Raw genomic sequence first — 72,089 nt, 5'->3', positions numbered from 1 at the left:
CAAGATTCAGCTGCTTCCGGTTGGTACATGGCAGCAGTTGGTAAAATTAAATTTAAATTCCATCACTGTAAATGATGTTAACATACCGTTCATTCATGGTACCACCAATTTGGGAGTTTGCTTGATAGTAGATTATTGATGAAGGATCATATAGAGATATCAGTTTCATGCATCTCTTTTCTTCGGAATTTATATAGAATTAACAATTAAGCACTGGTTGGACAGATTAACCTTGGAAACTTTAGTGCATGCGTTTATTACATCTCGGTTAGATTCTGTATAAAATATCTGATGAATCTATTGCTATTCTGCAATCGGAATAGAGCTGCAAAGTTGGTTGCTGGTAAATTGAAGTTTGACCACGTTACGCCAATTTTGAATGATTTGCACTGGTTGACGATTGATAAAAGGATAATTTTTAAAGTTGGCGTGATCATGTTCAAGGCTTTAAACGGAATATCACCAGATTACATAACCAATAAATTTACCAAAAAAGGAACAGCATCTAGTTTCTGCCTTCGGTCAGATGATACGAATCTCTTAAGGGTGCCAGTGGCAAAGTTTCAGATTGGATCACGTGATATTGCAATTGCCAGTCCCACTGTGTGGAACAGTCTCCCTGCATCGCTGAGAAAACCTGAACTTCATCTTCAATCATTTAAAAAAGATTTAAAGACATTTTTATTTTCATTGAAGTTGCATTGAATTTGATTTTGTACTTATTTTGTTTGCACGTATATAATTAAGTTTGATTTTTTGAGAGCGCTTTTGAGAACGTTGAATGGGCGCTATATATATTGTTCTAAATAATAATAAAATAATAATATATGTATTATTTACTGGTACAAGATCAAATTCTTGACAATATGTAATAAATTTCACCGATTCGGTAGAATTCATACAATATTTATATATATATATATATATATATATATATATATTCTATAAATTCTACCGAATGTTTGGCGTTTTTATTTTATTAATTGGTTTCTTGAATAAAATTATCAAATGTATTAATCTATTTAATTAATCGTGTTTTAGGTTCGTACTGACAAAGATGGCTTATTTCTTACTATACCATTCGGAATATTGTGTGAAGAAATGACTGCAGGTGTTTTAATAAAATTAGATTCTAGTGGTCAAATTGTTGACAATGGATCTACTAATTCCTTTATTGACATGGAAAATTTTTTATCACATGTAAGCCTGCATGATTCAATTGGTAATTTTGACACGGTTATAAGCATATCTTCAACAAAAACAATATCAGTAAGAATATTTGATTGTTTTATTTTTTTTTATTTGTTAGCAAGCATGATTCTAATTTGTTTTATATCATTTTTTCATTCTAATATCATTTTTGTTATCATTATATACTTGCGTCTGGATTTGAGCTAGATATAGTATTTCAGAATTTACAGTTTGCTTCTCCAATCTTTTTTTATCAAAACCATTTCTTGTTTTATTTTTCTCGTGATTCTCAAGATTTTTTGCATTTTATGGTGACCCAATTTTAAAATGTCGAATTCTTATTTTTTTCTAAATTTTGATATTATAATTTGGTCCAATATCTTTATGACTCAACCATTCTTATTTTTTGTTTTTTTTTCTTCATGTTTTTTGACAACAACTCATTCCGAATAACCTTTAAAAAAACTTAACATTTTTTATGGAGCCAATTTTATTTATTTTTGCATTTTTTTCCGGGTATTTTTTGTATGTTTTTAAGTTTTACAGCGAAATAAATTTAACTGATCATTTTTTTCTCGATAGTTAGCTCACCACTCTTTTCATAGTTTTTGATTATTTAATTTGTCTCGAGCGCTATTTACTTTCTTACCAACATTGTCCAAGTTTCGAAATCCTATATGGTGTAGCACCTCGAGCAGGAAAGCCACATTCTTTTTTAGAAACTTGAATCTGCTTATGCCGCCATTATTCGATCCTCACTCATGTCAGCTATGTAAAACAAACTTTTTAGCTCCCTATTTGAGGATAAACATTTGAACAATTCTCTAACTTTATCGACTTTTCATTTGGACCATTAGATAGATTTTTTGAAAATTCGCATCATCATAGTTTTTTAGTTTATTAATATGTGCACCACAATATGTTTGAAATATTTTTTGACATTTCACTATATTTTAAGTTTAAAAACTGTTTAAATGATATTTATGTAACTGGGAAAATCTCAAATTTATGTGGATTTTAAGAAACAAATTAACCTTAAATTTTTAACTTCATTTAAAAATATTGAATTGAGCAAATTTTTGCTGTTTTTTTTTCTTTATTATGCCGCTTTGTCATACACAGAACCACTGTATCATCATTCCTGTATTTAAACCTTTGTGCCACAAAGCGTGTACTATTCACAGCACACGACGTACATACACATTATGTATGCAGGCGTAAGCATCGCATCATACGCAATAATCTTTGAGTTCGAACCGACAGTATTTGAGCCAGGCCATTACGTAACTGCACGAGACAGCACTTCTACCGACTGAGCTAACTCGCAGCATCAATATCATATTTTCTCACCCTCTGTAGCATGAGCCAATTAGGTGACATGAATACTCATAATGCGCTCTGGTATTCCAGCATAGAGGACTGGCTTCAGAAATCAATACTCGAGCTACGGCACCCTCAACCAACATAGCATCCATGCTTCTCCTTTCCAGGCGTCAATCATCGTTCTCAGACATCTCAAATGCTTCCCTGGTCACAAGCATAGACTGGTCTACCTTAACTGATTACCTTCATATTTATGAGCGAATAAAATCGTTGAACGGCAGCCTAAGTTGTTTCTTACCGACCCTTCAGCAAACAATATTGCCATACTCTCAACCAACATCAACACCTTTGGAACACCATAAAATCCTTGAAAGGCAAACCATGCACACAAACTTCGCACTTACAAAAACACCAAAAATAAAAATTATCAATTTCACAAAAGCAGAATGCGATGGATTCTATGCCGAAACAGAAGCTACTTTGGCAAATACGATATTTCTTCTTAACCAGTCGGCAGGCAGCTGAGAAACTCTTCCGTTAAACAGTTAAAACAGTTAAACACCTCAACAGTTAAAAACCGTCTAAAGGAAATTGCCTACATAACCAAAAATAACAACTATTTTTAGCATTTTTAAATTTATTTACATTGAGCTTCAAGGTGGATGAAAGGGTCGGGATTAGGCGAGTGTTGGAGTTCGAGGTTGAAGAAGTGATAGGAAGAGGTCGTCCGCGACTGGGATGGAGAGAGCAGGTGGAGAAGGACAGAGTGAAAGCGAGGTTGCGTGATACTGAGGCGAGTGACAGATGTGAATGGCGTCGAGGGGTATTTCGGTTTCATCATAGGTAGCCAAACGGCAACCCCCGATCTCGGGGAAAATGTCGTCTAAACGTGTGTTGTTGTTGTTGAGCTTCAAGGTGGTTTTTCAGATAGTGGCCTTCATTGCATCTAGTCTCTCTACTTAGCTATAATCTCTTCATTAAGTTGGGGTTCTAGTTATATTTTAAAATGAAGCAATGAAGTTTCAAGTATGCAAAAACATTGGCTATATTTATGTTAATATATCATAAATATTTATGATTTTAATAAAAATTATTGATAAAGAGCAGTCAGTCAAGTACATCGGCTTTGATTTAATGTATTTTTCAAACAATTGCTTAAAAACTAGCAGAATTTTAATTAAAACTAGAAAGCCCTGATCAATTTATAAAAAATTTTATTCTTAAGGATAAAGTAAAAGAAATAAAAACGGTTTCAACATTGCGAAAGCGTTTTTCCATGTCCAACAATTTTCGGCTTGGAAGTCTTACCAAACCATATTGAACTCTTTCGAAAACTATACAAACAGCACCGTACTTCATTAAAGTTAAAACCAAATTATTGACGAATGATACCAAAAGCCAAGCGTCTGACTAAATTTGATTTTATTTGCTATAACGTCACTCAACCCCGTCGGCATTCAACTCCACATTTTCCAACGCGCAGACGCGCAAAAACCGCTGCAGGATGCACTTCATTATGTCCGTTAAAGAATTGGTTAAAATAACAACCTTTTTTTCGAATTTATCGCCTTGAAGAGCATAGCAAAATTTATTTGAGATAAAATATAGTTCAAAAACTTTTCCCATCAATAATGCAAAATGAAGAAAAACCATTTTTTATTTAAATTGTTTCCGACATTGCGTGAATGTTATTTTTCTCATCGTATTTTTGGTTTTTATCAGCGGCAAATTTTTAAAATGTTTAGACAGTTTTAATAGAAATTGAATTAGCATTCTAGAGTCTCACGTTGAATTGTTAGTCACTTAACTACATAGCTTGATTATTTTAAGAAATTACGTTTGCAATGAATTTTTAGAATACTTTTCTGTTGTTGAGATTGATACAAAAAATTGAATTTTTCTTTATATTAAAAACATTATTTTATTTTTATTTCTCTAATTTTTTATGCATGTTTTATGCATTACCAAATTTTTGTTTCCATTTGCAACCGTAAAATTGTTTTGTCTGTATGTGTATTTAAAAATTTTCTACTCCAGCTCTCTGTTACGAAATGCGGATTGTTGCCACTTTGTCAAGAAGCATTATGTCTCGGACCGATTTCATACTGTGACAATAATTTCGATGATTTATCAACAGTTCTTTTGCCTGATAGCAAAGTTTTTTTAATTATTTTCATATATTTATATATATATATATATATATATATTACTGTTACCGTTATATAATATAGTACATATAATATATGTATGTATATATATGTATGTATGTATAATAATATATTAATATATGTATTTAGGATTCAGCCTGTCAGATATACAGTTGTTTAGAAAAGTCACAACATTGCTTTATTTTCTATTTAATTTTTTAATTTTTCTTACTGTGAATTTCAGTTTATTATTAATTTTTTTTAACTCATATACAAAATTAGTGTGTATGTTTAAAACTCCGATATAAGAGAGTTTAAAAAAATCATTAATCGGCAGAATTATAATCAAAAGAACAACAAAATAATGATAATATAACTAATAATACTAATAACATCGTACTCTATTATAAAAATCATATGCCTGCCGCCTATAAGCAAGATGAAAAAAATCATGAAAAGAATAATACGGAACAATATAAAAAATGTCAATGAAAACGGTAAAATTAAAATACGAATTTACCGTACAATATTGTACAACATTTACCGTACAACATTATAATAATAACAAGAAAGAACTACAAATTGCAGAATCACTTTTGATTGAACAAAGTTATTCCATTTTAAATATTCAACAAAGGTCCACTGGCGTTCTATCATCCCATAACATTAGAAATCGACGTTTTCGAGACGACACACAAAGAGATACAAAGAACTCATAAAAAACTTTAATTCACACAAAGAGATACAAAGAGCTCGTAAAAACTTTATTAACATATAAACAATGACAGTAACTTATATAAGGACTTAAACAACACGAAAATTAACATTGTGATATGAATTTTCGAGAAAAGCTTTTCTATTTTAAACATCACACAAATTTTGTTTATGAATCAAATAAACTTAATAATCAACTAAAATTCGTCGTAAGAAAGATTGAAAAATTAAACAGAAAATAATTAAGCAACGCTGAAAATGCTGTGACTTTTCTAAACAATAATATATCTATATATATATAATATGTATTATATTTCTTTGTGTAAGTAACACAATGGAACTTAGAGTTCTTTTGTTAAAAATACTATAAATACCAGATGAACAACATATAACAATATCCAAACTCTATTACACTGATGATGGTAAAAGTTACCAAAAAATGCTGTTATGCGCAGAGTCAACGCCAATGTTAAGTAACTTTCCAAAAATAAATTACGCTGAAATTCAGCGGCGCACTTTACTCGTGTATGCGGCGTTGTGCGATTGCCTAATATACAACTAATATACATATATAGTTTTTTATTTATTTATTTCATAGAATACCTATTTTCTTCATAAATAGTCACTTTTTACTGTGTATTGCTGGTTTTTATTTTAAAGGAAAGATAAGAAACCTATTAACGTTATTTTTTTTCTATTTGAAATGTATTGTATACATTTGATATACAAATTATCACTAATGTGAATGTGCAGTTGGTGACGGCAATGGTTGAATTAGTATCAGAGAAAATAGTGTGCTTAAAAAGTTGACTGGGTCCACCCATATTGAAATTAAATGAGGATAAAACACAGGTGATGTTGATTGGAATCAGACAAAAGCTCTCGAAAACTGATTTGGACGCCATGAGATTTGGGTCGGTGATGGTGACATTTTCTGATGTGGTGGAGAATTTGGTTTTTTGGTTGGATAGTACATTAAACATACATCAACATGTGAGTAAGAAGTTTTGCGGTGTACGGTCCAAAGATTTGGAAAAGTTTACCAACAGAAGAGGCTGTCTTTAGAAAGAGAATAAAAGCGCACTTGTGGGGTAAAGCGTTCATGAGAACTTATATAAACTTATATAATATTATATATATAAATATATATATTATTATTTTATATATATATATTATATATTTATTAATTTGGTACCAATCACTTTTTAATTAGTAAAATATTTTTTGAAATCATTCAACAACAACAACACACGTTTAGACGACATTTTTCTCGAGATCGGGGGTTACCGTTTGGCTACCTATGATGAAACCGAAACACCCCTCGACGCCATTCACATCTATCACTCGCCTCAGTATCACGCAACCCCGCTTTCACTCTGTCCTTCTCCACCTGCTCTCTCCATCCCAATCGCGGACGACCTCTTCCTATCACTCCTTCAACCTCGAACTCCAACGCTCGCCTTATCGCGACCTTTTCATCCTTTCTCAACACATTTCCATACCACCGCAATCTCTATCTCCTTATCAATGTCACAATGTCCTCTTTCAGTCCCATCATCGACATCAGCTTTGTACTACTCCTCCTATCCTTCACTTTAACCCCACACATCATCCTCACCATAGCTCTTTCAGCCCTCTGCAGTACACTTTCCTCCTCTCTCCTCAACACCCAACTTTCACCACCATATACCATCGCTGCTCTCACACATGCTTTATATACCCACCCTTTCATCTTCACTGACCATTTCTTTCTACACAATACCTCGCTAAGTTCCCTAAATTTCATCCATCCCACACGAACTCTAGCCGTAACAGCGCTCAAACATCCTCCATCCGCGTTCAGCTTAATCCCTAAATAAACGAAGCTTTCCACTCTTTCATTACAACAACTCAACTCCGTCCTATTAATCTCACCATGAACACATTTCTTACATTTGAACGTGCCTTCCACCTTTTTCAGTGTCCCCCTCACACCACTACATCTCTTATGCACCCACTTCTTACATCCTATACACAATACCGAGTTAGCCTTCACTCTCCTGTCACATACCCCACAGGGGTCTATTTTACTTATCACTCGCTCCCCACCTTCCCCACTCACCATTACCTTCGTCTTACCAATGTTAACTTTTAACCCTTTCTTTTCGATAATACTTTTCCATCTGTCAAATTTAACTGCTATCCGCCATCCAGACTAAATCATCTGCATACAAAATCTCAAATAACAATCCCTCCATTATGTTTCCACACACAACATCCATCACAATTGCAAACAAAAACGGTGATAACACTGATCCCTGATACACTCCTCCCTTAACACTAAAAGCGTTCGACATCCCCCTTCCGACCCTCACCTTTGTCCTCACCCCTTCATACAGCTGCATCACAGCTTTAACAAGTCCCTCATTCACTCCTTTCTTCCTCAACGCCCATTCAATGACCTTCCTCGGTACTCGATCAAAAGCCTTTTCTAGATCCACAAAACACATTACAATCTTCGTTTTTTATTTCTATATTTCTCCTGCAACATTCTCACTATGAACAACGCATCCACCGTTCCCCTACCAGGCATAAACTCACACTACATTTCATTAACTGTCACCATATTTCCCAACCTCTCAAGCACCCTCTCCACTATCTTCATTCCATGCTCTAGCAATTTCACACCCCTATATGACCCACAATCTCTCATCTCTTTTGCCCTTATACAACGGCACCAACACACTGTGTCGCCAATCCTCAGGTATACCTTCATCATCAAACATACTGTTCTCATCATAACTTCAATTACTATCACCACACTCGTTCCGCCGCCACTTCCGAAGCCCCTGTCGCCTTACCTAGTTTCATTCCTCTAACTTCTTTCTCTACTTCCTCCATCGTCATCTTCTCTATGAGTCCGTGTGTGACCGCGGATTCCACATCTCCATCCCACTCATTTTCTTCATTCATCAACCTTTCCATATGGGCTTTCCATACCTGAGCTTTTTTTTCCCCATCTATGCACAACTTGCCAGATGCATCCCAAACATATCCATTCCCTGTAACATCTTTGCTATCCCTCATTGACTGCTTTGCTACTCTGAACATTTTCCTCGAACTCACATCAAATTCCATTTCCTTTATTAACCTATCTGATGCTTTCGTCATTGCAGTTGCCACTGCCCGTTTTGCAACCTTCTTAGCCTTCCTGTACTCAAATTCCGCTTCTCCCGTCATGTCCCTTCTCCACACCCTAAACCTCTTCTTCTTGACCTCCATTTTTTGAAATCATTCGCTATATTCAATTTTTAAATTAAGTTGTTTTTGAATGAGTTGTCTAGCTTTCTTATTTTTTCTTATATTCATTTTATTGCAAAATTTAGTTTTTTTTTATACATGTTGTACAATTACTTTGATTCAAACAAAGTTTTTTATCAAACAAATATTTTCAAAGCAGTTATCAATTTTTTTTTCTAAAATAATTTTTAAAATTATGTAGATCGTTGTTGTTCGAAATTTTGGAGTTTACATTGGAGGTGGTTCTATTGAAGAAGTCTTCTACTTGACATACTGCATGATGAATGCTATTGACATTCAAGTAATTTAGTTTTTTATAGTTTTTTATAAAACTAGAATTTTGGTTTCAACTGAAATCAAATTCGAACTTTCGGCCATCATCCCAAGTTTCGGTCAAAACCGAAGCCATCATCCCAAGTTTCGGTCAAAACCGAAGCCGAAACTTAAATGTTAAAATATTTACCGTACATCGAGACGTAAAACATTTTCAACTTGCCATCAACAAATGTCGAATCAAAAATCTAATAAAAACAAAACACATTAGCAAAATATTTTAATAAATTACAAAGATTTTTAAAGTATACATATCTTTGATGTTCAAAATTGAAAAATCTTAGGTTAGGTTTTTTCCAGGCCGAATTTCCAGGCCGAATTTCCAGGCCGAAAGCTGGATTTGTTTGAATGTGTATGTACGTATGAATGCACGAATTTGTTTGTTGACATGTAAATAAGTGTATATTATTGAGTACATTGTATATATACAAAATGATTTGAATCGTGATAAAATACGATTGTATTGCTTGAACCATCTGATTGATGTTACATCTGAATTATCTTAATTACCAGACATTAAAACCAATCACTACCATTGAGAAATTTGTATTGTAATGTCTGCATTACATGCTTATGTTTTAAAGTATGTTTGCTTGTGTATAATAATATTTACGATAATTGATGTAGAGGCATAAATTCAATTTGTAATAAATTTTAGTTAACTGCTTGTTTTTTATTAATAGGAAAGTAAGTTAGATAAAATGTAACAAATGCACATATCAGGCTCCGACCAGATTTGAGTTAATTTAAATTTGAAAAAATCCAATCTACTTATAATGTATGTAAATTAATGTACACAGCTACTATTTTTAGTTTAAAACACAGATTTTGATAATGAAAAACTTGTTTAAAACCTGTTTAAAAATTCGTGAAAATAAGTTACGGTTTTACCAAACTCTGGCCGATGCCGAATTATTTGGCCGAAACCGAACCTTTGATCGTTATATGTCGTTATCGTTATATATAATTTATTGCATTCAACTTAATTACTACTATTTTTAGTTAAAAACACAAATTTTGATATACACAGTTAAAAAGTTACTATATGGAAAGTGAAAACTCATAAAAATAAGGCCTATTTTAGAAACCAAAACTTCAGCCGCAAAAAATAATTTAGCAGAAACCGAACACTGTCGTTATTTAGCTTTTTATAATTGGTTTCAATTATTTTGACAAAAACGTTGTAATTAGTGTTAATAAATTTTTTTTTGTTCGTAAAATTATTTCTTGTTTTAATATTCAAAATCTTTTCTGAATTTTTTGACGTTGAACTTTCTAAAAATTAAGCTCAACCTTCTTCCATTTGGATTAGACAACATGCATTTTGCATCATATGATACTATGAGTACAGTTAATGAACTTATGAAGCAACATCCAGCTGGTGATCAGCTAAAAAATAGTTCATGGAAAACAGCCGATGTCCAGTTCCAAGGACTTGTCAGACTTCTAGATAATGCTGTACGTTATTTGTATGATTGTTATTAGTTTGTTTGAGTTCGTGATTTTGGAAAAATTTTAAATTTTTTATTTTGTGTTTACCATTATATCTAATTTTTCCTCACACCTTATCGTGAGCCACTTTGTTTCACCTCGATAGGCAATTCGTTCCAAACATCCTAAGCGCTATCCTAACATTTGTTTAACTAAACCACAGTTTGTAGGTCATGATTGTGCCGCACACTGCATGCAATTTCCATGCAGTGTGCAGCACAATCGTGGCCTTGTTACTTAATGAAGGAAATTATCGAAACATTTTTCTGATGCTTCTCTTAAGCAATTAGTGGCACATTATAAAAAGCTATTTAATAATAATAATATGGAAATTTATTTGGAGCTACATGCACCGCTTCTTTAGAGTGGCTTCTGATCCTGTAAGCACAGGTTGAAATGATATTTTTTCAAAGAAAAAGACTCATCAAGGAACATTGTAATATCTCGAGAGGCAGACATCCAAAACGGGTTGGATATAAATATTCAAATAGCCTGTCTAGTATCCGCGGAAAACTTTATGGTATGCATGAGGTTTGTAGACGTATCGCGAATTTTGACGATGTTCGACAGGTTGAAACCGAAAGCCAGAAAAGAATTGGAAAGAGGATGGAAAAACTAAAGCAAAGTGGTTTGTTAAGGAGCAGCCTGGCTGTTTTTATTTTGAAAGATCAGTTGTTTTTTGATATTGCAGATGTTGAAGTACCTGGTACACGTCCCAAAGGCCGTCCAAAGAAGTCCTAGTCGCAAACAATCGAGCAAGACATGAAAGCTCTAAATTTAAATGAAATGGATACAACTGATCGTCTAATTTGGCGCAAAAAGTTGATGGCAAAGAAAACAACGTCCTACCTCGGGAAACCGGGTCTCTGGACGCAAAACGAAGATTGATTAATGTTTAAACATATCAAACATAATGTTTAAACATATCAAAAATTTATAATTTAATTAAAACTTATGAAAAAATTACAACGCATTCTAATGTTGAACCAATTTAAATTTAAATAATCTAGGTTGTTAGAAAATTTGCTATACTAATAGAATAGTCAATGACTGAAAGGTCTTCCTTATGATGTTGTCAGATTAACCAATAATTACAAGTTTCAGAATAGCGCTGGATAGATTTTGACAAATTGAACATTATGTCTAGAAGTGAAGATGTCAAAAGTGGTTATTTGCCCCTTACAAGCTGTGTAATGCCTTCTTGATGAAAAATGCCAAATATGAGATTTTTTTGTAAACATCTTCTACCTTCTATCGTTTTTTTAAATTTCATGGTTATGAAAAAGTTGGAAATTTTTTGTTCTCTTGATGACTGTGCGCATCTTCAAACGTCCAGCAACATCCAACAACGAATCACGACAACACTTTCAATGAAGATTTAGCAACAGTAACCTTAATCGGGTCTACCAGCAATATGATAATGACGATGCTGAGACAATAGTGATAATAACAACAATAATAATAATTTGAATTAATTTCGCGCCTCACAATTTTTACATTGTTGTTGCCACCTTTTTCTTTGGTAAATTTTTCATTTGAATTTCATGTTTCTTTTTCCTATTTATTTGTACATGTTTTTTATATATTAAAACAATAATAATTTAAAATAAATAAATGCACTGACGGTGACGATAACGTCTGCAATAATTTTAATAAAATAGTAATAAAGTAATAATAGTAATATATAGTAATAAATAATTTTGATAATAGTAATAAAGTTTCAATTTTAAGCAGACTTAATTTTGTTGATAAAAATTTAGTATTGAATCGAGAAATACGAATGTAAGTTGATAAACATTAATAAATCAGTGAACTTTTTTACATATTTATAACCGTGGGAATGATCGAAATGCGCTATATTATTTATTATTCAATTATTGTTATCTTAGCTATATTAGTAATCTTTGGATTGTAAACCATACAGTGTAAAAAAGTATTGTATCTATGTTTGTAAAGTCAGTCTGCGTAAGTTGACTGTCAGGTTTCCAAAAAAGAAAGCGAAGTCGTAAATGTGATTTACTTGGAACAGTTTATTATTTCAATTGTTGGTTTCAAATAACCGTTCAACAAGTTTGCGTTTGAAGCAGTTTTGTTCATCTATCGGAAATCTTAAACCTACGAAATAACGAACACTTGACGATCGTTGGAACCTACAACACTGGTGTTGGAAATATAGAGATCTTTGACGTTATAACCCCTGTATTGGTAGTTGCGAGATTCTAGGGTTACAATAATATATATACATATAATGTATAACATATATACAATGTTATAATATTATATAAATATAATATATATAAATATAGTAATATATATATATAATTAGCGATAAGCAGATTGGTGATGATTTGTGAAAAGATTTATTTAAATACCGTTGCCGTTCTGTAAACTACTGATGTTATGAACCTACATAGTTATCCGATTATTTAATTAAGTGGGCCGAAGATATGTGACTCCCAAGTGGTTCTCGCCTATCTTAGTAAAGTTGGCTAACTTCACTGCAGTATATTTTCTAACAATAATATGTAAAAATAATGTCTAGCAAATGTGGCGCATTATTATTACAACAGACACGCGGTGTATATAAATACACGAGAATCAACGCATCAGCCCGAATCAACCCGGTCACCGCAACAGCAATGCTCGGAACGTTAACCACAGTAGGAAATGAAAGAACATCTTTTTGAAATAAAAAGTTTTTTTCATATAACAGTCGACTCGCATATTGATTTTTCAAATCATAAAAAAAAGAATAATATTTTATAGAGCAAAGATACAAGACTGAATAAAAAACTGAACAAAAGACTGCGATTTATGTAAATAAAAACTAGCCGAGGTGTGTGTAGTCAGCTTAACGTCAGCTTGCATCAATCCATTTTATTGGATATTGTATTGTATTAAGATAATAATAACTTTTATTTTAACACTTCTTGAAAGTAAAAAAAATTAATTTTTAAACAAATTACAACTAATTTGTAGGGCTACTCAACTGGCTATATTAGAAATGATTTAAATGATAAAAAAACAGTCAGATCGCACAGCACTACTGAAATTGCTCCTACTCCATTATCTTTCAGCATTGACGGAAGGTTTATATATTTTTTTCAGTTTTTATTAACTTTCGTTTTTTGGTGTTTTAATTTAGTTTTGCCGACACGTTAAAACTGGTTTAAGATAAACAGTCGCTATAATTTCAATTTTTTCTTCTGTTTAAATAGACAAACGCTGCTCGCAGGATTTTATAAAACGTTTTAAAACATCAGACCAAAACCATGACAATGCTTGTCGGTTTCACCAAACTCTTCAGTTGCTAAACTACTGATGACGCAAATGTCGCATTTGTGATCAGTAGTATTTACAACATCTCTTTGTATTTTACGTTTGTTTTTTTTAAACCATTTTTATCGTCATTATTAAATGACCCCAAATGATACAATAATAAACTAATCTTCGTTGGTTAATACGTGAAAGAATATGGTTAAAGACGACAGTGATTTGGCATCATACAGATATGAAATGTGTATGATGCGTTGTTTTCAGGCGTATTCATATACGCTGTGTGTGTTTGTCGTTGACACCTCTGAAGTAAGTGCAAAAGACAAAATGACCTTTATTCTTTGAACCGTTAATATATATATTTATAACTTAACCGGAAAACATCAAGACATGGAAAAACTTTTGGAAAATTATATATATGATTATGTATAACATAAATAACATATATTTATTAACGATATTATTTTTTACAAATAAGACGATCAGCCATTGAAAGAACAGTAACTCCTGTAAGTTTCCTAAGAAATGAATCAGCTGGGCCGGCCAGCAGCAAATCTAGGTTATCTAGAGTATGTGTTAGTTTTAAAATGTTTTGGGTTTTTTTTTAACTTTCTTTACTATTTAATTATTTGAATTTTGTATTATTTTTTTTTATATTAGATCGATCACGTTTTTAGTTATCATAATTTAAACAAAGCCAGCTTCTTGATACATTGTTAATCTTCTCCCTACTATAAAACCTCTTTATTGTAAAGCATAGTCCAGTGAGTTTGCAGAATGTCACAACAATAACTATGGTCCAGGATTTCAACATTTCACTGTGTTTTGACATTTCATGTTTCAATGGTTATAATTCCTACTGTTGGTTTAAATGCTGTCTAATTTGTACTCTTAATGTACTCTTAATGCTGTCTAATTTGTACTCTTAATGTACAGCTTATTCAACTTGCAAAAAAAATTTAGCAAAGTAAAAAAGGATTTTTAATTTTACGAAATATGTTTGTACTAAATCACCAAAGCATCATTATCAGAATTTTTAACTGAACCTCATACCTACATATATCATTCATATCAACATATACCAAAAAAAATATAGACCCATTTACAAGTTACATTGAAATTATTTGAAGCTTAATAAATAAATCCAGAGGGCCTTAACGGGTCTAAGTTTCATATGGAGAGAAGGCAGGAGTATTCTATTTGGTTCAACCAACTTAGGAAATTTAATGGTCTCAAAGCTGAAGGCAAATTAGGATATGATAAATTTTTTTTATTCTTGTTAAAACCTTTGGTGTTTACCATGCAGAAGTAACAATCGTCTGGTGATTTTTGGGTTTACGCCAAATCATTGGAATTCCAAAACATCAAGAATTTTCAAACCTCTTCCCCAACTTCTTAGTCCTTCTACACATGTCCTTTATACAATTAGGTGTCCATGGTTTTTCTTGATCACCTAATATTAAAGTATGCATGATAAATCTTTTTCACAAATCTATTGATAGATTTGATAAAAAGCCTTTGCTTCTTCTACAAATATAAAAAAACGAATTTTGAGAATTCAAACAACATCTCGAACTTGTAGCCGGTAATCGGAAAAAACATCACCTGGATAAAAAGTCACCCCAAAAAAGTTAGAGGACAAAACATCACCTGGATAAAAATTCACCCGGAAAAAACATCACCCAGATAAAACATCACCATGAAAAAACTTCACCCGGAAAAAACATCACCCAATCCGATTAAAAACTAAAATTATTACTGTTATTAATCTATCATATGATTCTCTTTAATGTATTTTTAAATGCTGTGTTTTTTTTATTTCAATTTTTATTCCTATTTTATTTTCTTGACGGAGGTGGTTTATTTTGCTAGTTTAGTTTGAGCGCAATTGAATTTGGGAAACTGCTCTACATAAATGTATTTTGATTGATTTGATTGATTGATAAAATTACTAATAAAAGATGCATTGTATAATTGTAAACAGGAGAAATCATTGCAAATTAAGTATTAAAAACAGAGTTTTTAAATGTAATCGTAATCTCTTTTAAGTAGTATGGTATGTCCTATCGCTTGTAAAGCTATGGGTATGGTAACAAACTCATTATTCAGATCGTTGCAAATGTTTCGCAATCTTCGTTGATGGTTAATTGTGTGTTGAGATGTTTTTTTCAAGGTTGGTCGACCTTCTTGAAGTTGATTAAATGCATTGATATTCATCGATCTGTCTAACTGGAAAGCTCTCAGTAAGGTCCAAATTGACGGGTTAGAATGGCCCACTAAACTCCTAAAAGAACTGTTCCAGCCTTCGCAAATATTGTTTGTTCGAGCATTCCCACTAACTGTTATTTCATTCATGTTCCAAAGTTCAGGGGGAAATACTGGTGGTGTCCTCCTCAAAAGTATGGTGAGTGGATTATTGCCGGGCACTATTCTTAATTTTCCACGACAATAAAATTCATCAAAATAATTGACAAATTTTCTTATGTCGTCATCATTATTTGGGATGTTATTTAACAAATAAATTATCCCTTCTTCCACATCTTGGATTCGTAGAAAGGCGAGCCCATCGACCATTCCTACAAAGTGTCTTATGTTTTCATTTTGCTTATAAGTCGCACTTAATCCAAGTTCATTAATTTTCCTCCAGGAACTTTGTGTCAGATGAAAAAAACATGCTTTAATCTGAACGTGGTGACCAAACACGTCTTGAATTCCTCTCCGGGGGGCAATTTCGAAATCAATCATAACATCAGTTGGTTGTAATGTTAATTGATGTCTCTGTGCAACATCCTTCAAAGCTCTGAATAATTCTTCATAGCTTTGTTGAGTTTTGGTTGTCATTAAAACATAAACGCATGTTATGTACAAATCATCTCTCGTTTGGATGCGAATTATGTAAATTTGATGAAAAATCCTTGGGCATAACGAAAAATTTCCATCCATGAACCATCTAAAAACATTTAAAATAATTATTATATATTGAAAAATAATATTATTATATATTAATATAATATATTATCTAGCAACATATATTTATATCGGTAGTTATATACCTTGAATGAGTTGAAAGAATCGTTAGCTGGTTCAAACATGAATACAAAATCAAACGATTTTCTGAATTTATTCCATTATCGTACATGAGGAACGGCGTGTCACTTGTGCTACTAATTGTTTTAAAATCGTCCGGAATATTCAAATCTGTCGCAGATTCAGGTTCTTTTGGAAAATGTTTTCTTTTTTGATATCTAAGTCTCCTTGTCATGTGGTCTTTTGAAGTTAATTTTCTTTTGACATCTTCATTCATGCTGACCAATTCTGATGCGTATACGTGTGTTGGTTTCGACGTTGACACTAAACATGCAGCTTGTTTCATCCTGTTGATTACTTTGAGTTTTTCAATTTCTGATTCACTCGATGGATGTGTATGAGGTGTGACACTTAATACTGCATTCATCTACAAAACAGAACAATATTGATAAAAACGCATTACAAACAACACCATAAAATACATTTATTTATGAGGTCTTTATTATCTTGTAACATAGAAAAATATGAAAACATTTATTGAAATAAAGGTAGTTAATATTGTTAATTACTAAGTTTAATTAACTTATATTTGTAATTTTTACAATTTAAATAAAATAAAGATTTACTCACTTCTAAGTTTGTGACAACCGATCCATTGCATTTCAATGAACTATGTTTGCTGCATAGCCATCTTACTGTTGTTTTTTTGTTATTTTTTTTGTTGAAGGCGTACCCATTATAGCAAAGTTGCAAACCACCTTTGTTGTTTCTAATAAATTCCATGATAACAGTTAAATTAGTATAAATGAGGAGCTATATTACAAAACCAGACACATTTTTTTTGCCAAAAATGAGTTATGATATTTATCTGATAGCTTATTGAAATGTCTACAATACCCACTCATCAAACTTGTCTAAATTAAACAAATTCAATGGGAAATTCAATAGCAAAGTTCTACATTTGCTGCAAAACCAAACAAATTTTTGAGACTATTTTAACAAAAGCAGACAAATCCTACAGCCAATCAAACGACGTCAAGGCGGTAATTAGTGCACCAAATTATTGTGCGCAGCAAATAATTCTATTTAAAAAAAGTTTTTAAATTTTTAAATAGAATATAAATTGGAGACGCTTGTCATCGATTGTAAAAGTTTTATATTTTATATTAAATTTTGTCATGTATTATTCAGGTGATGTTTTATCCGGGTGATTTTTTATCCGGGTGATTTTTTATCCGGGTGATTTTTTATCCGGGTGATGTTTTTTCTCTGCATTTTTAGCAGGTGAACTTTTATCCGGGTGATGTTTTTTCCTACCACCCTTGTAGCCATGTTAAATCATATGAGTAGAAATTTCAATGCTAAATAATGAATTTATTTTAATTAAATGGACAGGCCTAGATATTGATGATATAAGCAATTCCATATACATATTAGTGTGTCTGTATACAATATTATGTGAGTAATGAATATATAGCAAATACATGCTCAAATATATTAGATTATATCATTGAAATATCCGACGTTATCTGGATTATGTAATGTATTTCGGTTATGTGATGTTATAACCCATTTTTTGGAATTACGTAAAAACTGTACGTGATAGTAAAAAATGGATTACAAATTTGAAATCCGCACACTGAAATCTATTAGAAATATCTGATATCAGGCACACCAGTGTTATTATTAAAAATAACTTTCTTCACTACAAGCTTTGCAAACAGCTTTTTTACGTTTACAACACAATGCTAGTTTTATTGATTTTACAATTTATTTCATCTTACACCGTAACCTTTTTTCTAAAATTTTATTGGAAATATTTGTAGATGGTTGTGTGGTTTTTTGCTAGCAAAGTTTTTTATAAGCTCAAAAAGAAATTTTTACTTGAATATACAACTTATTTCAATCAATCAATCTTCGTTTTGCGTCCAGAGACCCGGTTCCCCGAGGTAGGACGTTGTTTTCTTTGCCATCAACTTTTTGCGCCAAATTAGACGATCAATTGTATCCATTTCATTTAAATTTAGAGCTTTCATGTCTTGCTCGATTGTTCGCGACCAGGACTTCTTTGGACGGCCTTTGGGACGTGTGCCAGGTACTTCAACATTTGCAAGAGAAGTTATGGCACTGTTTCCACTTCATTTGACATAACCAAACCACCGCAGACGGTGTTGCCGGCATTCATCATCTAAACCAGCACGACGCAAGATTTCGGTAGATTTGATGTGGTCCTTCAGACTAATTCGTTGCATCCATCGGAGCATTTTTATGTCGGTTCGTTGAAGTTGTTGTTACAGTTTGGTTGTCATTGGGCATGTTTCTGCACCATATAACAACACCGGACGTATAAAGTCTTGATTGTAGTGACAGTGGGATGTCACGCCGCATCAATATAGAGGCAGGAGATGCCATTTATTCCAGGCTGCACGTATGCGTGCTCGAACGGCAGCTTCCTCTAGATATTGAAACGATGTGACTTTTTCTACCTTAATGGCTTCAAATACAGTGCTATTTCGAATTTGATGTTGTGGATTGATGCAAGCAGGACAAACAAATTAGACACTTTAGATAAATTACCAATTATTTTTAAACAACGTTTGTGACACCACTGGTTACACTGGTTACATTGATTCAATTGTTACCTACACCAGCTACAAACTGAACAGGGCCATTGTCCTGTAGCTGTGGATTGGATGGGTTCACCAGTGTTCAGTCCTTTGGTTTTGCTGATGTTGACCATGATCCATGATCGGCGAGTCTGGTGTTCCAATCTTCAAACATCTGTGCTAAATTCTGCTCAGACGTGGCTGTTAAAACGATATCATCAGCATATACTAGATTCCAAATGTCACCAGTGCGTATCGGTTTTGTGATTTCTTCCATCACAGTTATAAATAACAGTGGACTGAGAATCGAGCCTTGGTGAACTCCAACGCCGATGTCAAATGCATCTGTGTTTCCAACCGTTGTGCTGACAAGAGTCTTAGTATTCGTATACATTTCCATCACAAGTCGAACAAGATATTCTGGAACGAGTTGTCGACGTAGACTCCACCTGATTGCTTCACGGGGTACTCGATCAAATGCTTTTTCAAGGTCTACAAAAGGTGTGATAGTTGTTGATGCTTTGCGAGGTACTTCTCTTGCAGTTGCCGAAGGATGTGAATTTCATCAATTGTTGATTTTTCCGCTAGAAAACCAAATTGATAATTTCCGAATGTGATGTACGGCGTTAATATTCTCTCAATAATTTTTTCGACAATTTTCAGGGAGTGTTCTAACAGACGTATACCCCGATATGATGAACAGTTCAATGGATCACCTTTACCTTTGTATAGCGGGACTGTCATGCTATAGTTCCATTCAGTCGGCATTGAGCAATTTCTCCAGATTTTACGGCAAAGTTGTAGTAACGTTTGGATACATGCAGTACTAGATGCTTTGATAATGTCATTTGTGAGTCCGGAGGGTCCCCTGCTGCCTTTCCATCCTTCATAGCTTTCAGAGCTTCTGTAAGCTCCTCTACAGTGATGTCTGGAATGGGACCTTCGATGGGTGGAGAGTCAAAGTTAACATTGATGGGATTTGTTTTGTTTAACAGACGGTTGAAGTATTCTCTCCACTGTAGCTTGATCTCATCTTGCTCAAGAATCATCTCATTTTGTCATTTTTGATACATGAGGCACCAACTATGCCTTTATTCATACGCTTTGCTTGTTTTGTTATACGATACAGAGATTTCATTTGTTTACCTTTGCTTTTAGTTAGCCACTCTCTGCACTGATCTGTCCTAGCCAGTGCAACTTGACGTCTTGCATAGTTGTTCCTCTCACGGAAAATTTTATGGTCATCAACAGACTTTGATTTTTGCCATTGCTTGTATGCAACTTTCTTTTCAGCTATTGCATTTTGTACACTGTCATTCCACCACCAAGTGTCACGTTCATGCTGACGTTTTGTACCTATATTCCCACAAACTGTAGTTGCAGCTTTCATCAAACCGGTTTTGTATGTACTCCAATCTGTACTGGCTTGCGATTGGTGGTCTAGCTGTGTGGCGACAATCTGTTGAAATTTTTCTCGATGAATATTGCTTTTCAGCTTCCACGTTTTGATTCTACGGGGCATTTGTTTAGACTTATGTTTTGACAGCTCGACAACCAAGTCTGCCACAAGGAGTCTATGTTGGTCGACACATGATTCGCCAGGTATAACTGACGTTTTTGAATAGCCTTCGGTGTTGTTGCTTGACAGCGAAGAAATCAATTTGCGTAGCTGATTGTCCACTTATGAGTGTTCCAACCTCTTTCTAAAATATGTATTCAGTAAACAAAACCCGTGACTTTCAGCAAACTCAAAGATGCGGTATATACAATATACAACTTATTTCTTCATATAAAATTCAAAAATTTATTTCCACAATTATCAGTAAAATTGCAGGACTGCCTAAGGTCATCTTCTAGTTCCAGATTTATAAATCATCTGCCTAGCTATTGATTCCATCATATTTACTCCAACTTATGATTATAAAACAATATACATAAGACATTCTTTTATTATTATTCTCAATCGTACTTCTTTTACATTAAATGACAAAATTTAACACATATTGACCATTTTTGTACTAAACAATTATAGACTTATTGACAACCGCGCAAAATGAATTTGTTCGAAAAGTTATAATACGACTCTATAAAAAAATTTTAATGCAATTAAAATACATGGAAACCTTAGCGCGGCAAACCCAAGAACATCGTTTTCTTGAGACTTAACTAATAATGCCAAGTACCTATTTGTCTTGGTTACTTTATTTACGTCACTCAGATTATAAATATAATTAATTAGAACGTTTATATTTCCGTAAATTAAAATTTTTATTTATTTTTAAATTTAAACTTTGTGTAATGTGCTTTTTGTATCCTGAAACAGTGGATAGTTGAGACAGGAGGATTAAATAAACCTAGATCTTCTTCCGTTAGATATGTCAATACTAACAAGTTTGCACCTCAAGGCAAAAATCCTAAAGAACTCAAGCAAAAAATCAAACAGGTTATTTTGAGACCTTTTATTTTCGATCTGGTTTGATGGCATTGAGAGTTTTGTTTTCGTTACGGATTTTCGGTATTCATATATTGTTTTATTTATTTCATGTGTAATAACATATCTATAATCAAAACATTAATGGCCCAAAGTAAAATTCTAACAAGAACAACAAGAATTTAACGAAACAAGAATTTGCATAATTTCATCCCAATCATTTAACTGAGTACTTTGTTTTCACGCGTGTGTTCACTTTAGATTACTTATTTTTACTTTTCCTCGCACTAGGGCACATCAGCGTAGAGACACATCTCCTTGATGGGGAAATCTTAATATTATATTAAATTCGATATTTAATGCCGCGCACCGACTGTACCAAAAGGCATCGGCAAAACAGGCAACAGCACCAATAGCGGATTATCTTCAAAACTTGAAAACTTTGAGTAAGATGTATATCAACACGGCTGCAGGTTGAAGCCACCGCTTAAAATCGCTACAACATGGCGTTTCTTATACACACACACACACATATAATACAAATAAACGTTCTGGCATCCAAACATGCATACATTCAAGCATATATCCGTCAAAACGGTCGAATTGTTCTATACAACTAACTTTAATTTTATTATCTTGATTATTTGTTATCTTTGTAAAATTGTCGAGTCATTCGATTGTAAAACAGTATATAGCTGTGATTTAAGTAGCACGATCTGAATTATTGGCGACCGTGCATATTTCTTGGATTAGTTTGCAACGCAAACATAAACAAATAAACTAGCACCTGCGTGTATATTGAATAACAAACCTAAATAACCATTGCAATCCTAATAATTATTAAATAAACAATGCATTGAATATTAAAAAAATAAAGAAAATAGACTAAATTAGTACGATAACATTTTGGAATCTTTGGTAGTTTACTTGGATTGTTTAAAGCCTGCAAGAGTTTATTCTAGATGTGATATGTATTCAGAGATAAAACAGGAGAAACAAACGAAGGAAAAGTTATATGGTCAGGAAATGAGCAAAGACGGCTTAAGCAGCCATGCAGGAATAAAAACCTAAGTGACAGAATGGTTGTTACTAGTAGAGCCTCAAGCAAATAAGCGCAACGCGGTTTCAAAAATCTCTTAAAAAAATTCTCAAAACTCCGCGCAATTTGCGGATTTTGTCTGTGCAATTTTGCTCAGATCCGGATTCAAGTGCGTTATTTAAAAACCGCCCACAAATATAAATTTTTAATTTTCAAAAATTTTCAGATTAAAAATAAATTTTATTTTTCGTTTGTTTGCATATATGTACGTGTATGAGTGTGTATCAATCAATCTTCGTTTAGCGTCCTGAGACCCAGTCTCCCGAGGTAGGACGTTGTTTTCTTTGCCATCAACTTCATTTAAATTTAGAGCTTTCATGTCTTGCTCGATTGTTTGCGACCAGGACTTCTTTGGACGGCCTTTGGGACGTGTGCCAGGTACTTCAACATCTGCAAGAGAAGTTATGGCACTGTTTCCACTTCGTTTGACATCAGACGGTGTTGCCGACATTCGTCTTGTGCATTGTATGTTTATTTAATGACCATAGCTGAGTCTCTCTGCAGTTCACGTTGGTAAAGCCAAACAAGTGGCTTCTGCTAATTCAGCAGATTTGAATAAATAAAGTTAAGTTTAATGTTATGTAAATACATACATAATACATGTATGTGTAAATGGGTGTGCATATGTGCGTTATATAAAACGTATATTTGAAGTTTATCTATCTTTACTTAAAACAGGTGTTATTTTCACCATGCGTATAGGCTCGTTTTACAAAGGCAGAGATCGTGCTCTCCAGATATGTTTGACAACGTTCACTATTGCCATTGAGGCTTAAAACTTTGTTTGTTACTTTGGTGTATACCGAGGTTTTAAATTCATTTTGCACATTTTGTATTAATACGTTTAAAAATGGTAGTTTATTATCAGTTGATTTTTAATTAAAAACTTTAATTTTGACGAATTCAGTCTTTGTAGAAGTCTTGCTGTTTGATCATCATATGTAACAAATATATCGTCAACATATCGTAGATAGAATATACAATTCCATTTATTCATCACTACCAATTTCAAAAGATAATTTGTTGCGCTGCTAAGAATATGTACAGCTGAAGCGCCTTTCGTTGGCCAAGGTTGCATATTATCTTGTGTAACAATGGGTTCTCCATTGAGAGTACTGGTACTTCACAAACTTCTGTTGGACATATTGAAGAAATGTTATTTAAAGTTGAACCAGAGCTAAAATCTAATATATAATGCCGATATTTTTTACGATATATGATATATTATATGATATATATGATATGATATGACAATATATTTGTTACTTATGAAGATGGTGATCAAATAGCAAGACTTTTACAGCTAAATTCGTAAAAATTATGGTTTTCAGTGGAAAAATCAACTGATAATAAACTACTCCTAGACGTTTTAATACAAAATGTGCAAAATGAATTTAAAACCAAAGTAACAAAGGTTTATGCCTCAATGGCATTAGTAAATGTTGTCAAACATATCTGGTGAGCACGATCTCTCCTTTGTGAACCGAGCCTATACGCACTCTTCTGATATAGGAACAGGATAACAGAACTAAGTAAAATCACTACTACTCATTAATAATGGATATAAAAATTTCATGATTCAGAAAATATCGCCGAACATGCTGTGATTTTCATGTATATATATATATAGGCATATAATATAAGTATGTATGTATATAACATAACATTTTCATAATTATTAAATAAATGGCTTGTTTGTTCCTCATCGTCGTTCATTTTGTGTTCGTTTTTTGGCCGAGGTTTTATTTCAACTATTAAATTAGAAATTTAATAAATTTTTTCTCAGCAAATTATCTGCTGTCTGATTATAATTTTATTATAAATAAATTGCTCCCTAGTATTGCTATCTTCTATTTTTAAACATGAAATTAAGACGGCCGATTTAGATAGCCTTTTCGCAGGCGTGAACTCTGCGGATTCAGGCTGTTGCGGTTTGGTAAAATATTCTCTGCTTGGGGCTCTAGTTCCTAGATCTAGATGCAAGCCATTCAATATTGTCGTTGTTTAGGTTTATGTCACTAGAGCAAACAGTAGCGAAGAAGACCGATCAATTTTATGAAAAATATCCGACTACAACCTCACTACAACTTATACAGCATTTTAAAATAAATAATTTCCGATTCCGAGTAAAATATTCCAACTCCGAACTCTGGATTCAACATTCATTTGCATAATAATTTTAACTTATCACTAAACAAAAAATTCTTTAGAAACACTAAAAATTAGTTAATGTAATTGTTTTTCTTAGCAAAATTACATTATTTTACATTCTGATAAAAGTGATTTTATTCACATTTTTAACATTTATTTTCAGTATTAAAGATGATTGCATATTGTTACTTATTTTTATCTTCCAAAAAAACGATTCTTGATAAAAAATTTCAGAAATAGAGTGAAAATTTTTTCAAATTAATAACATTTTTTATACAAATTTAATTTAATTTTTATTTCAATACTTTACAATTTTTACAAAAATTTTACAGATAAGAAAAGAATATTTTGAAGATACTGTTACATCTGGACCACAGTCATCAGTTTTGGAAGGAGTAACTTGGGAAGAAGCAAAAAAGATTAAAGTTATTTCTGTTACACTTTTTCATTTTTCATCCATCGACTGACTGTTCATTTAAAAATTATTAATGTACAACCACGCTCAGGCTAGTGGGAGCTCGTTTGGAGAAAATTTCTTAGTGACTGCTGCGAGTAAAGGCATAATTCAACGTGATCATCAGAAGGATGCACTCTTTTATAAAAACTATTCTCTAGGAAATCCTTTTGAAAATGTTACTAACCATGAGCTTGAAAAATATAAAAAAGAAGTTGAACTAAAGGCCATGCAGAAAAAATTAGAATAATTCATTCAGATTTTTTATGCCAGATTCAAACTAAATTAATAATTAATTGGAATTTTTTGAAATTTATAAAATATCAATATTCTAAGTTAGTGCTATGTTGGAAATAATTATAAATTTGGATATATTAATTTCAATTATTACGCTCCAATAAATTTTCTCACCAGAAATTTAAAGATTATTCTTCATTTACGTTCTTTTTTTAAACATAAATTCGTGATGTTTAACTGGAGATAGATCGAAATAAGTGGTAAATAAATTTCATAGCAATTCATTATATTCAGTTATATTTTAATGTTTATTTCCTTTATTATATATTATTTTCAAATTTTTAAACCTAAATAATTTGAATATGGCTAGCAACTTGTTTATGTTTAATTGATTATTCTAAAAAAAATTTTTTTACTTTTTTTTATTGCTATTCCTCTAATCTATATTCAATATAACTATATTTCTAAACTTTCATCTGTTAAGCATCAACTTTGTTTTATCATTATTGAAAGTTTATTCGGAAAGCTTTATAAAATTTGAGTTCTAAGACGAACTACTTTTGGCAAAATTCTCCTAGATATTAATTAACTCCGCAAAAATCTTCACGCAACGTTGGTACATCTTCATGTTCATTTAAGTTTAATAAATTGATTATGGTTGCCGTGGTAATTTTTGGTACGATAGCTTTTGCCTCAATGTTTTTTGGGTTTCCAAAAGTTTGTTTAAATATTGTTTAATTGTTGTGTTGCATAAAAAGTTTAATTTTTCATTAATATAATCGTTTTTATTTTACGATGTTCAAAGCTTTTCCATATTATGCAGTTGATTCGTTAAGGTTTTCGTTCTGCTACATATTCTTTAGCTTGATTGCTCTTGTTGTTGGTAAGGTCTGTTTTACTTTCAGATTTGTAGTTCTTTCACGTGCAGTTCAAAATTAGTTTAAGACTAAAAAATACTGAATAAATGTGTTAGGGTTGAATTATTGTAATAGTATAAATGAGGTAAAACCAAATATTTTTATTTTATGTCATTTTAAAAACATTTATAACATTTTTTTGAGATGGAATACTAAAGCGACTTTTGACCATAATTGAAATAAATGTTCATTAACTAAACTTCGTTTTTATGTCGCAACTCACGGTAACGCACGTTGTAGATCTAGTGTGTTGCTAAATTGCTAAAAATTCCAGTTATTATTTCCAACACATTTTTATTACTTTTGCTTTGATTTAAAAGATTGCTTTTTTGCTCATTCTTGTAGCTTTGTAATTTCTTCAACATAATAAATATTCTTTCGAAATGCTAATAAATGTTTATCTATAAAGTGGTTTATTTTTATTACATAAAAATTATTTATTATCCATTTATTTTAAAATTTATTACCCAACAACAACTGTTTAACAATTTTCATCAACAACAACTGTTTACACATTTTTCATCAATCAATCGTGATTTCTGCGATGTTTAACAGCGCTCATCACTGAATTTTGAAAACACATAATTGATGAACAAGTAGTTAGAGAGAGTAAGGCAGAAAAGGGCCAGAAAAAGCAAACGCAGCTTTAGCAAAAGTTATCTTGTTATATAACACGAGTGATGGTTATTTCCAGGAAAAAAACGAAGCTTCTGGCAGTAGGTAGACAGAACTGTGACATTTTCGTGGGAATGTTCCAAAAAGCGTTGAACTATTTTAAGAAACTACACTATAATCTAAGCTAAAAAAATACCAGGTATAGCTAACTTTTTTTAATATTTTGCAATTAGATCATTAGATTAGACATCATTATTCAACGTGAGTTCATTGTTATATCTTTTTATATAACTTTACATAATTAGTAAAGCTGGCGGTTCGAAAATCGTTGACAAAATGTGAGAAATGCAAAAAAATCTAGAAAGGTGAGAGATGAATATTGTAAGTCAGTAATGGTCACAATACTAAACGGAGACCTTACGGATTGCTTAAACTATCGTACAATAGCACTCATTCCACAAACATATTGCATGTAAAGTAAAAAGAATAATAACAGAAAACCTGAGTGAAGACTAGCAATATTAAAAACTGCTGAATAAATTTTGATATTGAGATTATCGACAGAGGACAGATTATCGAAAAACAAAAATTTGTGTTTTAAGAATTTTAAGAAAGTGTTTGATATCAAGTGGCGAGATTGAAAAAAAAAGATTTTTCTCAAATTGATAAAGAAATTGCTTCAAGTTAAAAACTTGAAAGAATTTTAGAAATGGTGTTTTATGATTGTTTTCATACAGTACAAAGTACTTTTGTTTTGAGATGTAAACTGCAATTCAACATTTATAGTCAAAAAACCCGACAGTGCGTTACTTAATACAACCGCACAGATATAAAGTGGTGAGATTGAAAAAGATTTGTTACGTTGATTCACGCATTTAATATAACGTGTGTTTGTTGTAATAATGATAATGCGCCTCAGTCGCTTGCCATGGTGCTATATAAATAGACATTTTGAAATGCTTTATGCCGGCTCATCTTTTCTGCTTCATGATTTCTTGCGTTAACTTTGTTATATACAACTCGTTTTTCGTCCCCAGTAATAATGCACTTCAAAAATGGATCATTTTCGTTACGTTTGAGGAGTGAAGCACAGACGTCGAATCGACGACGTAGGTTCTCTCCGTGATGACATAGGGTATCCATATATCGAGGTTAAATCCAGGCTTTTCAGGTGGTCATAAACAGTTGAATTCGTTAATTTTAATCTTTCACCGATTTCACCTGTTGTTGTTCGCCAGTTTCCATCAACTAATGTCTTTATTAGCTTTCAATCGGCTTTCCAGAACTTGGTGCATCTTCAACATCGAAATTTTGCAAACCAGTTCTGGCACTGGCGTATTGTTACAACATCTATATACACATCGGTTAATTTCTTTCAAGCTTGAACAGAACAGCATTTTTAACTTTTCTATAGTAAAAAAGTAAAATATGACAAAAATACTGTTTATTGCTCTCCATATTTCAAAGGGCACCAACCAAAAATTGCCATGTAAAATCAATTGAACTTATTCACACAAAAGCTATATCAGTTGTCAAAACATATAAATGACATTAAGGAGTTAGCTGCGAAAAAATATAAATGACACTGCGACTTAAGTCGGTTAGCTGCGAAAAAATATTAAATCCTGTCGCGAAAATCGAAATTACTTTCTGAACAAATTCAACGTAGCTGTTACGTTTTGGGCCATGTAAGCTGATGCTTTCGTGAATATTGGAATATGACAGTTTTTTGTGATGTCGTTTATGTTGTCGGAGCTAAGTGAGCCAATGAATCAACTTTTTTTTAACTTCATTAATAAAATTTATTTCCGCATAAATTGATATAAATATTTAATGAATACACTTCATTATTTGTTTTGTGCTAAAATAAATTCATAATCTACGCTTGGGAATCGGCCAGTTACTTTAAGTAAACTAGAACATTTTTATAATGGAGACATTTGGCAAATTTTTTTTATTGAATATAGGAAAAAAAGATCTTACCAATAAATGGAACTTTAGTTCGATTTATTTTTTGCCCGATTCCTATTTTTCCGACTTTTGGAGTTTGGTGGAAGTTGGCTAAAAATGAAAAAGGCATTTATTAGATAGAATTGTTGAAGTTTTTTTTTTGAATTTCTAAAAACACGATGACATTACTGTGTATGATACTAGCGGTTAAAAAGTTATTATACCATCATTGCCATCATCATTATATTTAATCACACATTATTACATACACAAGTCATCACAAAACACATCTATTGAAATTTATCAGCAAATTTAATACGCTAACACAGCATATATATATAAATATATATATATATATATGTGTGTGTGTGTGTGTGTGCGTGTGTATAAATTAAAAACTAACTGCTTGGTGTCAGGGTTCGTCTGCTCAGTGCTAACAAAAGAGTTGAGCGCTGCATGAAAAAGTGATTATTATATCGCTGTTACAAGAATAGATGGTTGATATTGTTAGTTGTAATTACATTTGTTATATTAAAAGTTAACTTTGGTGGTTGGTAATGGAGGTCGCTGTTGGGGCGTAATAAGAACGAGGTAATTACGTTGGTGGATGGTTAGGGTTGGTGGTACATTGGGTCAACCGGTAATTCTAGTTAACGCGTTACAGCTTCGTCATCAGCCAGTAGTTTCAGTTAATGCGTGACAACAACGATTTCGTCGTCAACCGGTGGTTTCAGTAAAAGCGTTACAACAACAGCTTCGTTGTCAACCAGTAGTTTTAGTTAACGCGTTACAACCAGAGTTTTTTGAAGAGTTAAAACTTCAGCAAATTTCATTCAGTATTGTCATAAGCAGTTCTTTTTATTTAGTTTGTTTCTTTGAAACTGGTGAACATAATATAATATTCATAGACTGTCCACCGGTTACACGTGTTTATTAAATTGTTTAAAAGTTTAAAGATATTTAAGCGAATACCGACACTCGGAGTTTATCGCGAAATTTGGATCTATTTTGCATTCAGGTCAAACAAATTCACAAAATAACGTAAAATTTAGTATAAACCATAGCCACCTTCAACAAAGGTGTTTTATTTTATTCAAATAAACCTGTATATATTGAAATATTTTATCAACAACGAAATATATTTCGTAAACAAATTTCCAACTTTTACTGATGTTTTTTAACAAAATGTCCTAAACTTTCTTTAAACTGTTGATGCACATGAAATTTCTACCATACTTTGTCTGTACCAGCTTTCATAACTGTAATTATTATTTTATTATTATTGTTATAATCTTCTGATGATCCCATTTCTGACACCAGTTGTTATAACTGACCTCTTGAACTTGTAGGGTATGGTTATTTCTCTCTATGTGGATTCTTGACTCATGAACAGATAAGGTTAGGGTTATTACAAAGAAAACGAAAAAGAAAACAATCAGTAAAATCGTTAGAATACAGCACAATAACTAATCGACAGGTAAATCACGGAATAAAACCAATCGTCAATAATTAGGCTTCTCTCGTCAAATGTTTCTTGGCCGTAAATTCTCAGTATCCGAGAAGCGGAAAAGAAAATTGTCGTGATTCACACGCAGACCGCGTGTAGAATTCTTCGTGATAAACATTTCCTGGGGCGTTATCGCTAATTAGATTGCAGTACGCACCCAGAATATCTCTGCGATAATAGGGCTGCTAGAAACTTCTTCTGACTTTGTTAATAATGATATAATTAATAAAAATTGTACATAGAATGTACTACATAATACTCTGACTAAGGATACTTTATTGTCTTTGTTAATAATGATATAATTATTGAGGGAATGAGTGCGAAAAAATGAGGATTTGTGAGGAAATGAGTGCGGGTGAGGGAAGACTTGTGAGGGAATGAGTGCGGGTGAGGGAAGACTTGTGAGGGAATGAGTGCGGGTGAGATAAAATTCATTTTCAGGAGGGGCAGGTGAGGGAATAGAAATGTGTTTCCGCGTAGACCTCTAGTTAACACGTGCGTCGTAGTTGTCACGTGCATCACAGTTAATACGTGCTTCGCCGATATCACGACATCACCCGTTGGTTAATATGCTGGGAGAATAATTTCCGTCTCTTTGTGTAGTCGTTTCTGGTATAGTTGTTTCAGCTGTCTCTTTCCCGTCTGTCTGAAATCTCGCTTCTGACACCAGTTGTTATAACCGACTCCTTGAACTTTTAGGGTATGGTTATTTCTTTCTACGTGGATTTTTGACTCATGAACAGACTTCTCAGATGAACTTTATCAGAAAGAAAACAGTGCTAGCAATCACTTGTGTGAATTGCTGTGATCAATCACTCGTTTATTCAATCGGTAAAATTGTTAGAATACAGCACAATAACTAATCGACAGGTAAATCACGGAATAAAACCAATCGTCAATATTTAAGCTTCTTTTGTCAAATGTTTCTTGGCCGAAAATCCTCAGTATTCGCTTCTCAAAAGATTATCCTAATTCACTCGCAGACCGCGTGTAAAATTCTTCGTGATAAACTTTTCCTCTGGCGTTATCGCTAATTTGCTTGCAGTACGCACACAAAATATCTCTGCTTGAAACTTCTTCTGACTTCTTAATTCTCCTTCTTCGCCTTGTTCTTGTGTGTATCTCTCTTGTCATCCTTTCTGTTCTTCGAGCGTTGTTTATATAGCTACCGATCTGCTAGTAAATGTGTCACATGCAGTGTCACGTGATTTTTACAACCGTTTTAATTATTTACGCTTTCTAATTTACAATTTCTAACTACTAGTTCTTATCTCGGCTTCACGTCTGTAACATTATTATCAATTTAATTATTGGCAATATAATAGCTGTTTTTCAAATTTTTTTTTTTAAGTATCACTACTTAAAATTTGTTTGAAAAATTTTGTTGTTGTAAACTTTTTAAGCCGATCGCTTTTATCAAGAATTTCAGCTACCATCAACAAACAAACCATCCGTCATCGGCAACTAAAATTCTATCACCAAAACTATGTATTGCTGCCAGTAAGTCTGTGAAATTGATGTAGAACTTAAAAAACTTAAACTGCATTACTAAAAAACTTTCCAAATGCAGTACATACTGAAACTGATGATCAGAAAAAAGTACCTCAGCATCAGTTTTAAAATTTATGAGCTTGCATTGTCGTACATCAGTAAAATGAAGATCTTGTTGTGGCTTAGTAATCCAATTATTTTAAATATTTTCTAATACGTGCACATATTCATATACAAGGAATACAATAATGACATGACCTAGAAGATTCACCAGTCTTGGACTACGTTGTTGTACAGTAATTCATTGGACAATTGTTGCATACCATAGATATAATGTTTTTCAAGTCTGATTCCAACAAATAACACTGAAGCTGTTTGCATCGAGATAAGTTACAAGAATGACATGAAAAACAAAAGAAAGGGTGCCATGATGGCAGATTATCTTAAAATATAATGCAGACATCAATACTTGATCTGGAGCATTTTGTGCATACCCCATGGACATGAACAGAACGGAGACGGATTAGAACGACGATAAAACAAAATATTTAACTTTGAATTTATTTATTCTTCAGCACTTCAATTTATTTTTGTAGCGGAAAGCTTAAAAGCTGTTTTATCCTGTAATTTGTACTGTTATAAAACGAAATTAAAAAATAGATTGCGACATAAAATATTGTGACATAGAAGTTCAAATTTCAGTTGTTTTAAAGCAATAAACCCAGTTTTGTTATGATTTGTTATAAACTCATGTTTTAAATACCGAGTTCGAGCGCCGTAAGTTCTTAATTTAAGGTGTCTATGATATTGTTATATCCGCCGGAATGGTTGAATCACGCTATATGATTAATTATTGTTGTCTCATTATATTTGTTACGACAACAAAAAGAACTATATTTGTAATCTTTGGATTCTCTTGTATATCTTTATATATCGGTTTTGACGAGCATGAAAGTTTACAACAATAAATATGTATATTGTTATAACCGTGCTACCGAACGCACCAGATTCTAGCGTATTCTAGAATGTTCTAGTGACTGGAGCATTCTGGAGTATGCTAGAATCGGACCATCTAGAAGAATCTAGAAACGACGCTTGCGAAAAGTATATAAGCGCACGTCGCAAGATATTCGTGATTAGTGAAATTCGTGATTGGTGAAATCCGTGATTAGTGAAATCAGTGATTAGTGAAATTCGTGATTTTGTAAATTCGTGACTCTGTGATTTTGTGAATAGCGGTGAATTATTTAAAGCGATATTTGATTTGTTTGTTGACGTTGTCATAGCGATAGATTTTGAACGATTTAAAAGTTAATTGTGGCGTTAGTTTGATTAGTTGATTTCTTCTGTAAATAAAGTTTAATAACTAATAGTTGATTTCTTCTGTAAATAAAGTTTAATAACTGTTTCGAATATTTTATTCAATCGAGGATTTGAACCCGTCGCATCGTAAATCGGTTACGACAGCGAGTATTATAACAATATATTAGGAATGCACCGAGGTTCGGTCTCGGCTCCGGCCAAAATCCGGCTTTTTTTCAAATCTGGCCCCGGCCGGATTTAAGCGTCCATCAACATTTATAAATGTTATAAATAGAAAAAAATTTTTTATTGAATTCAATTAATTTTATGTCATACATGACTCATAATAACAGCATCACTAATTTTGAGGTGAGATGAGGTTATTCATAATTTTTCTTTTAAATTAATTCGTTTATTTTATTTTCAACAATATAATGAGTTAATTTTAGAATATAGGTTGTTATTCATTTATTTATTCATTTTAATATCTAATATTCTATTTCTTATAATTTATATTATTAACTCCTCATTTGGTTTTATAATCTAGGCTCCGACGATGGCATTAGCCGAAACGGCCGTCAGCCAAACTTCACAGTTTAATAAAGTTGAAACAAAACCAGTTCGCGTTGTTGGAATTTAAAAAAATTCTTACTACAAAATGGGGTGTAATCTTCAACCGTACATGTTTTTTCTAAGACCTCATACCAAATTATATATATATATATAAACCGCAATTGTTAATCAACCTGAGACCAAACACACAGACCATGTACCACTAGGGTGGTTACAACGCTATATGTAGAAAAAAAATTTTCGAATCTTAATGGGGGGAACCCCCTAATTGTGCCACTTGACTAAAAAATGACATTTGTAAAGTTTCAGCTCAATTGGATAAAGCCTACCCGTGCCTCATCGAGGTTGAAATTTCGAAAAATTGGAAAATTTTTGAAAAAACGGAGTTTTTGGTTTGTAAAATAAAAACGGTTCACTCTAAAAACATGATTTAGGTTTTATTTAGTTCATTGATTAGTTTTCTTCAAATGTTACTATGATCACTATTTAGCTACAAGTTGTAGTTTCTGACATTTGCATTGTTACAGATACACATTGAAAAAACGTTGAATTTCTCCATAACACAAAAACACACAATAACTTAATTTGTTTATAAAGAAATGTTTTTAAAATAACACCGTTGTATTTAAATCCCTATTGTTATTAAATAAACACATTTTTTATTCATATTATATTGTTTATAGTTGTTATACATCAAATAAATTTCTACTTTAACTCATTGTTCAAAAGGTAGAGGCTCGGATAAGGAGGCTTTTAAGCAACCAGGAAATTTTGTGCGACATTCAGCAATTACTTGCAAAAGATATTGTTTTTGATCTTCTTCTTTTGTAATACATGAGTTGTAATCTGTTATTAATTTAACACCCCTTTCTGCTGTATCATTTGTAACTTTTAATCCGTTCACAATCTTTTTACTCTTTAAATATTCTTCGTTATTACTCCATAATTCTGGATTGGTATGCAAAAATTGATCGTTAATATTAAATCTTTTTAATAAATTACTTGATTGTGATGAAATAAAATGGTCCGCATTTTTGTCCAATATAGATATATACTTCATTTATTTTTTATTAGTGGTTTCATATCACAGTAGTCATCAAGTTCTTCATCCACACACATACACATTTTCCATAGGGCCCATATAGATGGGTCCATGATAGACTCCTGAGTCTACTACAAAAAAGCACATCGATCAGCTAATAATCAATTTAGCATTTGATTAAATCAGGATCTGACAGACGCAGAAACAACATGCAAGGCAGAGATATCATAACAGATTAGCTGTTCAAAATATCAGCTCGATGCATATGAAATCAATATTAAATAATTAATTTAAATGAACATTCAAATCCCAGTCACATAGGAAGGAATAATTGGTAATGGAAATAATGACACTTTATAGTAAAAGTTCATCAGGACTCCCTAACGGACTACTGGATTTGAACATTACAATATATCTTGTGCCACTATAGCAAATCAACTGGGACTAAACAAAAACAACTATTGAACTAAATGTTGAAAAAAAGTATATACATTGAAAAAAAATTATTGAATCATGACTGAAAAAGCCGATCTCACCCACAACAAAACCATCATGAAGAGAATTTACTATATAACATTGTTATAACCGCCGGAATGATCGAGTTGCGCTCTATAATTTTATATAATTTTCTTGATTATTTGTTATCTTTGTAAAACTGTATATGAGTATTTGCCATCGATTGTAAAACTGTATATGAGTGAAGAGATGTGCTTTGAAAAAGCGGTGAGGTTAATAGCGGAGTTAGTTGCGCGGTTTGAGATGTTAATGGTCGAGTTTAGCTATGTTTAGCTCGTGCGAATTTTTTGATTTGGCACTGTTTCTATTAATGTTGGCATTCGAATAAACGTTTAAACAAGTGCACGTTTAAAGCAGTTGTGTTTATTGGCAATCTTGAACCTACGGAATATCGATAATTTGATCATAGTACAACATTGGTGTCGAAAATAGAGATCTTTGAAGTTACGACACTAATTTCTGTGGTCGAATATATATTTAAACAATATATTTAAATTCATACAACAAAAGAATGATGTTATCACTGCTCCATAGTTCAACTGACATTTTAAATTTCAGTGTGTAATTTTAAATTTTAATCTTAAGGAGTTAAATTATTATGACAATATATAAAGTTCAAAGAAGGATATTTTAAAGTGGATGTGGATTTGATAGTTGTGCTAGGGTGTCGGGAATGGCAAGTGCAGAGAACCCTGGCAGATTGTCTGGCTTTGTTGATGAATGGCTTTCCCTCTGGACTATTCATCTGCATAAATAGTAATACGTACTGACATGATTACAAAAATCAGCAATATCTTTAGTGCTTTATAGTTTCCTCAAAAGTTCGTCAAGAATCTCCTGCGGCCAAACAACATGGTAAAGTGGAAATAATTGTTTCCTCGAAGGTGTGTTGAGTACCAACTGTAGTCAAATGAAATGTTTGGTAAACGGGCTGGTTCCTCTGCCTTAAATTTTTGTCCGCACTGTTACGTATAAATTTGTTATCCGACAGCTCAGATAACTTTAGTTTAAACTGTTAATATGACTGTATTATCTTTTCGTTCCGTCGTCGGCTCCTCAGATTCAGCATTAGTGATTCGAAAAAACTTGATAGAAATTTTCCATTCGATGCAGATGATTTTCCGGATACACCACTTCTAATACAAAAATTTAATCATTCATATACAAATAAGACACATCAGTTAGAGCATCATTTTAAGAGCGGCAAACAAAGCCATGAAATACAAAAAATAAAATCTGCATTCTTGATTTATATCAAATTTTTAATACAGTTACTAAAGATAACCATTGCAAAATTCAAATAATTACACCAAAAAGCTTTTAAATTCGTTTTATACTTGGAATTTCTAAAAATTGGAAAATTTTCACCGTTAAAAAATGAGTCAAAACTTTTACACAAGTCCGACACCCTGGTCTTTATTAATATTGCTTACTGCGACTAACTTCCCTATACATTCAAAGCCGGATTAAGGCTCTGTTGGCCGTAAGGCACATTTTTTAAGCCTTGACAATGACATTAATCTAGATAAGGTTTAACGTCAACTAATAGCAGAGTATTAATATTGAGAAGTTGTAACTTAATAAGCTTAGAATGTAACTGATTCATGAGAATTCTAAAGTTTTATAAATCTGAAATATAAATAATTACATAAATATAATAATTTTAATAACATATCAAATGAAAAATTTAAATTTTAAATCAGATTTAAATTTAAACCTCCCTGGTAATTTCAGACTGTTAATATGCCTAACTTATAAATAATAATTATACTGTAAACACTGAAATGAATTGAGAGTAATTTATTTAAAGTTAAATTTGCGAACGCTTATTGTACTTGAGATTTGATGGATATTTTGATTGGCTGGATATATATTATATATTATAGTTCTAATCTAAGGTCAACTTAAAGTAGCAGAGATTCCTAAATAATAAAATACTTCAGTCCTAAATAAAAAAATATACTGTGGTAGGATAACTGCGGATTTAAAAGTATGTGTAAATAAACGTGTTTGCTGTCAACTATATTTATAATAACACTGACGAGAAAATGCCTCTATTTTTTGCCCTTCCCTAAGTCTACCTTTTGTGGCCCTGTCTACTTTTTGTGGCCCTAGTTTACTTTTTGCTTGTTTGCATTATAAAAACATTGGATGAAGTCGGATAAAAAATTTCGACTTTAAATGATTTCTTGCCATGAGTCATCAAAACTTTCTTTCCACGGAACATAAAAATTTTAAACTTGACTTCGTCTTGTTTTCAAACCATATTAGTCATTGTATTTTTTTACTGTTTGACATTTCTTGAAAACAAGATTTTTTTTTATAAACACACGTATAATGAGTGACTCCACATGTTAGCAATTTTTAATATTTCATTTATGTGGATAGACGTTAATATCTGCTAATTTAAAAATAGTTGAAATAGTTAAAAGTCACAGCAATCAGATGGTCCAGGCTGTGAGAGGACGATGTATTTTAATCATTGGTTTCCTCGTTTAAAATTGTTTTGCATATGCGTTCATTGTTTACATGTGAACATGTAAGTACACGTAAACAAATAAATGCACAATGTGGATGTACATCATGCGCATATAAAAATATATGTACATAGATCAAAATTTAGGCGACAAAACTTGGCCCAAATCGGATTTCTTTAAAAATTCTCATTGATTTGTTCAAATTTTGAGGTCTGGGTCTTGTTTTTGATTAGAATTTTTTGTCCTCGGATGTCTCAAGACATGCTCTTTGAAAGACTCGGTCTTGTTTTGATCTCGGAAATGGTTAGGGTGTTAGAAATAGGAAATGGAACTGGCGGCAAAAATGTATCTAAACGTAAAAACATTTATTTATAAATTATAAATAAATATAAAACGGTAATAAATTTTATATATATTTTAAATATATTATCACGAAAAAATGAACAAGAACGTTATATCTTTTTCTGTTAAAAAAATGTTCAAACGTATTTATATTCATCAACAGAAAGATAAAAAAGTATATTATCAAGTCTTCTATTCACTGCTACCAGATGATGATTGAAATAAATATGTTTAAACGTATTTATATTCATCAACAGAAAGATAAAAAAGTATATTATCAAGTCTTCTATTCACTGCTACCAGATGATGATTTGTTAAAATGGGAGCCAATGGATCAGATGCCAACACAGCTTTTAGAATTCTGGTAAGTGTTCCCTGTTTCAGTATAGCAAGACGTTCTGCAGTTGTTTTTCTAATTCTAAAATTTATTGACAAAACAAAAATTATTTCAGACATTAATCATTTTTTATAATTTAAACTTATTGGGGACGGGACTTTGATTGGCTATGTAACAGTCTAAGCTTTGAATCTACGAGTCCTCTTTTGTCTTTTTCTAAACTTAACTTACTTTATCTTTCTTTGTTTCTATTTCTTTTACAGATTTTATAAAAATTACACGAAAAAACAAGTTGTATATATGTCATTGATTGTTTCTAAGCAAATTTTGAAATTTTGAAACTGTTAAATTGTTGAAATTGTTAAATTGTTGAAATATTGTCAAATTTATATATTTAGGTTGCTTGAAGAAAAGTGGGCTAATAGATGATCATTTTATTCAAAATCTTATATGTTGTTATGTATGTATACTTATAACCCCTATTTATAACCACCTATATGTTTAATATATATATATATATATATATAATATATGTATATCAGTTTATTAGTAATATGTAAGAATTTTGTATTATCATTTTTAAAGATGATTGCAGATTTGATGACGTCAGATTTTATGATCCATGTTAATTCCGCGTGCTGATAAATTAGTTAATTTTAATATACAACTTGGATTAGATATTCTGGTGATTTTTTTTGGTAACAAATATGGCAAAGTGTAAATTTATCTGATCCATTTTGCTATGTTTGCGGCCTTGTGACAGACAAATTCCATCGGAAAATTTTCACGCCATTATAAAAAAAGCATACGAATTGTATTTCGATTCAAAGGTAGATTGTGGTAAGTCTTGGGCACCAAAGTACATTTGTTTGACGTGTTCATGCTGCCTGCATGGCTGGATCAGGAATGTAAAAAAAAAAACAATCGCATGGCATTTGGATTCCTATGATATGGCGTGAAGAGATAGTTATTTCGTTAGTGGAATTAATTACAAAACTCCAGACGTTTCGATTGTTTCAAAACTAATTCCACATGATCCTGCAACTTGTCCAATATTGAATTCTTTATCTGATGCTCATACTTTTTCATTATTTAGAGCTGGTCTTTAAACTATTAAATTATTATTACAACTATTAAATTGCTACCTACCTCTCAATCTATCAAATTTCCTAAATATCACTATCATTATTCCTATTCCGAGATGTCAATATCATTATTTCCTAAATATCACATTCACACTATCTGTTAAACACTTGAAACTAAATAAGCTAAATTTAAATTTCCTTTCGCTTACTTCCGATTTTATTGAATTCTTTATCTGCTGCTCATACTTTTTCATTATTTAGAGCTGGTCTTTAAACTATTAAACTATTATTACAACTATTACATTGCTACCCCTCAAACATAGTCTTTTAGCTCAATCTATCAAATTTTTTAAATATCACTATCACTATTCCTATTTCCTAATTTCCGAGATATCAATATCATTATTTCCTAAATATCACATTCACACTATCTGTTAAACACTCAAAACTAAATAAGCTAAATTTTCTTTCGCTTATTTCGCTCCGATTTTATTGAATTTTATTGAAACTGCTCATACTTTTTCATCATTTAGGGCTGGTAATTAAACGCTAGTTTAGGTTGCCTACCATTCAAGTGTTTTCAATAGTTTTTAATTTTTATGTACGTCTTTTTTATTTATTTTATCGTATTTTTTTTGTTTTATTTTGTTTATCTGCACTTCATAATAGTCTATATTGCGAATTTTGGGTTGAGCCCAACTGAATTTTTAGAAACTGGGTTATACAAATTTGATTGATTGATTACAGTACTGCAAGAACTGTTTTTCTAAACTTCATAATCGTTTGTTTTGCAAATTCTGGGTTTATCTGAATTTTTAGTATAATCTAGACGAGAAAATACAAATGAAACTAATAACAACAAAAAACATACGCTGGCAATATGTTTTAAAATAAACTAAAGTTATTTATGCCGTACAAAACAGGATTGAGTAAGACATAAAGAATGTGCCTAAAAGTCAAACAAAAAACCCATAATTTTTTATAACCAAAGCTACCTTACACTAGGAGAGTCAAATTGTTTTATCGAGTAGAGTAAAAATAAATCTGTGATACGTCCGGTGATGTTATATGGTGCAGAAACATAGCCAATGACAACCAAACTGGAACAACAACTTCAACGAACCGACATGAAAATGCTCCGATGGATGCAACGAATTAGTCTGAATGACCACATCAAATCTCCCAAAATCCTGCGTCGTGCTGGTTTAGCTGATACAAAGGACGAATGCCGGCAACACCGTGTGTGGTGGTTTGGTCATGTCAAACGAAGTGGAACGAATTTCTCTTGCAGATTTTGAAGTACCTGGCACACGTCCCAAAGGCCGCCCAAAGAAGTCTTGGTCGCAAACAATCGAGCAAGACATGAAAGCACTAAATTTAAATGAAATGGATACAACTGATCGTCAAATTTGGTGCTAAAAGTTGATGGCAAAGGAAACAACGTCCTACCTCGGGGAACCGGGTCTCTGGACGCAAAACGAAGATTGATTGATTGATTGATTGTAGAGTAAGCGTTTAGATTGGAGCCAATTGTTACAACAGAAGTGGTTCAGATAGAAGCCATTAATTTTTCACTTTAAATTTTAATTTCAACTTTTTTAAAAAGTTGAAAATGACAACCAAACTGGAACAACAACTTCAACGAACCGACATTAAATTGCTCCGATGGATGCAACGAATTAGTCTGAAGGACCACATCAAATCTACCAAAATCCTGCGTCGTGCTGGTTTAGATGATACAAAGGACGAATGCCGGCAACACCGTGTGTGATGGTTTGGTCATGTCAAACGAAGTGGAACGAACTTCTCTTGCAGATTTTGAAGTACCTGGCACACGTCCCAAAGGCCGCCCAAAGAAGTCCTGGTCGCAAACAATCGAGCAAGACATGAAAGCACTAAATTTAAATGAAATGGATACAACTGATCGTTCAACTTTTTTAAAAAGGCCGCCCAAAGAAGTCCTGGTCGCAAACAATGGAGCAAGACATGAAAGCACTAAATTTAAATGAAATGGATACAACTGATCGTTCAACTTTTTTAAAAAGTTGAAATTGCAAGATTTTTAAAAGCAGCTACAAACTATCAACTGTATTGAATGCTTCTCTTAAGGCAATAGCAAGCAGCACCACTATTAACCATCAAAAACCATCAAGTATTTATAAAAATAAATTAATTTAAAAAAAATTAATAAAGCTTACATTTTACATTGGAGCAAAGGAGCAAGAATACTTTCTTCGTCAAAATTAGGATTCCCAAAACTTGAAAAATGGTCCATATAATTTAGTCATATAAATTCTTAAGTAATTTAAAATTAAAAATAATTTGTGACAAGAACTTAATCAATAATTTAAATTTACTATTAACTTTAAAAAATCCAAAAAATTTGTAACAATTCTAATAGTTATTATAATACAAAGTTACATGTTAAAAAGAATTAAATTAGTAATAAATATTACCTTTTGGCATTATCCAATAATATCAACATAGAATTATTATCACCATAAAAACGTTCATAATGGTGGCGATCCGCATTGCCAATTATGTAATCAAATAAACACGTGTCAATGATGTCTAGCAATAACGGACCTGTTGATAAAAATCGATAAAAATATTTATTGTTATATACTTCAACGACTGATACCAGTTTTGTAGCTTGCATTATCGTCAAGTTATCAATATTCCGTAGGTTCAAGATTTTTGTTAGATAGATCTACCAGAATTGAGCCCACAGGAATGGAAACACTAAATAATTCACTTATTCAAGAAATATGCACGATCGATCGACCAATCAGATTTTAACTATGTCACAAATCTCGCTATTAACCTTGTTTATATACAGTTTTACAATCGATGACAAATATATCAAAGATAAAGAAAATTCAAGATAATAATAATAAAGAGATAAATAAGAGTAATCAAGCGATTAAAATTATGTATTTAAGTTAATAATTGCTATAAATAAATTAAAAGATCCAGAAGTTGGCATAAAGCCAGCCTCGGAGTTGGCATCGCATTTTGCCATTTCTCTTATAGAACCTTCAGTGGTCACACATGTGAGTCTATTCCCCATTAAGGAGTGTCAAATTTTAAAAGTTTTTTGGAAAAAACCAGGGCATGGCAAAAAAAGCTTTTTGATGTCCTGTTTCCGTTGGTGCATTCATTCAAAATTTTTTCAATTTTGAATGAATGCACTTTAAGCTTGGTAAATTTTGAATGAAAGTTTTACAAATATACTAGTTCTTTTTTGGTATAATTTTTTTGTCCTTCTCGCTCAACTGCCTTAGCAGAATACCGTATTTTAATAAATCTCTCACAGTTGGTAACTCTGAAATAAGGATCTCCCTGCCAGACCCCACATAATGACTAAGATGAGTGGAGGTCTTGTTTTTTATGTTTTTCAGATATTGCAATAAATTAAAGAACTACTATCATTGTTATTTTGATTCTGATTATGGCTGCATCAATTAACCAGAGGAAAGACCTCCACTCATCTTAGTCATTATGTAAGGTCTAGCAGGGAAATCCTTACTTCAGAGTTACCAACTGTGTGAGATTTATTAAGATACGGTATTCTGCTAAGGCAGTTGAGCGAGAAGGACAAAAAATTATACCAAAAAAGAACTAGCCAAAGATATTATGACTGCCCTCTTTTATCAGTGGACCAAAGCAAATTCTAAGTTTAAATATCCTGTTGTTATTCATGAAGTAACAATCCAGGAAAGAATCGTTAATTTGTGGAATAAAGCTACTGATGTTGTCTGTCACTTGGCAGAAATCTTGTTTGGTTGATATGTGATCTTCACACAAATGAATTACCACAGAGACATCTTATTCAAAAATTGGATGGTCAAATACTGAGCAATAATCGATTGTCAGGACCAATTGGTAAGATGCTTGATGATGCAATAGACCTGGAAATAAATCCAAATTTTATCAGGACCTCCTCCATTGATTGAGTTAAAACAGAGTGTGATTGATGACCTCAGCACAGACCGGTATTATGGATACATGATTGTTAATGCTATCAGATCTGGTGTTGTGCCTGACAGGCTTACGAACTTACAGATTGGACCTGTCTGTCACTCAAGATGGTTGACTACAGCTCTAAGATGTTGCAGATTATGAGTTTCCAATCATGGTCTGAAAGATATGCCACTTAGAAATTTGAAATTGATTGTCGAATTTATAGTCGGAGTTTATATGCCTAATTGGTTTAACATCAAAGTAAAGCATAGTTGGATTGATTGATTGTTCTTTTTCAGCTTGAGCTTTTCAGAAGCCAAGACAAAGAGGTGATGCAGATAGTGATGCCTGTGGTAAGAAGATCAGCCTGGTATGCACATTTTGAAGCTGTCATCCAGACACTGATTTGTAGTGACAAGGGAGAAGAAAGAAAAGTTGGAATTGAAAAGATTCTTGAGATCAGAGGAAATGCAGATGAGAATGTTCAGATGGGGGATATGAGTTTAAAACAAAGGGTAACACCAGAGATCAATCCTGATGCCAGCAGCCTACTTGAACTCATTCATTGGGGTTCTGAAATGTATGAATCTTCTCTAACTTGTTTCTTAGCAACGGCTCAAGTCAATTTTTTCACACTGCAATGATAGTCCCAGACTGGCCCTCACACATTTAAAGTATTAAGAGATGTGTCAAGATGGTTACAGAGGCAAGTGAACATGTCTACAGTCAGGAAAGAAGGAATGGATATATTAGATCACAGATCGTCAGCAGGCAACTAATGAGTAGAAATGCGAGCAAGAAGGACATGTACAATCTTGTAAAGTTTGGAAATAATTGACACTTGCTGTAAGCTGTGAAACTGTCTACTTTGTAATTGACATAGCATTGATTAGATATTGTATATAATGCTAATACTATTTCAGTATTTAATAAAAATATAAAATTTGTCGTTGATTAAAATTAATTTTTTAATTTTTAATTAATTTTTTCGACGATTTTTGTAATTAATTCCTAAATTACGAAAATAAACATTTTAACTGAAATTTCAACATAAAATTTACCAAGCTTGAAATTTTCAAATCTAAAATCTGAAGGTTAATTTGGATTCAGCATACAAAAATGTATCTTTTTGTAACCCCTGGTTTATAAAAATCTAAAAAAATCAATTTTCGGTATAAAATTGACACACCCTATTCCCCATGTACATAACGTTAATCTTGAAGAAGTACTGGGCCGGAAACGCTGTTTGCTCTTGAACAGTGGAAGGCAACCCGATGCATATCTCAAAGTGTTATGACATAATCCGGATGTGGCATGTGATTATGCTGAAAAACATGCAGACAAGGAACAACGACTATATGTAAACAAGCATGAGCCAGTGTTTTGCGAAGGTTATCGTTGGATTTTTCATTTAGATATTTCTCCATTGTTTTTGCCAAATTTTTGTTCAAGATCTCTATAATCTTTTCTAAGTTTTCGTTTGATTTTTCCATAACTTTATAATTGCATTTTAACTAATTATCATTCGACTTCAAAATTTTCAGTTGATTTATTTTTTAGACATGACGGAAAAGCAGAAGTTAGGAACTTTGAAATTAAGTAACTTTTTTAATTAAATTATAAAGTTTGAACATGAACAACTTATTTGCGGTAAAAATTAATGATTTTAAGATAAAATAAATATAATTTATCAATTTATAAAACACATGACATACGAGAAGCTAGCAAAGATCCTGATATAGATAAATTTACAAGGCCAGAAAATAATTAAAAATATAAAAATTAGTTACTTCTTATACAAAAAGATTTTCACATAAAAATAAATATTGACATCAATTTATATAAATTAAATTTTCCAAAAAGAAAATGTTTAAAAAAAAATATCCTGCCTAAATTTACTGATTTGTATATAACTCGCCACTTGCTCTTCGTTTCTCAAAATTAAAAAGTTTTTTAAGCTCTTGTTCGAAAAATAAAAAATATAAGTTGCAAAAGACCGAAAATTCTGTTTAGAAATGACGAATTCAAGCAAATTAGTGCCGAAAATTTATTAGAAGTTATAGAATTTTACTAAATTTATTAGAATTTATATAATTCTACTGAATTTATTAGTAGTCTTCTTTTTAAATACGCAACACACATTCACACAAATCGAAAACAAAGGGTTCAATTACATACAAATTTTCAGCTTTTCCAATTTTTATTTGTTTAATTTTAATTATTTTTGGTTAGTGTTTTCAGGCGAGTTTCTTTGACTTTTATAAAAAAAACCATATATTTTGTTTTTGAGAAATTGATGTTAATTTTATTTAAAACTTTCTTTTTGTAACTTACTTTTATAACATATTTCTGTCCCCAGTGCAGTCATCTTCATGCATAAACAATTTAAAAGAGTCTTTACAAATATTCACAGTATCATTTATGAATGAAATAAAAAAGAGGGCTATAATAATCTCCTGGAAGGTTTCACGCGCTGACACTAACTCAAAGTGAACCCCTTCAAAGAGGACAAATTCCGATCTACCCTCCAAATATGAACTAATCAAAGAGGATATTTTCTCGAAAACGATAGATGAGGAGTTTTAACAGTAGGATATCATGGTGGACTAAATCAAATGCTTTTGAAAAATCAAAATAAACTACTATTGAATGATTCAAATTATTATGGTTTGAAATTTTAGGAATTGATAAATTTTTTCTATTTTTTATTATGTCCATCTATCTAAAAAAGTATCAAACAACCAAAACAGATTTTTTCAAACAATATTGTAAAAGACAAAACCACACTGATTGTTCTTAATTTGAAATGTCATTCCATTCACGATTTAGCAGTTTTCAAACAGGTTGAAAATTTCTATCCTTATTCTAATTTTAATTTAAATTGATAATGAATTGATAAAATTTTTTCTAATTAATTTCATCAGCTTTTACGGATAATGATAACACTCCAGTGAAGGATGATTAAATCTGATTAATCAATCTCACAACAAAATGTGGTAATTTCGAACCATTTATTAACAAAAAGCCAAAACTCGGGAACACCAAAAATAAATGAAAATTGTTTTTTCTAAAGAGTTCAGGTTAATTCTTTGAAATAGCAATGTCCAGAGTAAGAAAATAAATACTAACCTAGTCTTTTCGAGTGGTATAGTATATTAGACAAAAATTAGATAGTTAACTGGTAAGCAAAAACTTTTACTAGAACTAATACAATATTACTATAGAGATATTACATACAATAACCTGTTTTATATCTAGGCACATCTTTAATTATGTTACAGATATTACATAAAATAACCTGTTTTATATCTAGGCACATCTTTAATTATGTTACAGTAATTTACTTCATTGTTTTGAGCTTCCCATCTTGAAAATAAAACACAATCTTACACACATAAATGTTATATATATATATATACACAATATTACACACATTAATGTTATATATATATATATATATATATATATATATATCTACATGTAAATATATCTCTCATGTAACATATGTAATACATGCAATATATATCTACAATGTAATTGTTTTTTAAGTATGTTTAAAGGCGTATGGTTAGAATTATAGATAGTGTTTAATATGGTTTCAATGGTATCTTTGACGGGAACATTAGTAAATAATGATTCCACGTCGAGTGAAGCAATAGTAAAAAGTCACGCTATAAGCAAGGAATAGAAATTTGAAGAACACTTAAACATAGATGATCATATGAAATATAATTCACATCTCCCTGCTTTTGAGGTACATAAAGTGACAATTTGTCTACTTCGAAAATCGACGTTGACATCTTTCTAACTCTTTTTTTTGTCCATTTTACTTCGATTTTACTCCTAATATCCAGACATAGACCTGATCGCCTAGTTTAAGTTCGATTTTTGTCAACTCTTGTTTATTTCAAAATTTTAAATAGAATTCTTACAGGCCTGTATTCTATCTGCAACTAAATCGCCGTCTGGTAAGTCATAGTTGACTTTATGTTGACTATGTTGACTTTATGCCATAGTTGACTTTATGCCATATAATAAGTATTCCGGTTTGAATTTTGTGGAATTATGTACGATTCTTTGACATATTCATCTGCAAGTGTTTTGTTATTCATTTAGTCCATTTGATTGGTTGGGGGCAATCTACAAATGTAAAAACCACTTGAATGTTCATCTTGTTAAGATACAGCTTGAGTTCTGTTGAATTAATTTCAGTGTACTGGTCGGCTAAAAGTATTTTAATATTATTTAACTTTGTTAAATCTCCTGCACATTGACTTTTTATAGTGGAGATCCAAGCATATCTACAATAAAATGGCCCAATAAAATAGGCACATAATTTCTTTGGTACTGAAATTTCTGTCAACATTTTTATGTATCTGATTATGTTGATAGAGTCGCTTTTTCTTGACTTCAATATTGTACTTTGGTATCTTTGTTTTGACTGTAGTTTCATTATCTAAAAATTTATTTTCATATTTCGGCTTGATGTTAGAGACGCGTTCATCAATTTTTGTTAATTCTGTAAACAATTTCTCAATGGTCGTTAATTCTTCACTCTCAAGCTGGTTTTGTATTTCTACGGGAAGGCCCATAACAAATATGTTCTCGAGATTATAGTAGCATTCATTTCAATTTCTAAGCATAGATTTTCCTTTCCTAAATATTTGAAATTATATGCGGTCCTTATTTTTTCCAGATTTATCTGTAAGAATTGTCAGATTCACCATTCCGGCCATTAGTTAATCCGATCATTTTTAAATTTTTGTACCAATGCTCTAATGAACCAGATAAGAAGCGTAATGCCTTTAGAACGGATATTAGTAGGATTTAGCATTTTATGCCTTCGACATTCATTTTCAAATCTCTCTATCCAATCAGGTATTTTGCTTTTTGTTGAATTTTTTCAAAAGAAATTTTTTTCTAACTTTTGCACCTTAACATTATCATTTAGATTTAGTTTAATTTCTTAGTTTTTTTATCTCGAAAATTTATTTCACTAAATCTATCTCCATCATTAATTTTTTCTTCTTAAAAACAGAGATTATCATCTTCATCATATTCCTTTATCATTTCCATCGGGTTTGACGCAAATTTATAACTTAGATAACTTAGAAAGTTTTACGATAGTTTTAATCGCATCAATCGTATTGATTATTGTTTGCTTGGTATATAGAATTTCTTGCAAACATAAGTCTTTATATTCTTTATTATCTGATATGCCCGCTAATTCAAATTCAGATCTTTTTTAATGATATGAAATATAACTTGTTTTTGAAGCCATCTTCAAAAACTTATAAACTTATTAACTTATAAAGTTCGCTTTCAACAACATGATTCATTTATCTAAAAAAATTCAAATAAATGAATATGTTGGTAATAGACCATAATTTTTACAATATTCTATAAATTCTGCCGAATGTTTGGCGTTAATATGTTTGTAGTTCGTTTATTCGACAAGTCTTGAACTACCTTCTTTTTAACTTCTAATTCTCGAGAGAGATGGAGCGACTATATATATGAATATCTCGAGAGAGATATATTCATATATATATATTGTTATAATACTCGCTGTCGTAACCGATTTACGATGCGACGGGTTCAAATCCTCGATTGAATAAAATATTCCAAACAGTTATTAAACTTTATTTACAGAAGAAATCAACTAATCGTTTATTTACAGTAAATTCAAACTAACGCAACAATTAACTTTTAAATCGTTCAAAATCGATCGCTATGACAACGTCAACAAACAAATCAAATATCGCTATAAATAATTCACCGAATCGCTATTCACAAAATCACGGATTTCACTAATCACGAATATCACTAATCTTCCTGCGACATGCGCTTATATACTCTTCGCAACCGTCGTTTCTAGATTCTTCCAGCATACTCTAGAATGTTCCAGTCACTAGGACATTCTAGAATACGCTAGAATCTAGTGCGTTCGGTAGCCCCCTTCTTAGTTCTGTTCGTCCCGAACAGCTTTCGTTCCGGTGTCGGCATGGTACGGAGCCAGTCTATCCAAATGAACGATCTTCATTCTTGCTCTCGGCTTCCGATATTCCTGAATACGGTAGACAACGTCATTCAAGCGGGTGACCCTCGCTGAAGCTTTGGAGAACGTCCTTACTTCCGCTGTGGGTTGTACAGCCAAACTAACTCGTCGACAGCAAAACCGCCACTGCTTCCTTTCAAGTCGTATCTGGTTTTGGCCGCCTCCGTGTTTTTCATAATTTTAAGTCGTACGTAACGGTGGATATGGTTTAATCGCTGTCGAAGATTATCCACGTATTCTGTTAATGGTTGGTGTGGTTTAGGTGGTACGCCATATTTCACATCAGCTGGAGTCCCAAACAGAACTCTTGATGGCGTTTCTCCAGTAGTTGTGTAGATAGCACTCCGGTATGCCATAAGAAACAATGGTATATGACGATCCCAATCCCGTTGATTTTCGTCGACTACTTTAGCCAGATGTTCAATCAGGGTTTGGTTGAATCGTTCCACCATACCGTCAGAAGAGGTGAAGAGGGTGAAGAGGTGTCGTTCGAGTTTTGTTTATACCCAGCAGCTTGCACATTTCACCAAACAGTTGTGACTCAAAATTTCGACCTTGATCTGAGTGGAGTTCCAATGGGACACCATATCGACTAATCCAATTGAGTAGAATTTCCTCAGCGACGGTACATGCTTCTTGGTTGGGTATTGGAAACACCTCAGGCCATTTGCTGAAATAGTCCGCTACAACCAGAATGTAACGGTATCCATAATCTGATACCGGAAAGGGTCAAGCAATATCTATAGCAATCCGTTCAAAGGGGACACCAACATTGTAGATTTGCATTGCTCCTTTTACCCTTCTTTTGGGTCCTTTGACTGAAGCGCATGTGTTACATTTTCGACACCAGCTCTCTACATCTTCTCTAACGTGAAGCCAGTAGAATCCTTCTCGTATTTTGTCAAGGGTCTTGTTCACTCCTAAATGTCCCACAGAAGAGCCGCCATGCATTTCATCAAGGATTTCGGTCGTTCTACTTCATGGTATTACAACTTCCATGCGGTGTTTTGATCCATCAGCTGATTCCCATTTTCGTTTCAGCAAATCCCCTTCCAAATACAAAGAGTCCCACTGAGCCCAATAACCCTTTAACACGGCACTATATTCTGAGATGCTTTGCCAGTCCGGTCGCTTGCCCTCCTTCTTCCATGTGATCAGATGTTGTAGGTCCTCATCCGTAAACTGTGCATCAGCAAGATCCGTCGGTGTCCAACCGTCATCCGCTGATATTGTTGTTGCTCTTATGTCTTCCGATTGTATCTTCTCCTCGTGACGACAGCAATATTTGCATCCTGGTAAACATGGTCGACGTGAGAGAGCATCAGCATTACTATGAGTTGTTCCTTTGCGGTGCACGATCTCGAAGTCGTACATTTGTAAACGCTCCAACCATCGGGCCATCTGTCCTTCAAAATCCTTGAAGTTGAGGAGCCATCTTAACGCTGCATGATCAGTTCGGAGAAGAAATTTCTGTCCATAAAAGTACTTGTGGAAGCAATATTGTCTCACGTCGACCATGTTTACCAGGATGCAATATTGTATCAATATTGTTGCATTGACTATTGCTAGTAACTCCTTCCTGGTCACACAATAGTTTCGTTCGGGTTCTGTGTATCCTCTGCTATAATACGCTAGCACCTTATCTTCTCCGTCTATATGTTGTGAAAAAACAGCTCGGATTCCGTTGTTACTTGCATCAGTATCTAACACGAACGTCTTGCCACGAACTAGATATGCTAGCATCCTTTGCTAGCATATCACATAGTTCAACTTTTAACTTTTCAAATGCTGAGTCGCATAGGATATCCTTCTCGGTAAGTTGGTGGAGAGGTCTGGCAACTTTTGCAAAATCCTTTACAAAACGTCGATAGTACGTTGCCAATCCCAGAAAACTGCGCAATTCATTTTTATCCTTTGGAGTTGGCCAGTCTTTCACAATTTCTATCATGCTGGGATTGGTTCGAACTCCATCTGAAGATACCACATGTCCCAAATAGTTAACTTCTTTAGAAAATAACCCGCACTTTTTAACGTTCAGCTTTAAATTTGCCACCCGAAGTCTTGTGAAGATATCTTGTAAGTTTTCGACGTGTTGATCAAATGTTCTTCCTAGAAAAATTATGTCGTCTAAATAGACAAGACAGGTTTTCCAGTTAAGACCTTGCAATACTCATTCCATCAGTCGCTCGAATGTAGCTGGAGCATTGCACAATCCAAATGGCATGACGGTGAATTGCCACAACCCCTATCCGATAGAAAACGTTGTCTTTTCGCGATTGTTCTTGTCGATTTCTACATGCCAGTATCCGCTTTTCAAATCAAGCGTAGAGAACAAACTTGAGCCAGATAGGGTGTCCATGATGTCATCAATCCTCGGTAACGGATAGCTGTCCTTTTTAGTCACATCATTTAATTTACTATAATCAACGCAAAAACGGGTAGTGCCGTCCTTCTTCTTTATCAAAACAACTGGCGAAATCCAGGGACTTGATGGCGGTTCGATGACGCCTTGATTCTGCATTGTCGTTATCATTTCGTTTACTTCTGTTTGTTTTGCTAGAGGAAGACGTCGTGGTACTTGTCGGATCGGTTTCGAATTCTGAGTATCAAATCGGTGAGTTACCAGAGCTGTTTTACCTTGGTCATTGTCACCGGTTGAAAACACGTCTGCGAAATCAGTAATCAACGAGGCGGCTATTAGACGGTCTTCTTGATACAAATTAGATTCAGTAGATTTTTGGTAAGTTCTTTGAGTTTACCTTTGTCAGTTGGTATAACCTTTTCCTGTTGCTCCATATCTAATGATTTCACCAAATTTACTGATTGGCAATTACCTATTTCCTCGCCTTCTTTAATTTTAATAGTGTGTTTAGCGTTATTCATTATTCTGACCATATCTAATGATTTCACCAAATTTATTGATTGGCAATTACCTATTTCCTCGCCTTCTTTAATTTTAATAGTGTGTTTAGCGGTATTCATTATTCTGACAGGAATAAGACCATTTTTGTTCGCTTCTACCAGGCATTTTCCAATGATCGCGTTCTGTACATTTGTCGTTGAGGTTGGCTCCATCAAATAGAACTGGTGGCCCCCAGGATCGCAATTCAACTTGCCTCATACGATGTTTTCAGATGATTGAGGTAGTTTTATGTCACAATCGACTGTCACTCGAATGCATTTTTCGTCGCTATCCCCCATTATCACTTCTGTATTTCTCCATCTAAAAATGCGTTTTTCTAAGTCAATTTTGAACCCATATTTTGTCAGAAAGTCGACACCTATTATGCATTCGTCGATGATATCCGCGACTAAAAATGAACCTTCGAATAACAAGTCGCCTAGCTGAACAGTACGGAGAATCTTTCCATAGACTGGTGCTGTTCTTCCGGTAGCTGTTCGAAGGATGTATTTGTTAGAAGTCTCTTTCTTCAGATTGGGTACCAAATCAGATCTTAAAATCGATTTTGTTGCTCCGGTGTCGACTGTAATTACACATTCTCGTTGATCAACTTTTCCGTTCAGCCATCGGTCGTTTCGATTTCGATGTAGTCTGGAAACGTTAATTACGGTACCGGGGGTGTCAATTCTACTAGCCAACCTCTGCCCCACAAAGTTGGCTCTTATTAGCTTTTCCGCCCCTTCGTTAGAAGGGGCCGATCGTGATACTGGATCATCTTCTCTTCTTTTGCGCCAGCTTGTCGCGCAATTTCGGCAGTAGTTATCTTTTATCACGACGTAGATGGCCTTTTTCACCACAAATCCAGCATTGGGGTACACCCTGCTGTTGGGGTTCGCGTTTCACAACTACCTTCTGGCAAGGGCATTCTTCATGTACTTGGCGTAGACGTACGTCACTTTTTGATGCTTGCTTTGCCGATTCAAAAGTGAGACTGTGCGCAACGGCATCCTTGAGTTTTCGTTTATCTGACAAGAGAAGGGATTGCTTGAGTTCCGAATCACGAAGGGCTTTGATAAACGTATCCAGGGCAGTTTCGTCTCTATGCTCGGGGTCTGATGTCGGACACGACAGCAATGTCAACCGTTCGATATCTTGTGCCAGCTGCTGAATGGATTCACCTGATCGTTGCGTTCTGTTTCTAAGCTGAGACCGATAAATCTGTTTCATGTGTTCTTCACCATAACGTAAATCCAACGTGCTAACCAGAACTTCATAGTTGAAGTGGTTCTCCGCCGGAATTGTCTGCTGCTGAACCTCGCAGGGCCAGTATCAGTGCTGTTGCTCGTTCGTTTCCGTTCCAACAGTTACTAGTTGCCGCTGCTTCGAACTGGGTTTTATAAACGTTCCAGGACATTTCTCGGTCAAATGCTGGTACCTTCAAAGTTCTTCCGGATGCGTGATATAACGGCATGGCCATTTTTTGGATGCTCCAATTCTCGCTTCAATTTGTCTATCTTGTGATCTACCTCAACGATCTGATGATCAAGTTTCTGTTCGATCATTTCTATTCTTGTTGACTGTTCTTCAATCTGTTCTGCCACTTCCAATTTTACGTGTTTTAGCTGGTCCTTGATCTGTTTTAACTCCTCTGTCTGTCGTTCGGACTGTTCCTTGATCTGTTGTTTTTACTCTTCTGTCTGCCGTTCGGACTGTCGTTCGGACTGTTCTTTGATCTGTTTTAACTCTTCTGTCTGTCGTTCGGACTGTTCTTTGATCTGTTTTAACTCTTCTGTCTGTCGTTCGGACTGTTGTTCGGACTGTTCTTTGATCTGTTTTAACACTTCAGTCTGTCGTTCGGACTGTTCTTTGATCTGTTCGGACTGTTCCTTGATCTGTTGTTTTATTTCAGTTGACATACTAAGCAGAAGTTCCATCATTTTAGCGGTTGTAAACGTGTAAAAATTTCATTGTCTTTGTCAGCACCATCAAACTTGAATTCGTCTGGGTTCTTACCTTCGTCAATGAGAGCTTCTCTCAGACGTGCTACTAGTACTTCTTTGTTGCCACTTGTGACAAGGCTTCGTTTCTGTAGTTCTTCTCGTAGCTGAACTACGTTCAAACCACACAGTTTTGACATCGTGTTCTTTATGAGTAGTAATTCGCTGGTCGAAGATCCCATTTCTGACACCAATGTTATAATACTCGCTGTCGTAACCGATTTACGATGCGACGGGTTCAAATCCTCGATTGAATAAAATATTCCAAACAGTTATTAAACTTTATTTACAGAAGAAATCAACTATTATTAGTTATTAAACTTTATTTACAGAAGAAATCAACTAATCGTTTATTTCCAGTAAATTCAAACTAACGCAACAATTAATATTTAAATCGTTCAAAATCGATCGCTATGACGTCAACAAACAAATCAAATATCGCTTTAAATAATTCACCAAATCGCCATTCACAAAATCACGAATTTCACTAATCACGGATTTCACTAATCGCTAATTTTCTTGCGACGTGCGCTTATATACTCTTCGCAAGCGTCGTTTCTAGATTCTTCCACATGGTCCGAAAATGATTGGGAAGGAGTTATTGTGACAAATAAAAAAAAGAGGTTATAGAGAAATCAAGCTATTGGAACATACTATGAAGATGATGGAAAGAATTTTGGAGCGAAGAATTAGGGAGCAGGTTAGTATTGACAAAATGCAATTTGGTTTTTAAAAGTACTTACTATTGATGCAATTTTTATAATTAGACAAATTCAAGAGAAGTTCAGAGCCAAGAAGAAAACTCTTTATTATGCTTTTGTAAATCAGGAAAAAGCCTGATAAGGTCCTGAGGATGATCGAAATTGACTTTATTGTCTATTCTGGAATACTAGTCATTCCAGGCGAAGCATGCATCTCTCAACATCGATTGCTGGTGGCCGATATGATCATGGAACGATCACGCCCTGTGACTGATCGAAAGCCTACTAGAATAAAGACATGGAAACTGAAGAACTCCATGTTCAGAAAGAATTTCGAGGAGCTGGTATCGACACAGAAGGTAGACATAACCTGGAAATCTTTTCAAGACACTCTAGTAAACGCTGCAATAGCTGTATGTAGAAATTCTAGAAATTATATATATACATATATATGAAATATATATATATATTAATTGCAAATGAAATATATATATTTTAAAATTTCTTATATAAATATTTAATATATTTATAAATATTTTTAATTTATTAAATTTAATATGTATATATATATATATATATGTGTGTGTGTGTCTGTGTGTGTGTGTATTTATATAATGGCGGTAGTACGATAATTAGTTTTATGGCTGGCCAATCATATATAAATATATAAGTGATGACGTTTTGCCAGTACCCGGTAGCCCAAATTTAATTGCACTAAGCTGTTGTTTAATCTGACTAAAACGCCATACCTAATATATATATATATATATATATATATATATATATATATATATATATATATATATATATGAATGGTCAACCATAAAACTAACTATCGTACTATCCTGCTATATATATATATATATATAAATATATAAACGAGACAGTGCAAAATGCTATTGTCAGTAAGAAAGCAGCTTTCAAACGATGGCAGAATCGTCAGATACATCGACCAGTACGAGTACATAAAGTAATATAATTATATATAATTGCGGGAGGAGGTCGGATATTCTCACTCTAATTTATATATATATATATATATATATATTAAAATTTCTTATATAAATATTTTAAAAAAAATTTTTATTTAGCAACGTAGACAGCACGTCCCTCCCTAGCAACTAAAATGTGAATTACCTAAAAACACCTTAGTTTCCGATATTAACTAATTTGATAACAATTGCACTTAGCTGTTGTTCTCACTCCAATTAATATATATATATATTGCGATATATATATATATATATATATATATATATATATATATATATATATAATAAAAAAACATTTTTTTTATTTAGCAATTATAAATTTTATAATAAAATTCTTATCAATTTTTTAATAAAAGGTAAGACTAACTTTGCTTTTTTGTTTATATTATATGTTCTGCTCCAGGGATGACGAAACTTTTCTAAAGTATAATTCCCAGGTAACCACAACACCATAGCTCCTTCCATAAAATTTCCGATACCACAAGCTGCATCACTTTTTGTCTTGCAATACAAACATTCTCCCAAAAAACAGGTGTTTGTGCCTAATGCATTTTCAATAAAATTCCAATTTGATTTTTTTTTAACCTTTGCTAAAATAAGTTAGAACAACTAAACAGGTATAATTTTTCATGTGTTAGATGCTATTATAAGATTGTTCCTAAAAATATTAGAGTGGTGGCGAGAAAGTACGATAGTTAGTTTCAGGGGTCGCCAATCATATTTAATAACTAAGATGCATCTTAGTTGTGCAACAAAAAAATAACCGTTACTATTTCGTATGCTAAGTGTTTAATACAAAACTACAAAATCTGAGAAAAACACAATCAATCCTTTTTCAATATAATGGTCATTCAAAAATTACACATGCATCTGTTGTAAAATGTTTGAATCGTTGTTAAAAATATTTCAAATGATCATTTTGAGATTAATAAATTAAAAACTGGCCAATTACTGAAAATGATGAATCGATAAAAATGAAATGTGTTTTTCAAAGATTTTGAAAAATCATTAGACAAGAAAATTGATAAAAAAAATAATCGAATGAAATGTTTGAAAAAAGAAAATTAAATCATGTCTTAAAGCGATTTTAATCGATTTGGGGGACAAGTAATTATCATTATTCTCAGCAAAATTATTATGATTATAATTTTTGAAGATGAAATTTTTATTTGTATTTATATTTTGTTACATTATCTAAAAAACCGATTTTTTTTATGCCACCGTAATAAAATCATGTAACAGATAACTGTTGTTATTATCTGTTACATGATTTTATCGCCATGTTCTGAGTTTATTTGTGGCTTAAAACACTGTCATTAACAACTGTATTATGAAGAAAACGGTTTGAATAACTTTTAAAAATCTCAGCGACAGCTTTTAGCGATCAATCAATCATCCTTTAGCGTCCAGAGACCCAGTTCTCCCGAGGTAGGACGTTGTTTTCTTTGCCATCAATTTTTTGCGCCAAATTAGGCGATCAGTTGTATCCATTGTGGCAGACCTGGTTGTCAAACTGTTAAAACATAAGTCTAAACAAATTCAAATGCCAGACACTAATATATATTATCATATATCTCTAAGGCAAATGTCGTTTCTTCTATTTAACTGCAATAGTCTGTGATCTAATTAGCGACACATTAGCAAATAGATTCAAAAGTTATTATGCTCATCTAACATGTTGGTGTGATAACTTCTTTTGATGAAGATAGTTGAATATGCTGTTTTAACAACGCAACGTCCGATATGTATTCGTTCAAAAATGAAATCGTTTTTTTGCTACCATTGTTGGCGATTTGCTTTTAAAAATTACGGTGAATAAACTTTATGCAACGCTGGACAATGGAGAAAAGTTTTTTATTATAATATTGAACAACAAAAAAATTGCTTTTTGCAGTATAAATTTTATGAAACTTGGTTCACCAAGCTTTATTAAAAAATGTTCAAAAAATATTAAAAAATCATTTTAAGAGCTATAACAGCCATTGTTGCACAACGTAGTGGTGAAGACCATTGCGATACGGACATAACAAAATATTGCCAATGACCAAACCGTTGCAACTTTAACAGCAGGTTAATTATATAAAATAAACAACGTATGTTATCAATAATCATAATATAAAAAATAAAAATACCATTTTTTACAAAAAAAGTTTTTTTTAATCTCCGAGTAGCAACCGGTATTATTTCTAGTCTAAGGTCAATTAATCTACCAACTACTGGAGGCGCTCTCTTCATGTTCAATATTCTGTAACAAAATAAAATGTTATATTACATAATAAATTATATAATAAAATAAATTATTTAATAATTATATTGCGTTAAATTATACTATATTGCATAAAATAAAAATATATGCAAAAAATTGATATGAAAAAATATTCCACTAAATTTTAACGAATATATGTATATGTTCAATCAACTAACAAGTAGTTAGAATGATCTTGACAGAGACATTTGGTTCTATTTTTATTTAACAATTTGGTCTCAAATTTTTTAACATTGTTCGGTCATTAATTTTGATAATTTTTATCGTTGATAATAAATTTTTCGCCCGAACGATGATTTGCCCAATTATATTATAAAAAATAATATTTCAGATGATTCGCCCGATCATTGGAATATTCTCCCGATAACTAAAAAATACTCTGTGGTTCATTTGATCATTTGAATGTTCTTTTAATTATTTTTTCGGGTCGATTGTTAAAAGTTTATGTTTGGTTACAACCGCACACACTGTGCAAAGTTTTATTACAATCTATCATTTATTAGTTCAAGCTTTTGGTGTGTTAATCAGCCATTAGTTCAAATTAGTTAAGATAGTAGCAGTTTGAAATCATTTAGTGGTTAATTTATTTATGATATTGTTGTAAATCTTTTACGCTCGTAACTACTAACACCAATGTTAAGTCATCAATGATTTCTATTTCCGACAACAGCGTTGTAGATTTCAACGATTGCAAGTTATTGTTATTCCGTAGTTCAAGTTTTCCGATAAATGAACATAACTGCTTCAAACGTAAACTTCGTTGAACGTTTATTTAAATGCCAACAGTAATAGAAACACTGAAGTAATCCAAGTAACTACATAAATTACTACAAATATTTTCATTCAAAACAAGAATTAGTAACTTGTTTCAAGTTTTGAGAAAACCCTTTTAGCACGCATTTGGAATGAAAGCTTGATTCTTGTCTACCTAGATGATGGCTTCAATGCTGATGAGGATGAGTTTTTCATGATATACTACAATAATTGTAAGAATTAGTCTTAAAGAACAACAGTAGCTCTAAAGACAATTCTACTTTGAAGCGTAACCATGTAATATATGAATTTAAATGCCATATTGGCGACTGTGTGCGTCAACAACATTCGTATATTGGTGTTACGACTACTTCACTATTAAGACGTCCTACAAGTCATGCACTACAATACAATATATACCACAAGCTGGGTGTCGGTCCGCGAAGTTTCTGTTAAATTCGTTAAATTAAATCCGAACCAAAAAGTTTGAGAAACACTGTTGTAGAGTGTAAACACTGTTCTTTGGCATGTTGGCATGTTATCCACAAGCTTCTGTAAATCAAATGATGTAATTAAATGAAACCAAGACTTGATTATGGCAGTTAGTTCACGCTTGTTTGAGGGTCGCTGTTTTGCGACGTCTTTATTCAGTTTGGCCCACAGATTTATCATAAGATTGAAATCGGAACTATTTTAAAATAAGTTAGACATTTGTATACCTTGTGGCATGGAGAACCATCTTGCTGACTGACTTCTTGAAAAATGGCACGAGCTGATTGAAGAAGTTTTGGCTTGAAAACCTCCCTGATGTCCATAAGCGCTTGCAGCCTGCCAACATAATCCATGCAACCCCAAACCATTACACTTACGGGGCGCTTGATAGCGGGCACATCCCTCGCCCGGTCTGCGACGAACACACCTGTTTTGGCAAGCATTTTATTGATCTCTACAGCTGTTGTTTTTTTTATTCATAAAATAATATTCTTAAAATTGAATTGTTACTATTTTCCTGCCTCTTCCTGACTGGTTCTTGATGGATACTCCAGAATAGCCCTTACACACTGTCTAATATTGGCTGCGATATCTCGATAATTGTGGGTATCCTCAATGTAATGTATATAGGCACTTTTTTTGTGTGACCGTTCCTAACCCTAACCCAACTGGTTGTAAATTTAAAAAAAAAATGATTCGTTGAATAAATTTCACACTATTTTTGTTTTATTTCAAAAAATCAAATAAATTATCATATTGGACACTAGAAAACTTTAAAAGTATGGTCAGAGGTCTAGGCGATATTAGAACCTTTTCTGACACAAAAATCAACCTTAAATTTTCTCTAAAAATATTAATAAACAAATAAAGATTATATATTTCCGTTTGTTCCATATATGTGAGTAAGAATAAATGATTAATGAATGAATTTATGAATTTCTTGATGAATTTGAAATTATGCGTGTCATGGCTAAACACCGCTAAGTGTTTTTTCAATTTTGGCCAGTGTATAATAAACTGAAAACTGTTTAAAAATTTAATTTAAAGAAATAAATAAACTTAAAAATAAAACAACGAAAAAGAATTTAAGCTAGTCTTAAACTTTAAAAAATTTAACTAAAATTCAACGAAAACAATAAGGTTCAAAATTTCTTTTCTATTTTGATCGAGGGACACATGATCTCGAATCACTCCCGCAAACTAGGATTGGTCAATAAACATAAATCGTAAACAACCTGAGACACGTACCAGAGATCAGAACATGACAATAATAATTTAATGAGAAAAATATAAAACAAAACACAAAATTTAAAATAAACTAAGAAGTGAGTAAGTAGGTTGTTGAACCTGCTTATATGATAAGATGCAATTTCACCGTTATGTCTGTCATATCCTTCGTAAGGCAATCCGTTTACTGAGTAATTGCGCGAATAGCTGAAAAATAATAACGTTAATGAACAAAAAATACCGAATGTTGCCATTTTAATTTTTCATAATAAATCTTATCTAGATAATACTAAGAAAAACTAACCATCCAAATTTTATTTTGCTTTGCTTTTAAATATTATATACCAAGAAAATTTTGTTTTTGTTATATTCGCGTAGTGCTAGCATACGAAAACGTGACCCTGATGTTGCGATTAGGTTGCAAAAGTATAATCAAAAAGTTAGTTTAATTCATTTTGGTTCATGTGTACGAAAAACCGTGTTTTGAAGGTTCTGGCTTTTTTGTTTTGGCTGAATGTTGTGTTTTATAAAATATTCGACTCCGGCCTCTCAAAAATTTCCGACTAGGACGCCTGGAAAAATTTTCTAACTTCCAATTCTGATTTCCGACTCCCTAAAAAATTTTCAACTTTTGCATCATAATTTCACTTTATGAGAACTAAATAGAAAATACTTTGAAAACACTCAAAATCCGTCAATGTAATTGTTTTTCTTAGTAAAATAAATTATTTTTATGTTTTAAAACAGACAAAAAAGATTTTCTACTTTTGCATCTAATGATTCACCATATTATCATTACTGAATAAAAAAAAGCTGTACAAATTTTTGGTTTACAAAAGGTTTCTTTTGAGAGCTTGGATAGCTGAACGTGGAATGGAACGATATGCCTTGGTGTCATAGACATGTTTTCTCGGTTTGATAACAATTTTTTAAGATCGAGATTGTTTTATGATTCACGAACTATAAATTGTTAAATTTAAGTCAGAAGTTAAAAGTGGGCAAAATTGGTTAGTTAAAAATTTTTAGGTCAAATATTTTTTAATTTACTAGAAATTTTCACAAAAAGGAAAATTTTAAAACCAGTAATTGGTGTTTCAAAGAAAAATTTGAAAATGCATTTTTTATCTATAGAATCAAGCATTTGTGTAGAATTTAAAATACTTGACGGTAAATAATAATGATGGTGAAAGAAACAAATTTAATTTAAAATATCCATATCCATATACATACTTTATACAAATACTGCACAAATTTTATTCAATTTGTAAGTACAGTAAACAAACTACCATGTCTATTTTGTATTTTGCAGTATAAATACAAATTGCAACTATTGGAAAATAATTAAATAAAAACCAATTTTATACTATAATTCGATCTTCATTTTGAGAAAGATAAAATTATATTTATAAATTTACCGTATTGAATTAATTGAAAATAAAACGAAATACGATATCATGCATTAAAATGCTATAAAATATATAAGGTTAGGTTTATCATATCATTTCGGTTTTTTTTCGGTTTTTTTCGGTTTAATCCAGCTTTCAAAGGAAACTGCATAAATACTAATTTATAATTACATTTCAATTGTAGTGCTGCAAAAGCTGTAATATCCACATTACACAACCTACACACATGACGATATTTTCAGCGACAGTATTTAAACTTTGTCATCGCGCAATAACAACACCACCAACTGAGGTTATTCGCCTGTTAAGATGGTAGTTGTCAGTGCTTCTCCACTTAATCAAGCCAAAAAAGTAAGTTATACTTGTAGCTAAGAAACTTTCACAGACTTTACGGCTAACGAGATAATATATAATTGGATGTCAAAACTTACGCAGACAAAACTAAACAGCAAGACCAGTAAAAGTGCAGTTTTTTTTTAAGAATTGATTTTGTGGATTTTTCTGACACCTTTTTATTGTATTAATAACATAATAAAAAAACTATAATAAAATAATATAATAAAAAATAATAAAAGTAAGATAGTTAAAGTACTAAACATCCACTCAATAATCGGGCTTTACTATGTCATGTTTTTTTGTGTTTTAATTGATATTATTTTACGTTGCTTTTTATAAAAAAATTATAAAAATAAAAAAATTCAACAACTTGGTAATTACTATTTACCGCATTGGTTTGAAAACAGCGGTAAGGTTATTCAACTTGATCAATAATTTAAGTTGTGTCCCTTTTTTTAACACATCTGCACGTGTGATTGAAGACTTGGTAAGTTCATGCAATATGTATCCTAAAACAACAAAAAAAGACAATGAATCATTGAATTTAAAAAAGAACTTAATTGTTAGAAAAAAAATTAATAAGTTAAAAATAAAGAATATAATAAATAAAGAATAAAAAAAATGTCAATATTGTTGCAGTATGTAAAACATTAGTTCAAATCCTAAATAGTATATAACTTGTTTTTATTTAATTTTTTTTCAATCATATATGCTAATTATAATTCATAATCATTATCTATGTTCAAGTATTTATTGAATTTTTATTTTTGCCTATTTTTTTTCAGTTTGTGTTTGACCAGTTTTATTATTGTATGTTATTACCTTGGTATTTGTAGCTAGAATTTATTTTTATATTTTAGGTTTGAAATTCATTTATTTTATATTTCTATATTTCATATTGTTTTATTATTTCATACTGTTATTTCATTTATTATTATGTTCTTTAATCATTTATTTTAAATTTCTATTTTAGATAAATAAATCAAGTTGTTGAAAGCAAACTTATGAATTAAATTCCAAAATCATTCAATCAATCAAACTTTGTTTAGCGTCCAGAGACCCAGTTTCCTGAGGTAGGACGTTGTTTTCTTTGCCATAAATTTTTTGCGCCAAATTAGATGATCAGTTGTATCCATTTCATTTAAATTTAGAGCTTTCATGTATTGCAAGAGAAGTTATGGCACTGTTTCCACTTCGTTTGACATGACCAAACCACTGCAGACGGTGTTGCCGGCATTCGTCCTTTATATCAACTAAACCAGCACGACACAGGATTTCGGTAGATTTGATGTGGTCATTCAGACTAATTCGTTGCATTCAGCGGAGCATTTTCGTGTTAGTTGGTTGAAGTTGTTGTACCAGTTTGATTGCCATGTTCTGCATCATAACAACACCGGACGTATCACAGATTTATAAAGTCTTGATCGTAGTGGTAGTGGGATGTCACGTCGCATCAATATAGAGGCAAGGAGATGACATTTATTCCAGGCTGCACGTATGCGAGCGCGAACGGCAGCTTCAGCTGTTCCAGTACAATCCAGAACATTCCCTAGATATTGAAACGATGTGACTTTCTCTACATTAATGGCTTCAAAAACATTGCTATTTCGTATTTGTTGTTGTGGATTGATGAAAGCAGGACAAACAAAATTGGACATTTTAGATAAATTACCAATTATTTTTGAACAACGTTTGTGTCAAATTAAATTCTAAAATGATGGCTTCAAAAACAAATAAGTTGTATTTTCATATCAAAAAAGATGATACTAAATTTGAATTAGCGAGCATGTCAGAAGATACAGAAACGTAATACGAAGAATATAACGACTTAAGTTTGCACGAAGTTCTATCTACCAAGCAAATAATAATTAATGCGATCAAAAATATCAATGATTGTCGCAAAATTCAAGTTAGATTCGATAAAGAAATGAAAAAGGAATATTATGACTAGTGTTGACGAGTACTTAAGTGCATTGGTACTAAGTACGTACTTAAGTATTAAAATGGTACTTATATACTTGTACTAATCGACTAATCGCTATAATTTTATTAATGTTATTTTTTAGTGAAATCTATAATAGGTTTTGTTTTTTTTTTATTTTTATATACAGAAGATTCATAGAGAAAAATATCTCAAAATGATGCATGAAAATAAAAATAAATTGAAGACTGTGAAGTGAGGTGCAAATGGAGATGGCACACTCCACCTGCAAAACAGTCAAAATTTGATTTTTCATCTGTATCACATAAAGTTAAATGACTTAATTAATAATTTTGTTATTCTCGACATGCAGCCACTTGCTGTTGGAAAAAGAAAAAGCTTTAGAAAAATGATGCAAAGTGTGAATCCTAAAGGCAGAAAGAGGTTCTAACAAGTCCACGATATGGCAAGGGACATCAAAGCCACAAAAAAGAAATTACATAGCGTTTTTATTGAAGTTAAAAGATGCCTTTAGGTGACGGTGAACGGTCGACCTGGAGTGATAAAATGACCAATCAATCTTCGTTTAGCATCCAGAGCTTTCATGTCTTGCTCGATTGTTTGCGACCAGGACTTCTTTGGACGGTCTTTAGGACGTGTGCCAGGTACTTCAACATCTGCAAGAGAAGTCATGGAACTGTTTCCACTTCGTTTGACGACCAATCCACCGCAGACAATGTTGCCGGCATTCGTCATTTATATCATTTAAACCAGCACGACGCAGGATTTCGGTAGATTTGATGTGGTCATTCAGACTAATTCGTTGCATCCATAGGAGCATTTTCATATCGGTTCGGTGAAGTTGTTGTTCAAGTTTGGTTGTCATTGGCCATGTTTCTGCAACATAACCACACCGGACGTATCACTGATATATAAAGTGTTGATCGTAGTGGTAGTGGGATGTCACGCCGCATCAATACAGAGGCAAGGAGATGCCATTTATTCTATGCTCGAACGGCAGCTTCAGCTGTTCCAGTAAAATCCAGAACATTTGCTAGATACTGAAACGATGTGGCTTTCTCTACTTTAATGGCTTCAAAAAAATTGCTATTTCGAATTTGATGTTGTTGATTGATGCAAGCAGGACAAACAAAATTAGACACTTTAGATAAATTACCAATTATTTTTAAACAACGTTTGTGACACCACTGGTTACACTGGTTACATTGATTCAATTGTTACCTACACCAGCTACAAACTGAACAGGGCCATTGTCCTGTAGCTGTGGATTGGATGGGTTCACCAGTGTTCATTCCTTTGGTTTTGCCGATGTTGCCCATGATCCATGATCGGCGAGTCTGGTGTTCCAATCTTCAAACATCTGCGCTGCATTCTGCTCAGAGGTGGCTGTTAAAACGATATCATCAGCATATATTAGATTCCAAATGTCACCACTGCGTATCGGTTTTGTGATTTTTTCCATCGCAGTTAAAAATAACAGTGGACTGAGAATCCAGCCTTGGTGAACTCCAACGCCGATGTCAAATGCATCTGTTTCCAACCGTTGTGCTGACGAGTCTTAAGTATTTGTATACATGTATAAATTAAAATTTTAAAATATTTAACCAAATATCTTACTGATAAGCAAACCGAATTTCTTTAAAAGAGAATAGTTGAAATTTTTGGAGTATTCTGCGATAGTCATTTGATTAAATAGACTTTTATTTTATTAATATAGTATTATGGTTTATTGTATTTTGGAACCTCTATGTCTAAATGCCTGTCTGTAAAAATTATTAACAGAGATAAAATGATGATTTTCTATGTGTATAATTTAAAAAACATGCTTTATTGTATCTTGGTTCCTTAAGTACCTGTCTGTTAAAATTAACATAGATAAAATGATTAAAACTACACCGCTGACCTTGGTCTAATACAATATCGTGCTTACTCATAAACACCAGAGCTCAACTAGAACTAGATATTAAAAAAGCGGATTTCTAAACAATTAAACAAATTCCAAAAAGTAAAATTTATTATAAACATTACCCACCTAACTCGACACTAGATTCTGGTCCTATTTGAGTGGTGGATACAATGCGTTTAAAAATCGAATGAAGCAGTGACGCATTTGAATGTCGAACATGAAAGCTATATAATTTGATAAACGATTGCACAACAGATTCTTGTTCCATTTCGTTTATTGAAGCAAGTAGGGACGGTTTCATATCTACGTTAAAAAGTTTAAATTCATAACATAACCATTAATTTTAAACGTTATTCAATCAAGCAAGCAAGCAACCGACCGACCGACCAACCAACCAATCAATCAAATATATATTAATGACGCTCTAGCCAAATTAGCAAAATAAAATGTATCTAGCTAGTTAAACAATAATAATGAAATTATAAACAATAAGTGCAAATAATGTAAAAAAAATAAATAAGTAAATTAAAAAAATATATACACGTGTAAATATACCTGGATACACTAATTTATATATACATAGAAACACTCTAAACATACAAAAATGTTTACATATATACCTGGTTGATTCTGGCTGATATGCTTGACTCAAAGATTAAGCCATGAATGTCAAAGCACAAATGAAGCTTCGAATAGCTCATTAAGCCACCCATGATTTCTGAGATCGAGCCCCCTAAAACACTCCAACCCTGGTCAGGCCCTAAGGGTTAGATAGGTACCGTGCGTCCGCGTCGTGGGGGATGGGCAATAGCACTATGGAAGATGTAGACAAAGGGTATGCCGGCTGGCAAAAAGAAAAGCAGAGGAGGTGTCCAATCACAAGTTCAGACTAATTGGATGCCAAAGCTGAGTACGATTAACCTGGAAGCGCCACGCATGCCGGAAACAAGGAGGATGCATCTTCAACTTTGCTAGCTAAAGTCGGAGTGGTCAGAGGTAAGCCTCCATAGACAAGTCAGATTGTCTAATTTTTAAGACCTGCTGATCTTATAATGGGATGAAACAATATAGATCCCAGTGGACAAAAAGTCAAAGTATTAGATACCGTGCCGATGAATGATGCCGGTAAGACGGCGTTGCGAACGTTTCGCCCTGGGCACCAGCTCTAGGTGTATTAGCGGCTTTGATTCTGAAGTCGACCTATATTTCCCAATAAAAAAAAAAAAAGGTGTAGACAAAAGTGATGATAATAGAAATAACAGGCAACTAGCAGCCCTGGACACAAGTGATGAATTAAAAAAAGTAAACGCCTGGAACTGCTGAAGTTTATTAAACCAAAGTCCATAAAGAAATCAAGAGCAAGATGATCAACATAGCTAATGCTTTTATAGAGGTAAAAACACTTGAAATGAACAGACAAATGATGCAGCTTTCAAATCAGCTACATAAAGCAATATTTCCACCACTAGAGAAAAGCGCACGGAATCTAGAAGAGTCGTCGGCTATAGATATCGGAGTCGAGGTGGGCAGTGAGCCTGCTGCTGACACTCGGCCTGTCAAACGGAAAGACCGATCGCAACTGGAAAATGGAAATAAAAGGAGAAAAAAGGAAGCACGAACAACCTCATTGACTCCCTCCCAGAACAACGTAGAACAACATTCTAACAATAAAATGGTCACCGGATGGCAACTGGTAAAAACAAAGAAAGAAAAACAGAATCAACAATAATTCGCCTCGAAGACAATTTCGATTACACAAATTAGCGATAATGGGTGTGCAGAGAAAATAAAAATTAGCTGGGTTAACTGTAGAATTATATCAGTAAAGAAACCAAATAAATGCTATAAATGCTGGTATTGTAGGCACCTAGCAGCACAATGAAAAAGTTCTGTAGATAGATCTAAACTTTGCACTGGGTTTGAAAAAGCAGGTAAAAAAATAGCAGATTGTAAAAACGAGGCCTGATGCGTTTTATGTGTTGAAGAAAAACTACTCGAAAAACTGTGCCCACGTTACTGGTACTAGCAGAAGTCAAAGACTGTGCGTGATCTGAGAGTGAATCTGGCAATATTATCAGAACCCTAAAAAAATTTAATACGCAACCACGGGTAATGGATAGAACTGCAAAAGCGGTTATCTTGTTTTGTAGCAAGTTACCTTTTCAGAATATAATTAAAAACGCAAAAGAAAGTTTTGTGGCAGCCTAAGTAGAAGGCATATATTTCTATTAGATTAGGGTAGCAAAGAAACCAATGCAAGAGGAAACGCGCTTCTAGAAGCGGATGTAGTTCTGTGGAATAGCAGAAATAAACAAACCTACATTTATTAGAGGAGAAGCAAGTTACATGGTAGACCTTACCTTTGTTAATTTCACCTTTGTAAAGGGAAACTTTTCCAAGGAGGTAATGGACGCCTACACAATAAGCGACCAATGTGCACTGTTTTTGGAAGTGACCACCAGTTTCAGCTCTAGATGGAGGCAGACAAGAACAAATGCCGTTAGATGGAAAGCAAAATTTGTAGAGCCAAATGTCGTACAAAATACTGAAAATAAACCAGAGGATTTAATAAGAAGAATGGTAAAAGCTAGTGATTAGAGTATGCCCCGTAATACATTTCGAAAAAAATGTCTTAAAGTGAGAAGTACATTACAACATGCCTGGAAGAAAGCAAATTATCTAGAACTGAAAGTAGCTTACAAAAAGACTCGTCTGAAACTAAATAAGGCTATCGAAAAACGTAAAAAAATGCTGGATGGAGCTCATCAAGTGGAATACCTAACATTGCCTTGAAGACAGTTATAAAAGGCGGGAACCAGAACAATTCTTAAATGTTTATAATTATTGTCTTAGCAGGAAGGCTAACAGTGGGTAGGCGGGAGAAACAGAAGCCAAATGTCGAAGAGATTTTTAGTCGATATGGGATCTACTCGAGTCCGACATTTCAAAGTAATGTACCCTGCCTCTACCTCAAAAAAAACATATACATACACACGCACACACACATACACATACTTAAGGAAATAATTCCAGGTGTTACAGGATGCTTGGAACACACATCGATGATCTAGGAAGCAATCCAACGAGCAAAAACAAAGGGACAGTCTTCACTTCGTCTGGTTGATCTAGCAAATGCTGATAACGCCGTGCCTCGCTATCTACTACTACTACTAACGATCAATAAAATAACAAATTCAATAATGAAAATGTCAACACGCAATAAACCTGGTGTTATTTATTATTATTATTACTATCATTATTATTATTATTAACGTTATTATTGTTATTATCCTAATTATTACAATTGTTATTATTATCGTTATTATTATTAGAAATTTGCAATTTACTCAATTAAATTAAGATCTATCTAAATTTTTTCATTCCTGTTGCCTTCTCGTTAGCCCTGCTCGTTTTGCTTTGATCGTTTGTTTTTCATATGATCATTAAAGTTTTCAGGTAACTTTCACGTGATAAATAATTATACAGCCTAGCAGTATCGTGTGCGCTTGTCTTTGTTTTCTTTAACAGTCGAGATGATTTGGTTATTAGTATAATTATTAATATTACTACGTGTCGATTTCACAATCAGGATAACCAAAAAAAGCTGACGCAGCTGGCAAATTGTTTAAGTAGAGGATAAATAACTACCAACATTAAACATGACATGACATTAAACTGACCAACATTAAATATCTATCAGGATAAATAACTACCAACATTAAACATTAACATGACATTAAACTGACTCTCACTGCCTTGTGAGTGATGTTGGATCATCAAAAGCTAGGCCCACCGCTTATAACTGTGGTTGCGTAAGGAAGGGCGTCCTGCGTAAAAACTAGCCAAAAAATAATACTTATGATGACGGAAATAACAATGGCCCTCAGTATCCGGCAGAAGAGGGTGCGAAGAATCTCCGGAGACCCAGTCCATGGGGTTGTGGTGCAAGGCCCTGTAGATGGTCTTGCTACTGGCACCCCACTCTATAGTGTGGCGGTGCAAGGCACTATAGATGGAAGGCGGATACTTGTAGACCAAGGGGATGGAGGTTTGGTACCTGGAATGTAGGCACGTTGACAGGAAGAAGTTTGGAAGTGGTGGAGGAGCTGCAGAGGAGAATGGTTGACGTGGCATTACAGGAGATCAGATGGAAGGGTGAGGGTACAAGGTTTGTGGGAGCTAAAGGTGGAAGATATAAGTTGTGGTGGAAGGGGGATGATGGTATGGGAGGAGTTGGTGTGATGGTAAGAGAAGAGTTGGTGGAGAAGGTGTTGGAAATGAGGCGGAGAAGCAATGGTGGTGGTGATGGTGTTTGGAAAAGTAATAGTGAGGGTGATATCAGGATATGCTCCGCAACAAAGTAGGAAGGAAGAGGAGAAGGATAGGTTTTATGATGATGTTTCTGACGAGATTGGGCGAGCGGGGTTGGATGAGTTTGTGGTGTTGTTGGGTGATTTGAATGGTCATGTGGGGGCGGATGCAGACGGATATGAAGGTGTACATGGGGGATGGGGATATGGTATACGGAATGAGGAAGGGCGTAGAGTGTTGGAGTTGGCGGATGCACATAGCATGGTGGTGGGGAATACTTATTTATCAAATAATATTGCCAGTATTTTATTGCGTCTTTGATAGCTTTGCATTCAAGATGGATGATGTCCATTTTCTTTTCTTTTCTTTTTCTGATAATTTTCTTGAGAAGTATGCAACAGGATGTAACAAACCATCAGGATGTAGTTGTTTCAAAGTAGCTCCCATTCCTTTATAACTGGCATCAGTTTCAATATAAGTGTCTTTGGCTTTATCGTAAATGGCTAAGATTGGCTGAGAACATAAATATTCTTTTATCAAGTTGAAAGAATCTTCACAATCTTGGGACCAATGAAACTTAACATTTTTTTTCAAGAGCTTATGCAGTGGTTCAAATTTTTGAGCACTATTTTCGATATATTTAAGGTAGAAGTTAATAGATCCTAACACTTCTAACTCCTGTTTTATCTGTTGGTCTCTTAAGATTCTTGATGGCGATTAAATTTTCTTTTTATTTTTTCTATTTCTTTTTATTTTTTTGAATAAAATGTCCAAGATATTTAATGGTTTTAGCAGCGAACTTACATTTTTCTAATTTTAATTTAAAACCTTCTTCTGTGATAATTTGTAGAGTCTCTTCAATATGAATAATGTGTTCTTCCTAAGAGCGTGAAAATATAAGTATGTCATCAATATAGTTAATGC

General features: G+C 32.8%; 3 protein-coding genes across 3 annotated transcripts; 2 read left to right on the top strand and 1 right to left on the bottom strand.

Moving 5' to 3' along the window:
- Positions 1–13,117: 13,117 nt before the first annotated feature.
- Positions 13,118–15,007, top strand: HELRODRAFT_175896 (hypothetical protein; the record flags this gene model as incomplete). Its single annotated transcript, XM_009023263.1, has 4 exons — positions 13,118–13,138; positions 13,458–13,567; positions 14,233–14,323; positions 14,903–15,007. 4 exons carry the CDS (start codon positions 13,118–13,120, stop codon positions 15,005–15,007), a joined length of 327 nt encoding a protein of 108 aa, XP_009021511.1.
- A 23,715-nt stretch (positions 15,008–38,722) lies between these two features.
- HELRODRAFT_83126 (hypothetical protein) lies at positions 38,723–63,519 on the bottom strand (the record flags this gene model as incomplete). Its single annotated transcript, XM_009023262.1, has 8 exons — positions 38,723–38,909; positions 42,112–42,171; positions 42,370–42,499; positions 47,175–47,242; positions 56,894–57,068; positions 58,659–58,771; positions 61,385–61,471; positions 63,395–63,519. Coding segments are annotated over 8 exons (945 nt in total), but the record flags the coding sequence as incomplete, so codon positions are not given.
- A 4,743-nt stretch (positions 63,520–68,262) lies between these two features.
- Positions 68,263–69,920, top strand: HELRODRAFT_175891 (hypothetical protein; the record flags this gene model as incomplete). The annotated part of the gene is made up of 3 exons (XM_009023261.1): positions 68,263–68,547; positions 69,240–69,353; positions 69,888–69,920. 3 exons carry the CDS (start codon positions 68,263–68,265, stop codon positions 69,918–69,920), a joined length of 432 nt encoding a protein of 143 aa, XP_009021509.1.
- Positions 69,921–72,089: the final 2,169 nt, after the last annotated feature.

The sequence above is a fragment of the Helobdella robusta genome (genome assembly GCF_000326865.2).
Source record: "Helobdella robusta unplaced genomic scaffold HELROscaffold_35, whole genome shotgun sequence".
NCBI lineage: Eukaryota > Metazoa > Annelida > Clitellata > Rhynchobdellida > Glossiphoniidae > Helobdella > Helobdella robusta.
The sequence above is the reverse complement of the archived record's forward strand: the minus strand, read 5'-3'. Positions and strand labels throughout refer to the sequence as shown.